Here is a 72,089-nt window from a genome sequence, read left to right as displayed (position 1 = left end):
ATAAACAATCGCTCTGTTCCAAACCCTTGTGAGCTGCTAAAGGAGTACCATGGCCCACTTGTATACATATGAATTGGCTTCCAAGTCTAGGAAGTCCCACCGTTTTGTTTTTTTTGTTTTTTTAGCTAAAGAAGCACAATTTGTGATACCATTGTTGTCAGATTATATTTCTGATTGTATTTTTTATTTGAACATGCATGTAAACTTAATTAACAGTGTTGAAGACATCTGGTGCTTTAGGGTATTGTGGCGTTAGCTTAGCAACATGCTAACATCAAACTATTGAAATCAACTGTGAGTCAAGTCTCCTGTGTGGAACACTATTTTTGTGTCATTTTTGTTGCTGCCTATGTAATGCAATGCAAATCAGTCGCTCATGATGTTCCATGACCGTAAAGATAGTGCCAGAAGGTAGCTGCCTTTGTAGGCAGTAAGACAGCTAACTAGCTGAGCTAGCTTTGTGAATACACATACAGAATCACATATACACAGAGAAAAGAGATTGTTAAACAAAGATTAAAAAAAGAATGCTTTGGGGAAAACTTGAAATTACAAAAACGTTGTATTCCCCTTTAATAGCTTGTGCTGTCCTAGGAAATCAGAATATATTGACTTTCACAGCTGATTTTGTGCAGGATATGGTTTTGGAAACAAAATGCTTTGAAGGCGTTGTGCTGTAGACAATTTTGTCATTAAAACAGGGAGCGTTTGCAGCGGGTTGTGTTCGCTATGTGGTATATAGCGGAATTGTGTGAACTTTCGTGTGTTTTGTAGCAGCTTATCAGAGTGGTGGCTGACTGTTAATGTGCTAAATGCACTGAGGAGGAGTTACGGAGAACAGGCCCTTTGGTTCAGTCGAAAATTCCACAGAGAAACGCTAAGAGAGAGAAAGAGAGAGAGAGAGAGAGAGAGAGAGAGAGAGAGAGAGAGAGAGATGCTAAAAAGGCATCTACTGTATGTAAAACAAGAACAACAACAGTAAGAGGGAAAAAATGAGAGAGAGACAGAGAGAGAGAGAGAGAGAGAGAGAGAGAGAGAGGTAATATGTTCAGAATCAAATAGTAGCATACTGCACAGCATATTGTAAACTGCATTATTTATTTATTTATTTATTTATTATGTGAAAATTGCCTGTGCTGTGCCATTGACATCACATTCCAGATACTACTCTACATATGCAAAGAAGTGAGTGAAAGAAAGCTGTTGTGGTCTCAGTACTGTTTTTGGTTAGGTTTAAGGTTTGGGTTCAGAGAACATTAATGTAATTCTTAATGTTTACGAAAATTGGTTCTTGCGCTAGCGTAGTGCGTCACAACTGTAGTTCCAGCTTCAGCCACTGGGAGAAGCTAATTGGCTATTCGGAGAGCAAACAGTACACTGATTTTAGAAGTTTATTGCATGTTTAATTCCGTGAGTGGCGTCCAATTTTGCAATTTTAATCCAGTTTTGTTTAAAACATTTATTGGAAATTATAGTTGCATTACATTGTGGCATACTTTATTTACTTTACATACTTTATTCACATTCAGTGCACAATATACATACTGCAAACTATTTAATTTCTAAAATATTAGGCAGATGTAGTACTATTTTAAAAGTAGCAGGCAGTTTGCCATTCTGAACAACCCATGTCCAGGTTTTTCAGAAGACATGCACAGCGCATGTTTCCGCTTGACTTGGCTACCTGCTTTTTTCTCTCCTCTTAACTGCGGAGATCTCAAGGTCTTTCGTATAACTAACACTGAACCTTAAACTCCAACCATACATATTCACCTCTCTCCCCTGCATTTGTGTGCTGCCTCTGCCCCCCATGTGCACGGATAATCATATTCTGCTCAATTTTTCATCGTCTCCTTGCAGCAAATTGCTTGTCATGGCCTATTTGAGGGTCTCCAGACCTGGTATAGAACAGCTGGGGGTAGGTGTGCGTGCATGTGCGCGCGTGTGCGCGTGTGTGTGTGTGGTCGGGAGGGTTTGGGTGGTTTACGAGGACATTTTTTTAGGTTACAAACTGGTAATTACAAGGGTATTATGCTATAAATGTGGTTTATGAGGACATTTCTAGTGTCCCCATAATTCAAATCGCTTAAAAGAAACACACTAAATGATGTTTTTTTGACAATGTAAAAATGCAGAAAGTTTTTGTGAGGGTTAGGTTTAGGGGTAGGGTTAGGGTTAGGGGATCAAGTCTATAGTTCGTACAGTATAAAAATCATATTGTCTATGGAGAGTCCTCATAAGGATAGCCACACCAACATGTGTGTGTGGGTGTGTGTGTGTGTGTGTGTGTGTGTGTGTGTGTGTGTGTGTCAGGAGACAAGAAGATGATGCTTATCATTTTCCCTGAAAGACTGGGCAATGTTTATCATGCACTAGGTATTCTGTTATAACTACCTGACATTAACCGGGCACAGTTGAGTTTGTCATTCTCTTTAAATGGACCTGTAGATGGAAAATAGACCCAGAGAGTGTGATCAGGTCATGTATCACCCTGAAGGTTTTTTTTTTCGATAATGACTGACTGACATTATTCCGACTGACCTCAACGTAAAATTGGCAACGTAATTTTTTCATTTCTAACGAAAAATTAAACAAGAAATTCTCTGTTGTGTACTTTTAAATGTACATTATACCTACCTCTTGTTTATCGAATACCTTTTCTGTCTGTCTTTCTCTCTCTGTCATATTGTTTTGTTGAGCTGAGTCTCGGTGACAACTCCATGCATGTGTAGGTATTCTCCTATAACACTCCCTGAAGAACATGGAGAAATTAATTGCTTCAGAATAAAAAACAACAATATCAGCCAATTTCACGCGCATTGGAGGCCACCCTTCAAGCTCTGAGCACCTAATTGTATAGAAAATAATGAAAGAAAACTGATTGTAGAAGTCATGTTTTATAACGAGCCAGCATGCCAATCACCTGGTGTAATTGTCTTTTGCTGTCATGGAGGCTTGCATTGTTTGTTTTGCCCCCCCCCCACCTCACTATTTCATTGATGTTTTTCTTGTGGTTGTCTTAGTACCTCAAGGTTCTGCTAGCTTGGAAATGTTTCAAAGTATTTTGAAAAGTTTTTTTTAATTGTAATTGTTTAATTCTGCCATCAGACAGCTTTTGCCTGTTTCTTTATTTACCCCACTAACATCTATATGGATCTGTTGGAAATACAGGTGATGTGGTCATGGCTTTCGTAGAGATTGCACCCTTATACTGTGAACAGGAAATGCGGATGTACTACTGCAGTACAAACAGTTTAATTAAACCTTGTGACAGGTCATTGATTTCCTCGTGTCAAAAGTCACAGAGATTATAAAAGATTATAGAGATTTTAACACCACACTAATGAAGCTACGGCAAGTGTGTGTGTGTGTATGCGATGATACTCTGTGGTTACAATTTTAAAGAAGTAGAATTGATTTGATACTTTCAAAGCATATTAAGATTATATTTAAAAAAGTAGTCAGAACCATGGTGCACAATTGTTTTTGACATGCTATCATGATCATACTATGTTTTTTTGGACATGTACCATGATAATACTATATATTTGTTTTGGCCATTTATCATGTACAAATACTATGTTTTGTTTTTCATATTGTATCATGATCATCATAAAATGACTTATTGACATAATACCATAGTAATACTATAGACAATACCCCGGAGCAACCTGGAGTTAAGTGCCTTCCTCAAGGACACAGTGGTGGTGGCTGTGGGGATCGGACCGGCAACCTTCTGCTTACCAGTTCTGTGCTTTAGCACACTATGCCACCACTACTCCATTATATTAAATATTAACAGCATTTGTTAATTTATAAATATACAATTGTTTATTCTTTGTTTATAATGTATTAACTAATATTAACATATACAACTTTTATTTGAAAAATTCATTAGTAAATGTTGAATTTACCATGAACCAAGATTAATAAATGTTGTAGAAGTTTTGATTATAATTAGTTCATGTAAACTAATATAGTTAACAACTGTTAACAATTGCAACCTTATTTTAAAGTGTTACCCAAGCTAGGTCCACATTAATCCGGATACATCTGATTTCTGTTTTCGGTTTAGAAATGCTCTCTGTCTACACTGTCATTTTCAAGCTTTTTCCAAAAGTTGCACGTCCACACTGAAACGTATGAAAACTCTTAAATCTCCTTACTGTGCATGCGAAAAATTGTTCCATGTACAGTCTGAAACGCAATTGTCCTTGTATTCAATCGCCGGACAGCAATTCAGAGTAAACATCACGTCTCTTTTGAAGGAATGCAGTGTGAAGGTTGTACAATATTTATCTTTAACAACGCTATCAAAGCTATGAATAGCAGGCACAACAATTCTGCCAAAACAAGGGCCGACATCTTGATTGTTCTGTTCTGAATGGATCACATGACTGTGTCACATGACAAAAAGTAAGTAGTCATTTTGTTTTTAGATATCTTCGTTTTCCCTGTTCGCATTACAGTGCGAATGAAGACCACTTGGGAAAGTGTTTTATAAAAGCTCAGTTTTCGCTGTCAAAAACGCTGTCTCAGTGTGAACAAAGGCCAAAATTTGAATCAATCAAAAGTTGCATTCCCCCCCCCCCTTTGTTAAAGCTACGCTACAGAATTCTGGACTCTCTATTGACATCTGTGGTTGAAACATAAAATTGCAAGTTACTCGTGGAGGAACATTGTTTTGTTTTTGCGTTGTGTGCTTTGACCTTCTAATAGTCGCCACGCCATAACATTTGGAACTTCTTTTTTTGTCTACTCGCACATTGGCGTAAATTTATGAATGACATGTCCCTATCAACTTTCAGAAAATCGACCACCATTTGGAAAATACTTTAACTTTGTAATATGTTTTTATTTTCATTTTAACGATTATAAAATTCTTAGCATCATTATTCATGTGTAAATTATTATTATGTTAAGTGGTGCGTAACAGGCGTTGTCACATGGCACCTGTTACTTTTCTCAGTGCTGTTCAGGATGCATCAATCACAGTCTATTTGTGATTACTGGATAAGGGCTTTTTGGTTTTCCTACTCATCCACACTAAGACCTGTGAAAACTCTTAAATCCCATTACTCTGCATGCAAAAAATCTACGTTCCATGTACGATCTGAAACGCAATTGTCCTCGTGTTCCGTTAATGGACAGCAATTCTGAGTAAACTTCCCGTTGCTTTTGAAGAAATGCAATGTGAAGGCTGTACAAAGTGACATTTGTCTTTAACAAAGTATCAAAGTTAATAGCAGGCACTACAACATGGACCGGCATCTTGATTGTTTTGGGTTGAATGGATCACATGACTGTCTCCCATGACAACTACATTTTTATATCTTCGTTTTCCCTGTCCACACTACAGTGCGAATGGAGACCACTTGGAAGACCGTTTTCAAAAACCTCAGTGAATAAAAGGACAAAACGTAGAGAAAAAGATGCGTTTTCAAATGAAAATGTATTACTGTGGACGTGGCCTCAGTCCCTATAGAATGACATCTGTGGCTTTATTCAGATGACTTTTCAAGGCCTGGACATCACACTTTTGAAATTTCCTGATATATTTCTGCGTTTTATATGAAATCTTAATCTTATATGAAAATTTGACTGTGCTTAGATCATGATGAAGATTGTATTAAGCACTTATATTTATTTTCTCTTCTGCACAACATGTGTCACCAAACAGAAAAATTAGGTTTCCTGAACCCTACCCCTATCTGCCGTTGATCAGATAAACGTATAGTCCCAAACACATGCTTATTGGTTGAGCCAATGTTGCTGTGTCAGGCATCTTGGGTTTTTCAAACAGAACAATGTTTGATACCGCCACAGAGTTTACGCTTTTCGTGGAAATCAACCTACAAATGGCTTACTTATAGTTGTCTGTGCATATTAAGCTAGGATAGGAAAACGTATTTTAACATCGAAAAAAATACCCACTTACTGGAATTAAAAAAATGAACTGTGATGTCATCTTTCAGAATGTTGTTTTAAATAAATATACTGGTTTGTTTTCAGTTTGTGCTGTCACTTCTCAAGAGCGATTCACCAGTCAGAGAAAGATTGAGGAAGATTTCTGCCAAATCACCCTGCAACCTTTACTCTCTGACAGTTCTGCTGTGGTCAGATTCATCTAACACAGGGGATATGACAAACAAAGCTGGCCAACAGAAGTAGAGGGAGGTCAGAAAATACACACAGTCATTTAAACACACATATGAATACACAAATACTTGCATACATTTACAAACCAACGAAACACACACCAGCACATATTTAAAGTCAACATGAAATTAAGTTTGACCCTATTTACCCTATTTACACCGTCTTTTTCCAGAGCAGCCTGTATATCTCCTGAGGTTACCTGTGGGATTTTATTTGTATCCCAAACAATTATTCTGGCAGTTGTGGCTGAAATCTTTCTTGGTCTACCTGACCTTGGCTTGGTATCAAGAGATCCCAGAATTTTCCACTTCTTAATAAGTGATTGAAAGTACTGAATGGCATTTTCAAGGCTTTGGATATCTTTTTATTTCCCTTTCCATCTTTATAAAGTTCCATTACCTTGTTATACAGGTCTTTTGACAGTTATTTTCTGCTTCCCATGGCTCAGTATCTAGCCTGCTCAGTGCATCCATGTGAGAGCTAACAAACTCATTGACTATTTATACACAGACACTAATTGCAATTTAAAAAGCCACAGGTGTGGGAAATTAACCTTTAATTGCCATTTAAATCTGTGTGTGTCACCTTGTGTGTCTGTAACAAGGCCAAACATTCAAGGGTATGTAAACTTTTGATCAGGGCCATTTGGGTGATTTCTGTTATCATTATGATTTTAAAAGGAGCCAAACAACTATGTGATAATAAATGGCTTCATATGATCTCTATCCTTAAATAAAAGACAGTTTCTTTGCATGATCAGTCATATTTTCAAAATCAATGCCAAAATTTCATAATTTCTGCCAGGGTATGCAAACTTTTGAACACAACTGTATATGAACAATTTCAGTCAAGATTTAGGCCCCATCACAGTACAGAGACTGCACTTAGAGTTACAAATGATGTGCTCTTATCATCTGATCGCGGCTGCATTTCTCTTCTAGTGCTTTTAGATCTTAATGCTGCCTTCGACACCATAGATCATGACATTCTCTTGAATAGGCTGGAGAATTATGTTGGCATTAGTGGACTTGCATTAGTATGGTTCCTATTTATCAGAGCGCTACCACTCTGTATGCAAGGAATTGTCAAATTAAAAAAAAGTAAAGTATGGAGTGCCACAGGGATCAGTTTTAGGGTCTCTGCTTTTCTCCTTATATATGCTTCCCCTGGGAGATATCATCAGGAATCATGGAATAAGTTTCCACTGTTATGCCAACGATACCCAACTTTATATTTCTTCTAAACCTGACAAAATTTTACAACTCTCCAAATTAGCAGAGTGTATTAATGAAATCAAAGATTGGATGGCCAGAAATGTCTTTCTACTCAATTCCTACAAAATAGAGGTACTAATTATTGGACCAAAAACCTCTAAAAATAAGATGCTAAAATATAATTTGACTCTCTATGGATGTACTGTTACATCATCTTCAACAGCGAAGAACTTATTTTATATTTGATACCAATCTGAAAATAAAATTTCCAATGTTTGTAGAACAGCATTCTTACGACACAAGTTACGACACATGCTTTCTGTTGCTGATGCCAAAAAACTAATTCATGCGTTCATGACCTCAAGACTGGATTACTGTAATGCATTACTGGGAGGATGTCCGGCAAGATCAATAAATAAACTTCAATTGGTTCAAAATGCAGCTGCAAAAGTTCTGACTAGAACCAAGAAATATGATCATATTAGCCCAATTTTATTGTCGTTACATTGGCTACCTGTTAAATTTCATATGAATTGTAAAATTCTGTTAACTACATACAAAGCTTTGAATGGTCAAGCTCCACAGTACATAAGTGACCTTCTACCATGCTATATTCCATCACGTTCATTACGATCACAAAATTCTGGCCTGTTAATAGTTCCTAAAATATCAAAATCCACAAAAAGAGGTAGATCCTTGTCCTATTTGGATCCAAAACTATGGAATAGTCTCCCTAACACTGTTCGGGACGCAGACACACTCACTCAGTTTAAGTCTAGACTAAAGACTAATCTATTTAGCCAGGCATACACCTTATTTATCCATCAACTCACAATTAGGCTGTTTTAGTTAGGTCTGCCAGAACCAGAAACATTTCTCAGAAACATTTCTCATAACCTATAACTCTGCAATAAATTGAATGGCATCTACGCTAATATTATTCTATTTGTTTCCCTGTCTCAACCTCGGGATTCATATATTTAACTAATTAATTTGCAGCCTTTGCAGCCAAATAATCACACTAGCACATAATGTGATTTTAATTTGTGCACTGAATGTATACGCAATGAGATTCGTACATCAGATGGTATCGGTTTTTGGTATTGTAGCGTTTTTACGAGCATGAGTACAAGTACATGAGCGTGATACTGGACCAGGTTACGATACCAGTATCGGTATCAGGACATCCTTACTATTTTACACTCTAAAATTCAAAGTCATAACACCTGTTTTAATTTTACTTGTGATGTGTGCTCCTGACACAAATTAAAAAATAACTGTCACTGAAAAATTTCTGTGCTAAAACAATGGTCAAATATCGAGTCTTAGACCTTTCTAATGAAAATAAATAAGAATTTTACTGCTAGTGTGCAGTGAATGCATCTTTGGGTAAATTACTCAAACAACAACTGTAGTGCCATCCGCAACTAAAACAGGTAAAACTACCTAGCTTTTCAGTTGACGACAGTTTACAATTGCTGCCAATGTTTTATGATGGAAGTAGTCCTCTGAAATTGACTTCAAACTCTTGTCCACTTTTACGACCCAATCAATTTCCGATGGAAAAAAGTCCAATTTTTTCCTCATTGAATATCCTTTTTAACTCAGAAATCATCACATTACAGAAGTAAAATGGGTTGCGGATGTCATTTCATGGTGACTTTAAACTCTCTGAAGTAAGCACAATCACATACACCATACTTTCACTAATAAAATTCGTACACAGTGGACGTGCACCAAAAAAGTGCAGCCGCTTGACTTCATTTATCTGTTCTCTCTGTTTCCAGATGCTCAGACAAACTTGTCAGTCAGCAGGGAACGCACCTCGCCTAACCCTAGATACACTCTTCCACGGGAGGGGGGAACCCAGGGTGCTGCTAGAGGATTATTTCCTCTTTCATAAATCCACCGACTACCTCCACTCTGACCTCTCGGCATCTGTAGATACTGCACCTGTAAGGCAACACTTCTCACAGTTCTGTCTCACTAGTGGAAGCTCGCATTTGTTATCTGACAGGTTGCCTCGAAGGGGAGTTTTGCTTTTACCTCAAAGAGAACTAAATGTTGGAGGAAACTTTAATGAAACCTGTCAAGTCCATCAAGGGCATAAAAGAAAACCTTAAATATGTCTTCAACCTGGTCTCATAAAATCACGTTAATATACCTACATTTTTGCTAAATAATTTTTACGTTGCACATTGCAGTTTACTGGTAAAACTAACTCTAAAGGTGCTACACTACAATATTCAATATTGTGAAAATGATTTCTGTCAATTTAAAAAAAAAATAATAATAATAATAATACAGCTGTCCCACAGTTGTGGCATCATTTCCACCACACCAATTTTGCCTCTGACACATTTTTTTTATTTTTTTTAGTTAGTGTACTTGTTAACCAAGTCAACAAAAGTGTCAGTGAAGAGCATGCTTGAGATGAAATATGTTTTGCCACAGAATTCAATTAAATACAATATATAATTTCAGATGTGTTGGAAATGACACTGTGGTGGGAATTTTCATTACCTTTTATTATTATTTTTATGAGAAAACAATTACCGTTGGACAAAATAAAAAAAAAAAAAAGGTTTTATCGAGACTTTAATAGAAAACTAAATTTCAAATACAATTTGCAATTCTTTTAGGAAATAGTCCAGAATAAACTTCCTTAATTAGAAAGTAAAATGTTTGTATGCATAAAGGTAATGAAAATTTGAGAGGAAAATGTGATTAATTGTTATGAAAATAATGTCCAAATTCTAAATAGTCCTAAAATGATGAAGTGTAAGTGAGGAAAATAACAAGAGAAATTGGAAACTGCTAGGTCATGACCCGAACCACAGAGTGTCAGTTCTTGTAGCTACATGAAAATAGCCTGTAGTCTCACAGAGGAGAGTTTCTAAGGGAGGAACAATTTAGTTTCCAGCTTGATGAATGATGATTACAGGTACGGACCCTAGTCTGTGTGCAACTATTGCACTTGTCTAAGTGGTTATTTTGTAAAAGCCCCCTAGAGTGGAAAGGAAAAGGTGCGTGCTTTGTTTTGGTAAGGTTAATGCGAGCTCCTGCTTTCCTCGGTGAGGACAAAATGAGCCCGTAAATATATCACAGACCAAGCAAAGTACACAAACAAACACACACATGTGCATTTGGCCGAGACCAAATTAACTTCAATATAAATTAACCAAATAGATGATGCATGTGACTCACATGCACACCAACACACATGAGACACGAGTAATATATCAAACTCGGAATGCACATTTTCTTGTATTTTCATGCATTACCTGATTAGACCAAACTGAGGGACTGTTGGAAAAAACCTCTCGGTTACTGTTGTAACCTCCATTCCTTGATGGAGGGAACGAGATGTTGTGTCAATGTAGTGACACTAGGGGTCGCCCTTGGGAGCCCCAAACACCTCAGATCTTTGAGAAAAGGCCAATGAGAATTGGCGAGTGGAATTTGCATGCCACTCCCCTGGACATACGAATATAAAAGGAGCTGGCTCGCAACCACTCATTCAGGTTTTGTGCTGAGGAGCCGAGACAGGGTCCCGGCCATTTCAGCGGGTAGTAAAGCGTTGTGGCAGGTGGGACATCTCGTTTATGTACCAACACAGTCACGGAAAACCGTAGGAAGGGTCTGTGTCGAGGTAGAACCGAGATGTGAAAGTACGTGTCCTTCAGGTCTACCGCTGTGAACCAATCTTGACGCCCTCGGTGAGCAGACGGGATACGAGATCTTGAGCCGTGCCAGGGCAAGATGTGTTGTATAGCCTCTGTCTGCTTCCTCACCGACGAGAACTGCTGGGCAAAGTCCTTGACGGTGTCGCCGAATAGGCCGATCTGGGAGATGGGGGCGTTGAGAAAGTGAACCTTGTCCGCGTCCCTCATCTCGACCAGATTCAGCCACAGGTATGGTGGTCATCTCGCCATCAGCCTCAGACACGGAGCGGGCCGACCTGAAGGTACACTAAGCTGGCCCTGGGGCGAGCTGGTCTCCTCTTGGAACTTGCCCTGGGCAAATGAGCGTGCTGGGGAATGGGAGGTCCGTGGGGATTTACCCAGCGGAGCCACGCCCACTGAAGCCCCTCGCAATGAGAACATGAACCATCCACGAACGCTGCCTCAGTGTGATTACGACCCAGACACGTGAGGCAGCGCCCGCGGCCGTTGGAAGCGGAGAGATAGTGACCGCATCCAGGAATCACACAAAGACGGATAGGCATCTTGAAAAAGACGCATCTTTAAAAAGACTTTCATGTCAATGTGTTTGCTCTAATAGAGAAATTATATTCTTTGGAATATAAACTCTTTTAGAGCTGTCGAAGCGCCCAGGGGTGTAATCTGCACAGATCTGTGCAAAAGGAGAGAAAAGCCGCTGGAATGCGCTGTATATCCAACAGCAAACGCTTCTTGGGAGGTGAATGGACCGGTAGTGGAAGACAGCTTGCTGACACACAACCGCTCAGCTCCGAAGAAAAAATATGAATGAGTGGTTGCGAGCCAGCTCCTTTTATACCCGTATGTCCGAGGGAGTGGCATGCAAATTCCACTCGCCAATTCTCATTGGTCTTTTCTCAAAGATCTGAGGTGTTTGGGGCTCCCAAGGGCGACCCCTAGTGTCACTACATCGACACAACTTCGAGTGAGTGACAGAAGGGGAACCAAGGATGAATATTTTTATAATGTTAACTTCTGAGGAAGAATCTCTCTACTAAACAAAAACAATACTATTTTTGTATCATATTTTAATGTTTTGTTGTTGTTTTTTTAAGGTTTAATTTTGACATTCATTACAAAAAAAAAACAAAAAAACAACAAAAATAAAATAAAAATAAGAATTTCAATTTTAAGTAAAATAAAAAACCTTTTAACAATTATTTTCATACTTTTGAGGAAGGTATCATATTTTTAATGTTTTTTATTTTTTATTTTTTATTATTAATATTACATTTATTACAACAAAACTCCTATCTGAATTCATATTTTAAAGTTCACATTGTCATCAACAACCTGTCAAAAATTACATAGACAAGTACAACTCTTTAACTAAAAGATCATAAAAAATTAAGGATGGTATTTTAATAATTACTGCTTTTTCATTTTCGAATTTTCATTTTAAACAGTTCTTTTCATACTTTTGAGGAAGAATCTCTCTACTAAACAAAAACAATAATATTTTTGTATCATTTTAATGTTTTGTTGTTGTTTTTTTATTATTTTTATTGTTGATATGACATTTATTATAACAACAACAACAAAAAATAAGAATGGGAATTTAATGTTTTTTTCTTTTAGTAAAAAAATAAATAAAAAACTTTAACAATTCTTTTCATACTTTTGAGGAAGGTATCATATTTTTTATGTGTTTTTAGTATTATTATTATTATTATTATTATTATGGCATTTATTACAACAAAACACCTATCCGAATTAGTATTTATAGTTCACATTGTCATGAACAATCAGTCAAAAATGACATGGACAACAATGAATAAAAGGACACATACAGCAACATATGTAATACAACATCATGAAACTAATAGTCAAATCACTAGTATATATATGTACTGTATATATTTGTATTATTGAATCAGTTTTCAATAAGAACTGGATCTCGATTTCCAACCCTATGAATAAAAACAGAAAGAAAAAAAGAAAAAGAAAAATGAAATGAAATGAAATGTAAATAAAAATTGTATTACTTTGATGTTGAATCCTCACCAGAATGTCAATGTCTTATTTACATGTGACATTCAGTAAAGGAACATTTTGCACTTTGGTGTTAACAATTACACCATACAGGACATCCATTAATCTTGTGGTTGTGTTTGACAATCAGTTGAACTTCAGACCACATCGCAAGAACAGCTCGATCATGCAAATGTGCTCTCTATTACATTAGGAAGATCAGACCCTTCCTATCTGAGCATGCTACACAACTCCTTGTCCAGGCTCTTGTCATATCTAAATTGGACTACTGCAATGCTCTTCTGGCACAGCTTCATGCATTTAGAGTCATGGACAGCTGCAATTGGTCCTCAAAAAACCCAAGAGAGTGCACATGAGCCTCTCTTCATCAAACTGCACTGGTTTCCAATGGTTGCTTGGTCAAATTCAAGGCATTGATGCTCATTTACAGAACAACCACTGGCACAAATGTCTGTTATTAAAAGAAAAGACAATAGAAAGCAAAGACTTCGGGTCAAGTGTTTGTGCCGCGTACTGTCACTGGATTAGTTTTTAATTAAGAAGGTATATATATGTCTTTGTTGCAGAGTAAGTCAACACATAATTGTTTGTGAAATATCAGGAGGGTAATTAGCTCATGTTTTGATTAAGCATAAGTGATTTTAATTGATGAACATTAGTTTGTTTGTTTATTTCTGTAACAAGGTTTTACAGCCTCATTAGAGATGGAGTGTGTTACTTGTTCCCACACACTCTCACACACACTGTGTCTATATGCGCCGAGAGCTGCAAAGCAAACATAACATTAATTTAAATTCTTAGGTTAAAAATATTAAAACATCCTTAACTTTTTTGTTGAACTGACTTTAAGGGTCAAAAAGTATTAATAGCCCTTAAAAACAGACTTAATTTTATCTCAGCAAAATATAATGCTGTATTTATTTCTTCTGATTTTGGGGTGAAATATGACCCGGACATGTTCCTGACAGCTTTTGTGATATTCACCCCTATAGTGTTTTACGTAGTTCCTGAGGGAGAGAATAAACCGCTCCCATGTTGAGTTATTTCACTCACACACACATCCGTTTGGCCCCTATTGACTGGGATCCCTTCTGCAATCCCCTGCAGGTGTGCATTTACTCCCAACGGGAAGCCTGTGATGTGAAGCTTCCCTTAACGCCTGACTGGATCCATCAAATACACAAACACCTCCTCTTTTACTCATCTCAGCTCGCATTTCTACTTTAATTCTTTCATCCCCTGGCTGTTTCTGAAGAATGGGATGGCATTTGCAGCATGCCTCCTGGCCCGACCTCTGAGTTTCCCATTAGCTTATGCATGTAAACAGTGTCTAGTAACGATAAACAAATACTTTGTTGCTGTTCTTGCGTATATATGTTTTTTATATTCCTACTTTACTCAAGTGTCAATGTTTCTGTTGACTTTATAATTTTACTTCGCTAAATTTTGAAGAAAAAATTATACTTTTATTCCAATACATTGATCCTTTAGTTACTTTTGCAACTCCAAATCACAAAAAAATAACATCGCTGCAAACATTAGATGCATGCGGCTCGGAGATAGTGATGTCCAATTCGCAAACAAATCATTTGAATTTTATCTTTTGATCAATTTGATTCTTTTTTCACAAATCAGATTCTGTGTGGTTGCTTGGGTGTTTCAGGTGAACTGAGTGGTTGCCAGAGCATTGCTTTGCAGTTGCTAAGGTATTTTCAGTGTTTTGGGGGCATTGTATGCCATTGCTACGGTGTTTTGAGTGATTATTAGGGTGTTCTGGGTGGTTGCCAGGACATTGATACGCAGTTGCTAAGGTGTTCTTTGTTTTTGATTTGTGTGTTTTTTTTTTTTTTGGTGTATTACTATGCGGTTACTAGTGTGTTTCGGATGACCCAGTATGTTGCTATGCGGTTTTAAGTGTGTTTTGGGTGGTAGACAGGGTGTACTTATGCAAGTGCTAAGGTGTTCATTTTTTTGTTGTTGTTGTTGTTTTTGAGCATTGCTATGTGGTTGCCAGGGTTGGCAGGGTTACTTTTGAAATGTATTCCACTACAGATTACAGAATACATGCTGTAAAATGTAATTTGTAACGTATTCCGTTAGATTACTCAAGGTCAGTAACGTATTCTAAATACTTTGGATTACTTCTTCAGCACTGGTAGATTTTTTTAATTGTTTTGACTATAAAAACTCTGCCAGTACAGTAAGACAAAATACACATGTTAAAAATACATTCTCTGAAAAACCTAAATATCTTATGCAGTGTTCTTTGGGTTTGCTGTGAGTGCTGCTCGTCTCAGCGATCTCAGAACCGCCCTCAGATGCTGCATGTGCCGATACCAATCATTGCTGTAAATGACGATGTCATCTAAGTAGGCAGCGGCGTAAGCCGAATGCAGTCTGAGGATTCAGTCCATGAGACGCTGAAACGTAGCCGGGACTCCAAACAAACCGAACAGAAGCGTCACAAATTGGTGTAATCCAAACGGTGTGGAGAAGGCTGTTTTTTCATGGGAAATAGGTGTCAAGGGAATCAGCCAATAACCCTTTGTCAAATCCAATGTTGAATAAAATCGATCGAGCAACTCATCAACGCGAGGCATTGGGTATGCGTCAAATTTAGACACCGCATTGACTTTTCTATAATCCACACAGAACCATACAGACCCGTTGCTCTTAGAAACTAGAGCGACCGGGCTGGACCAATCACTGTGGTATTCCTCTATTACCCCCATATCGAGCATTGCATCCAATTCTTCCCGGACAATTTTCTTTTTGTGCTTGGGCAATCGGTAGGGAAGGCTACGTACCACCACCCCCGGCTCGGTCTCGAAGTGGTGCTGTATGATGTTCGTATGACCCGGTAGAGGGAAAACATGTCTGCAAACTCCTTTTGCAACTTGGCAACCTCTGCGAGTTGATACGGTGAGAAGTGGTCTCCGCAAGTGACCGGGTGAAATGATTGTGTTTTGTATTCACCTCTGGCCCGAGCGCCGCCCTCTCCGGGACTACCATAGCCAAAGCGACAGGGGCCGCCTCCCTCCACAATTTCAGGAGGTTGAGGTGATATATTTGACGTGTGCCCCCTCTATCGGTTCCCTTTACCTCATAATCGAGATCCCCCACTCGTCGTGTGACCTCAAAGGGTCCTTGCCACTTGACAAGTAATTTGGAGCTCAATGTGGGAAGTAATACGTGTACCTTATCTCCCTGTGCAAATTCCCGCAGCCGCATTCCCCTGTCGTACAGTCGGCTCTGTCGTTCTTGAGCTTGGAGCAAATTCTCCTGCGTTAGTTGCCCCAAAGTGTGGAGTTTTGCTCTAAGATCAAGAACGTATTGAATTTCATTCTGTTTGAACACTGTTTGAAGGTCCCTCCTCCCAAGATTTGCGCATTACATCAATCACGCTGCGCGGGCGCCACCCATAAAGCAGCTCGAATGGGGAAAATCCCTTGGAGGCTTGCGGGACCTCTCGTACTGCGAATAACAGGGGATCAAGCCATTTGTCCCAATTTCTAGCATCCTCGTGCACGAACTTACGAATTATATTTTTAAGGGTTTTATTAAATCGCTTCACCAGGCCATCTGCTTGTGGATGGTAAACGCTGGTGCGGATTGATTTAATGCCCAATAATTCGTAAAGCTCGCATAGTGTTCATGACATATAGGTTGTGCCCTGATCGGTGAGAATTTCTTTTGGAATCCCCACCCGGGAGATTATTTTGAAGAGTGCCTCCACAACACTGCGTGATGAGATGTTGCGCAGAGGCACTGCTTCTGGATATCGCGTTGCATAGTCCACTAGGACCAATACAAAGTGATGTCTGCATGCTGTCCGCTCTAATGGCCCAACGAGGTCCATTCCAATTCTCTCGAAGGGGACCTCGATCAGCAGAAGGGGGCGCAATGGCGCTTTTGGGGTGGCCAGTGGATTCACCAGCTGGCATTCGCGGCAAGCCGCACACCACCTGCGGACATCGCCGCCAATGCTCGGCCAATAAAAACGGGCTATTAGGCGGTTCAGTGTTTTTCTTACCCCTAGATGACCCACCATGGGATTAAAATGAGCCGTCTGGAACACCATTTCCCGACGGCTCCACGGTATTAAGAGCTGGGTTGTATCTTCCTTTGTTTGAGCGTCCTGCGTCACTCTATACAACCGCTTGTTTATAATTGCAAATAAGGATATGAAAGGGCGACACCCGGCTGGAGTTGTTGACCATCAATCACTCTCACTTGGTCAAAGGCGTGCTTGAGGGTTTCGTCTTGTGACTGCTCCAAAGGGAAATCCCCTTCGGGAAATCCCCCGAGGACGGGAGGGGCTGCAGCCTCTCCCCCCTCACATCATCCTGACGTGAAGCAGATGAAGACGGCCCTGGCTCCGCCTCCCCTGCCAGAGCATTGCACATCTAACATCTCATTGCTTTAGTGCAGGACCCATCCACGCATATTCCCTTTAATACATTTCTAAATTCAGGCCAATTAGTCCCCAAAATCAGCGGATGGGTGAGGCGGGAACTAACCATGGCCTCCACTCTATGTTTTGTTCCCCGAAATTTTATAACAAGGGTCACCACAGGGTAGTTGTGAATATCCCCATGCACACACTTCACCCTCACCATTTTAGCTGTGCCCAAAGCCTTGGTGGATAGTGGTTTGTTTACAACCCGTGTCCACCAATGCTTGGTGAGTACCCCCCTTGACACTTACCGGTACACCTTGGCCCGATCGGGGGCAGTCTGCGGAGTGTCAGGGATCCGGACCACCGTTCCCAGCTCCATTGACATTGATCCCGGAAGTGTCCCGGATTCCCGCAACTCCAGCAGACCGGCCCAGGCGCCACGCCCACACCTACATCGGTGGACACTTCCACCTGAGGGGGAGAGCGGCAGGGCACTGTAGGGGCAGGGGGGTGTCCCCCACCTCACTCGGGGAACTGGCCGCAGTGGCAGAGCTCCTTGCCTCTGCAGGGCAGGATCGAGCTCTGGAGAGAGAGCAGAGTGAGAGGGGAGGGGGAATACACAGGGGGAGGGGGAAGAGGGAGAGAGAGAGAAGAAGAAGAGGGCTCTTCTGCCCTCGGGTACGCTGCCATATGGTCCTCCGTGAGTTGGATATCTTCCTCCAATGACGCCGGGCATTGGCACTGGACCCACTCCACCATTCCCTTTGGCAGACGAAGGATAAGCTGCTTCAGTACCACTTGATCGATGACTCCCACGATGTCGTGGTTCCCCTCCAGCAGCCATTTCTGGCACACGTCTCGGAGCCGTTGGGAAAAGACAAACGGTCGGTCGGACTTCCCCAGCTTCAAGGTCCGGAAAAGCTGTCGGTACTGCTCCAGACTTCGACCCACCCACTGCAGGATGGCCTTCTTCAGGTCATCATAGGCTAGGAGGTTAGCTGCCGGCAGCTGTTGAGCAACAAGCTGGGCTTCCCCAGACAAGAGCGGAAGGACCCTCTGGTCACGCGGCCAGCTCCAGACCTCAGCTGTCTGCTCAAAAAGGTCAAGAAAAACCTCCACGTCATCTTCCGCCCCCATTTTCAGGAGCGTGGGTGGGGGCAGGGGGCTACTGTTGTCCGGGGTCACAGCCGGGGCTCTCTCCTGGCCAAGAAGGCTCCGGATCGCATGCCAGTCCTCTGCTTGAGCTCGCAGAATCTCAAAGAAGCGGCGATCCTGGTCTTGGTGGAGTTCAAGCAGGGATTGTTGGTGGTTCTGATGTAGGCTGGCGAGGGACTGGAGGATCTCGGCCAACTGGGAGGGCTCCATAGGGTGTACCTCAATGATCCTGGGTATCGGCAGCAGTGTAGAACAGCTTCACAACAGGCGGGAAGGAGAACACAGGGAAGCAGGTTTTTCCTGGCTCAGGTAGGACTTTTAATAGGCCACTTCAATGCTTTTCAACTTCACAAATTCATCAGCTTCACAGGCACGTAGGCATTTAACACATCAGCTTCATAAACACGTAGTCACTTAAACACATCAGCTTCATAAACATAACAGGTTAAACGTAACAGTTTCAGCTTCAGGAGCACCGTGGCCTTCTTTGTGCCAGACTCTCTCACTCTGTCTGCTGGTGGTGTGGCTGCTTATATGCCGCTCTCCCCATGCTCACTGGAATTAGAGACAGGTTTTACACATAATTTAACTCAGGTGCAAGCACCCTTACCACTTTCTCTCTCTCTGGACAGATGCTTGACCACGCCCCCACTGCCACAACTACAAAGGACTACAAAACTAACAGAAAACAGGAACAGGGAACTAAACAAGAATTTCAACATAAAAGTCAGGGCAAAAAACAGGGAATACGTGACACTTCAGTAATCAAAATACTTTTTGAATGTAACTGTCTTCTAATTACCAATGATTTATATTGTAACTGTAGTGGAATACAGTTACATATATTTTGTATTTTAAATATGTATTCCCGTTACATGTATTCAGTTACTCCCCAACCCTGGCGGTTGCTAGGGTGTTTCAGGTGAACTGAGGGATTGCCAGAGCATTGCTATCCTGTTGCTAAGGTGTTCTTAGTGTTTTCTTGGGCACTGTATGTCATTGCTAGGGTGTTTGGGTGGTTATTAGGGTGTTCTGGGTGGTTGCTAGGGCATTACTATGCAGTTGCAAAGGTGTTCCCTGTTTTTGTTTTGTGCATTACTATGCGGTTGCTGGGGGGTTTCAGCTGAACTGGGTGGTTGCCAGAGCATTGCTATGCAGTTGCTAAGGCGTTCTTATTGTTTTCTTGGGCATTGTATGCCATTGCTAGGGTGTTTTGGGTGGTTATAAGGGTGTTCTGGATTGTTGCTAGGCCTTTACTATCAATTGCTAAGGTGTTCTCTGTTATTCTTGTGCATTGCTATGAGGTTGATAGGGTGTTCTGGGTGGTTGCTAGGGTGTTGCTATGCAGTTGATAAGGTGCATTGGTATGTGGTTGCTAGGGGGTTTCCAGTGAATTGGGTGGTTGCCAGAGCATTGCTATGCAGTTGCTAAGGAGTTCTTAGTGTTTTGTGTGGTTATTAGGGTGTTCTGGGTGGTTGCCAGGGTGTTACTATGCAAAAGGTGTTCTCTGTTAATGTTGTGCATTGCTATGAGGATGATAAGGCGTTCTAGGTGATTGTCTGCAGGCCCGTATTAACGCATGGGCTTACGCTTGGGGGGTGGTGTCACAGCCCAGTCGCAGCATCCGCCACTTGAAAGCTTGAAAGCATCAGTCCATATTTGTACAATTTAGTGGAAAAGAGCGACTAGCTCTTCAGTCTTTCAAATTTGTCCATTTGTGCTGCACGGAATGTGTTTGTGTGTGTTTTTATTGCAAGAAAGGTAAGAAAGCGAGTAACAGACAGAAAGAGGGTTGCACCTGTTCTAGAGGAAGAGAGTTGCTGATAAGACCCCTGTTGATTCTACAGGTGGTCACTGATCAGAGCTGAGAGCAGCTCCAGTTATCTTCTCCTCATTATAGACCCCTGACAGGCAGCTGGAAGAGCGAGGAGGAGACATATGCAGAAAAAAACAGAGGAGAGGAGAAACTTCAGGAAGATTGCAAGAAGAGAAGACAGGGATAGACAGATGAAAAGAAAAAAAATCACCTTCATGTACCTTCGTTCTTGGGTCTGTGCAAGGCTTCCTGCCATTGTTACCTTGTTGGAAGACTCGCTTGAGGTTTCTCATTATGTCATATAGTTATATTTTACCTCAGTGGCACCAAGACCACAATATCACTTTTTCAAATGTTGCCTTCAAGCAATGTCGCAAAGATTGCATTTACAGTACGAGATTATCATGTATGAATGACACCACAGTCAGTATCTTTACATGCATTTTAAAATTTTGATTTCAGTCAGACTTAAACAATAATTTATTTTTTTCTATAATAAGTGATTGTAATTCTGCTTCATCCAGCATCTATATGCGTTAATCGGACCACATTTAGCCTTAAGTTCTGCACATACATGCTCCGAAAGACAGAGTTGACATGCAATGAGTATTTAACCCAGCGTATTTGTCGTCCTTACTTCAAAAATTTGATTTGGCATTTTTTCATCAGAAAAAAGGTCAGACAGATGACGATTGTAGCTTGACTATGCAAAAACCTGATCTAGTGCGATTATAACTGAGTATGTAAATGTACTGAATGATGTAATTGCCAGCAGAAAATACTTGATTTTACTTTAGGTGTGTTACTTTGAGAAATCTTGGATGTTTGATGATACTTACGTTTTTACTCATTTTATACATTTTCTGTAATTATGACTAGTAAACTTGAGACTAGAAGGACTTTAAGGCAGCAAAACTACACAGTTGCACATAGTTAAAGCCGCCGTCTAAAGCATATATTTGTATTCATTCGCATTTATTTATCATCATGCATTTTGTATTACCCTTATGAAAATTGAGAGTTTATGGCAAATTTGCAGCAAACTTGCCACAAGTTCGCCACTGATAATTTTCACATGCAAATGAGCTTTGTGGCAAACTTGTGGCAAATTGTCTATTGTTACCAAAGGTTTACTGGAGGTTCACCACTACCGGTGAAGAGCTGCGAACTTGTGGCAAACATTTGCGGTGAATCAAAAGCTAATTTGCATGTGCAAATAACAAGCAGCAAATTTGCGGCTATTTTAGATTTTTTGTAAGGGTACGTCATTCATAATTATGACTTCCAAACCTGTTAAAATGTTGGTGGAATGTTAAAGGAAGAAAAAGTAAACGCAAGAACAGCCTTTAGCTAATGCCATCAATTAAAACATGCGAATGCTACAAGACACTAATGCTGCTAATTATAACTTAACACCATTCACATTTACAGATAATGGGGAAGTGTTATTTGTAAAAGGTCAGGAAGAACTTTACTTTCATATATTTGTGAAAACCCTGAGGTTAATTAAATACCATTTGGGAAGAATGTTTTTTTTTTTTTGTTTTTTTTTAGATAAAAGAATGATGGGAAAAAAGAAAACTTCTTGAGGGAGAAGTTCTAAACTTGTTCCAGTTCACCATCAAAGAAACTTATTTTTTTCTCTCCCTCATATCTTTGATATTCAGATGGTAGAGGCGTTACAAAAAAATTAAAAAAATGCATCTTTATATTTGTTTGCAACCTACAGAGCAAGTGAGCTGGATGGAAATGTCAACGGCATAAATACCAGCATTTATTCTTCTTTCGATCAATAGAGAATATCACTATATTTCCTGTATCCCTCCACTGAGCTTAGGCAGGCAAAGTTTCCAGAACTTTCCTTTCATAGCACTTAAGGCTCCCGTATACTTCCAGAGAAGTTCTTCTTTGCTCAGGGGTAAAAAGAAGTTCAAAACAGCCGAGCAATGGTATACTCTTTGTGAACATTCAGACACCCACCACAGCTGTGGGAGGCGTTAAGAGGAGCATTCAGATATCAGGACGAACAAGACTACATGTAAAATTTTAACTAATTAAAATGTGTTATCAATGACTTTATGCCACATTTTATGAGAAGAATTCATATGAAGTCAGTAAAAGAAGCTGTTTTTACCAATCAATGATGATTTAAAGTAATATACAGTGCTGTGAAAAAATATTTGCCTAGTATTATCTGATTTTCTTTCTATTTTTGTGTATTTGTCATATTAAATTGTTTGAGATCTTCAAATGAGACATAACATAAAACAAAGGCAACCTTAGTAAACACAAAATACAGTTTTCAAATGTATATATATATATATATATGTATTGAAGCAAAAAAGTTATCCAACACCTATATCACCCATGTGAAAAACTAACTGCCCCCTTACACTTAATAGCTGGTTGTGCCACCTTTAGCAGCAACAACTGCAACCAAACACTTCCAAAATCTGGAGATCAGTCTTTCACAACGCTGTGGTGGAATTTTGGCCCCCTCCTTTTTGCAGAACGGCTTTAGTTCAGCCACACTGTAGGGTTTTCGAGTCCTGCCACAGCAAGATTTTAATTTAATTTCTTTGAGCCATTCAAAAGTGGACTTACTCCTATGCTTTGGATCATTGTCTTGCAGCATAATCCAGTTGTGCTTAAGCTTCAACTCACAGACTGATGACCGGACATTCTCCTTTAGGATTTTCTGGTAGAGAGCAGAATTCATGTTTCGCTCAATTATTGCAAGTAACCCTGGCCCTGAAGCAGCAAAGCACACATCACACTAACACCACCATGCTTGACCGTAGGTATGATGTTCTTTTTGTGGAATTCTGTGTTTGATTTACGCCAGATATAACGGGACCCCTGTCTTCCAAACAGTTCCACTTTCGATTCATCAGACCACAGAACATTCTCCCAAAAGGTTTGAGGATCATCGAGGTGTGTTTTGGCAAAATTCAGACGAGCCTTTGTGTTCTTCTGGGTTAGCAGTGGTTTTCGCCTCACCACTCATCCATGGATGGCATTTTTTGCCAATGTCTTTCTGATAATGAAGTCATGAATAGTGACCTTTATTGATGCGAGAGAGGCCTGCAGTTCCTTGGATGTTGTACTTGGCTTTTTGTGACTTCCTGGATGAGTCGTCTCTGTGCTCTTGGAGGAATTTTGGAAGGTCGGCCACTTCTGGGAAGGTTCACTACTGTGCCAAGTTTTCTCCATTTGGAGATAATGGTTCTCACTGTGGTTTTTTGGAGTCCCAGAGCCTTTGAAATAGCTTTGAAGCAGACTGATGTATTTCAGTCAGCTTTTTCCTCATAATTTCTGGAATTTCTTTCAACCTTGGCAAAGTATGTTACTGGGTGAAACCTTTTAGCCAACTTCATGCTGCTGAAACAGTTCTATTTAGGTGTTGATTTAATTGAACAGGGCTGGCAGTAATCAGGCCTGGGTGTGTCTAGACCAGCTGAACCCCATTATGAATGCAGTTTCATAGATTTGGGGATTTAGTAACTAAGGGGCAAATACTTTTTCACACAGGCCCAGTTGGTATTGGATAACTTTTTTGCATCAATAAATAGCATTATCATTTAAAAACTGTATTTTGTGTTTACTCAGATTGACTTTGTTTTATGTTAGATTTTGTTTGAATTTTTGAAACAATTTAGTATAAGATATACACAAAAACAGAAGAAATTAGGAAAATACTTTTTCACAGCACTGTATATGCAGTAGATAATGTTTCATTTGTCTTGTTTACATTCTGAATTCATGGCGCTAATGCATTAACACCCTATACACAGCCATAATATGCGCCGATTACACAATGTTATTGTAATTTATGATGACACTGATACTACTGCAAAGATGGGTGTATAAAAGAGTGTTAATATTCAGAATACAGACCAAAGAATGAGAAAAAAAGAGAAAATGTCTCTACATGAAAGATTGTATAGATGTAGGTAAATTTGCACCAGTTCCCTAATTACTCTTCACGCCGGTGTGTTCATGTTGACTGAACTTAAGTGGCTGAACAACGTACACAGAATTAGCTGTCGTCCTCAAGGTAGCTGGAGCTTCAGGTCACACCTACCGATAACGTGGACCAATGTCAATAAGATGGTGTTTAGCAGCCAGTAAAACGTTTTCCTAAAAGTTTGCCATGGCGAGCTGTTACGAACTACCGAACAAACTCAAGAACACCTTCTTTTTGGCCAGATTTTGTTCGAAATGATGTCACATCTGTTCGTTCTTTGATTTCGTATGAAGTATATGGGGGCCTTTACTCCTATCAGATTACTGTGAGTGTGTGGGTTTAAACTGGTCTTCAAGCCTGACCAGCTTAAAATTCCCAAAACTCCACTCAAACAATCAAACTGACCAGGGTGAGAGACCAGCTAAAATCAGCCAACCATCTTAAGGCTGGTTTTAGCAAGAGAAGAGAAGGGAAGAGAATATCTCTCAGATTTTACTTTCCTTTAGAAGAGCAATGGAGAGACAGAGAAATAGATACGGACAGACAGAAAGTCTGTCAACAGGGTCTAGTAACAGAGATTTATTACAGTAGAAGTGATGCTCTAGAACGAGCTCTGATGGACAAAACAAGACGAGACACAGAGGAATACATTCCGAGATCCAAATCTTTCTCCTCACAACTGTCGTTAACAGCCACTCATGTCTATCCTCATAATTCTCCATGCTGCATCCACCATAAAACACATCGTCCATCATAATGGGAGCCCCCGCGGTAAGAAAAAGTGTCTGTTAAGGTGCAAAGAGAGGAAAAGATGTGGTGTTACATGTCTTAACCTGAAGGCTGTTTGGTGAGATATCAACAGCACCACCTAATGGAGCCTTTGATATTTTTATTTGGGCATGCTTGAAGTATTTTTTCTTCTTTATGAGTGTTTGTAAAAGACTGGCATGCAATTTGTGGGTTTTCTTTCAAAGCAGCACACACAATCCCTTTTATCTCAAAAAGAAAAAAATATTTATCCACTGAACAACAGCGGCGGTTTAAATAAACGATTGGTTTAAATTTCACAGTTCATGGCAGTTCTCAAGCTTCCGTTTAATTAAACCGCACCGTTGTCATCTTCGGACTGATGAAAGAGGAAAAAACTCGAGAGTGTTTAAAAGTGTAAAATCCTCTGGGTTGCAGTCATTCAGTTTTTGCCCACAGTGTAGGAAAGAGATAATTGGCCGACTGTTCATTAGCTAATTGCGTATTTCTCGTAAATTTCCTTTTTCATCATTTAATTTTTGGCCGATCTGGATGCTGTAACAAGCAGTCACCAGTCACATGGAGGGACTGTTGGTGGTGAACAACGGAGGAAATTAATTATATTGGCAATAAATAAGGACATTTTGCAAGTGATGTGTGTGTGTTTAGCGTGAAGTGGATTGCTGATGGTTTTTAATTCGATTTTAAGATTCCTGGGGTCTTTTTCTCAGGAGAAACACTGCAAAAGTCTCCATTTGCTTTCCATATCATCTCATAGCTTGGAGAAACAATTGAGATACTAAAAAGATCTTGTTTATGATTTATCTGTCCAACAAGAGCTGTTTCAAGCATGACATCACAGCAATTTGTCTTCATGGTTTCTTTTGCACAATTTCTTCCATCTTTTGTTCGACTGAGCTGCTCTCCTTCATGTTGGCATTTCAGTATGTAGGGCAGACAAATTCGGTTTCGAGCGTCTGCCTCGTTAAATGTCGTCACACGTCTCCCTTCATCACCTTCTTTTCCTTCTCCTCTTCTCCCATTCTCTCCTTCCCTCGGCATCCTCCGAGGCTTCGGGCAGTTGAACCAGACACACATACACACACACACACAAGCTCATCGAAAGCTTTCCCAATTCTCTCTTTGAATGACAAAGGCTGAGTTTTGTTTTTCTCTCGTGTGCACGTATGTTTGTGTGTACTTGCGATTTATGCCAGTATAATCTCCTTCCAAGCCATCCCAAAACTACGGATCCTCCCAGATGACAGGGAGGGAATATGTTTTTTGAAATAGTTTTGCATTCCCTCTACAGTAACCATAGCTGAACTATGGTATTCGTAGTAAAATCATAGTAACCACAAAATGTACCATGGTTTTATTACTGTATAGTAACCATATTTTAACTATGATATTTGTAGTAAACCATAGTGATAATACAGGAAATAGTAGTAAAAATCATAGTCATTGTGCCAAAACATGGTTACTACAGTTTTACTATTGTAAAACCATGGTTAATTTGTGGTACAAATGTTACTACAGTGACTATAGTTCAGCTATGGTATTTGCAGTAAAAACATACCAACAAGAAAATTTACCTTAGTAGTACTACTGTAGCCATAGTTCAACCATGTATTTGAGGTAAAGCCTTAGCAACCACAACATTTACCATGTTTTAACTACTGTACAGGAACCATATTTTAAGCATGATATTTGTAGTTAACCATAGTGATAATACAGTAAAACCAAAACTATGGTAGTAAAAATCATAATCATTCTGCCAAAACATGGTTACTACAGTTTTACTATTGTATAACTATGGTTGATTTGCAGTACAAATTTTATTACAGTAACTATAGTTCAGCTATGGTATTTGTAGTAAAACCATAGCAACCCTATACCATCGTTTTACTACAGTAACCATAGTTCAACCATAATATTGGAGGTAAAACCTTAGCAACCACAAAATTTAGTATGTTTTAGCTACTGTACAGCAACCATATTTTAACTATGATATTTGTAGTAAACCATAGTGATTATACAGGAAAACCAAAACTATGGTAGTAATAAATCATAATAATTCAGCCAAAACATACTACAGTTTTACTATTGTAAAACTATGGTTAATTTGTGGTACAAATTGTATTACAGTAACTATAGTTTAACTATGGTATTTGTAGTAAAACCATTTCAACTCCAAAATTTACCATAGTTTTACTACAGTACCCATATTTTAACCATTATATTTGTAGTAAGCAATAGTGATAATACAGGAAAACCAAAACTATGGTAGTAAAAATCATAATCATTCTGCCAAAACCTGGTTACTGCAGTTTTCTTATTGTAAAACTATGGTTAATTTGTGGTACAAATTATAGTATTTGTAGTAAAACCATACCAACAACACAATTTACCATAGTTTTACTACAGTAACCATAGTTCAGCTATAATATTTGTAGTAAAAGCATACCAAAAAGAACATTTACCTTAGTAGTACTACTGTAGCCATAGTTCAACCATGGTATTTGAGGTAAAGCCTTAGCAACCACAACATTTACCATGTTTTAACTACTGTACAGGAACCATATTTTAACCATGACATTTGTAGTAAACCATAGTGATAATACAGGAAAACCAAAACTATAGTAGCAAAAATCATAATCATTCTGCCAAAACATGATTACTACTGTTGTACTATTGTAAAACTATGGTTAATTTGTGGTACAAATTTTATTACAGTTCTAACGAGCATCGGTGAGACAAACAGACCTAAATGCAGAGGAACAGTTCAAAGGATTTATTTTCAATAAATATGAGCAGTCACTGAGTTTAGTAAGACCTCTGTGTAAGACCATTTGACACGCAGCACACTGGAAAGCATCCACACTCTCGACATGCGGGCAACCAACAGATATACGAGACAGGACCAACTAGCCAGAGAGAGTGAGGTTAGTTCCTTGAAAACAAACAACAATCTAGCAAAGATACTGAGAACATGGAGGTCTTAAGAAGGGAGTGAATTAGAGGAGAACAGGTGTTGCTCGGCAAGCTAATCAGTGGCATGATCAGCGTTCCCCCGGGAACAATCAATGTTCCGATGGAAACACTCTCTGCGTCCGAATATCCTTCCCTACTATACAGTATTCCTAAAACAGTATGCCAGTGGAGTAGTATGTCCAAATCCAGAGTATTCATAAGACAGTAAGCGAAAAATGCCCGAATGACCTACTACTTCCGGTGGGAATCCGAAGTGTGAAAACTTTCCTATCCCACAATGCACTGGAAGCTGAGGAGACATCATGTTTCAACAATAAGTCCTGTATACACAAAGAACATTTGTCATTGTGCTTAAATGGCACTTGTTTAACCAAACTTGAGTGGATTATATTCACGGTTGTTGGACTGAATAACAAAACAAAAAAATCAAACAAACCTGTATGCAGAAATAAGAGCCCATGAGCTAAGATGCCAAAATTCAAATTGCAGGGCAACATGCACCAGCCAAGCAACAGCCATTGAGATTAATGAAAATGCTCTATATTAGACCTTCTTGGCTAGAATAATGTGTCATCCAAAAATAACACTGTAGAAAAATAGTCTTTATGTATTTCTAGAGTTTACTTACAGTGTTTCACTAAGCCAATACGTTTGTTTGAAAATATAATTAGCGAAGACTGGACTCAACATTAAGCAGTCATAAATAATGTAACGAGTCGGCACGGTCATTGTTTTCCTTTGCGTTAGTCATGCAGAGTATAGCAGGTCAGTCAGTGTGTTTTCACAGTAATTAATATATTCATCCATATGATCCAGCTGTAGCTGGCAGGAGGGTGGCTTGGTTAAACCCGTGCAGCATCTGTGGCTGCTGACAGCCGACATCAGTTCATTTTGGGGTAGAAAATGGTGGTAATTAAAAAGTCATTGTGGTTCCTTTAATGCTGTCAGTCTCTCACCGCCAACAGCTTCTCCTACGAGAAACAAGGTGGATTCTCATCGTAAACAAAAAGAGTTTGCATACTGTGCACTGTAAGAGTACAGAGTAAGAGTAAAATGTTACTATGCTTTTTCGAACATGGTCGAAAGTGTTTAAAATAAGAGTTCTTGGTGTCGTCAAACAAAAAATAATTTCAGAGGTCAAGCAACTTTTTTCTTTGGAATAACATTCACTGATTAACTGTTCACAATAAGCAGACTGATCTCACTCTAAATTCAGTTACAGTAGGCAAGTTCTTCAGCTGAAATTGGTCTGTGCTTACTAAAATTAGAATCATTGCCCCTAGTGGCCGAAGCTGGAAGTTTTGTCAAGGGCAGGTTTACGATTTCTGAGGCCTAAAGCAACCAACCAACTTGGGACTCCAAAATTTACATCAATTTACATAAATTCATCCTATTTGCCTTTGCAGCCAATTACATTCAAAATGTCCAGAATGGCCAGAACTTGTGTCTCTGTGGTTTCTTGCACTGTGTGCTATCAGTAGTGCAAAGGAAAAGGTGAACACATTTGAGTTAATTCATAAATTATGGAAGATGCTGCCTGTCAGAAATTTGTCAGAATGGTGTCGATTTCAGGGAACCACATCTTTCGATAGCAACATGTCGGATTTCCTGTGCAATTATGTTGCAATATGTCCAGGAACTTGTATAAAGAAAGTACATGTTGACTTCATGTTGACTTGCAATTTCAAGGCCTAACATCTGCTCGCTGACTTCATTGCCAGTTCTTTCACAGTCAACTTCCTCCAAACACATATGTTTATGGGTGTGGGTCTTTTTCCCTAGAGCCCCTTGTCAGATCTGGTCCAGAAAGCAACTACAACGTATTTGAATTCAAAGGGTGGGGCTTGTTGGCTACACATGTTCAGATAGTCACCATAAGAATACAAGTTCACAAGCCCCATATCTGAAAAACACCAGAGAGAGGGAGACACGCAGAAAGACAGGCAGATAAAGAAAAGGTGAGACATTCAGCCGTGAGCACTGTCAAACTCAAGATAACTACCACAAACTTTATCAAAGTTTCAGTGAGTGGACATCAGCCAACTAAACAAGACAACCAACTACAAGACAACCTGCTGCAGTCTGCCTGGTAAGTGTTCAAATCTGTCTTTCACTCTACTTTGTTGAAAACGGCAGGTTTTTTGCTGTCATCAGACCCTTGTGTAGATTTGTAAGGACACGCTGCCTTTCGCTGGGACACAAGGTGAGGACATTAAATTCAAGCTGCAAGGCAACACCTGCAATGTAACTAATAGCTGGTCTCATTCTGTCATCTGCGACACTTTCAATTTGACAAATAAGACTCATCACAGGCTGTTGGTCCTCGGTGTCATTTCTGCCTCTTTCTGGGAAAAGTTTGAAATAATCTACAACACCTTAATTAGCTGCCTAGCGCATGTACTGTATACCTTCTCAATGTGACCTTCTGCTGAGGCTCCATTTCAAAACCTAGTGTGACTGTCTACTGTTAAATGGACAGCAGCCTTTCGAGTCAGCATCCTAACAGAAATGGAAAATCATTAGTGAATGATTTGGAACTCTATTGCCACATAAATAGCATGTAGTGCATGGAAGACTCGACTCACAATTGATTTTTAACAGAGTTTAATGTTAACATGTTGCTAAGCTACCAACACATTGAAAATGTAAACATTTTCGTTGTTTTACAACGCATGTGGTTATGGGGAGCGTTTCTGAAAGTCTCTTTCAAACGTTTTTGGCAGAGAAAATCAGCATTCCAGTGTGGTGAGAACCGTAAACTTAGCGAAAAGTAATGCGTTTTCGATTAAAAACTTATTAGTTTGGACGTGGCCTCAGAAGTATAATGCTGCTGCCAATGTTTTGGAACAACCTTCCCATTGAGTGCACCTATGATACCTTACAATACTGTCTAGGTGGACAGCTTAAGTTGTAAAGTTGTTAGAGCTAAGTTGTTTTGTTTTTTTGCTTTCTCTCTCACACATTCCTTTACAAGTGGCCTCTGCAACACAAATCCCTGATAGCACACGTACATCACACAGACGTCTATTTGATGTGTGTTTTACATCTGGAAGACGTAATTTTAACATTGTTTGCTCATAAATGAAATATGTCTATAAGTCAATAAGTGTGTCTCGGATGTCAATGAGACATTCAGCAGATGTCTTTGAGATGTTAATGATTTATAACGTTTGTAAATCTGAACTTTTAAGATGTTTAGCAGATGTTAATTAGTTTCTGATGCTTTCCAGATGCAAAGATCTAAAACAGACATCTCAGAGATGTACTGTACATGTACTATCAGGGATGTGTTCAAGACTTTGTTCAGTTACCACACTACCATTCATAAACAACATCGTACATAAGCTGACAAGGAAAACTGCTTTCAAAGCCAATATTGCTGTATAAACTACCAGTTAAAAGTTGGGAAACACTTGACTGAATGTATGCTTCTTCTGATCTTACAACCATTCAATCTACAGGCTTGAAATAGATAAGTTGAAGTGGATAGTGAAAGAAAGGCAGTCAGCTAGTGTCCAGCATACATGTGAACTTTATTACTGTTTGAAAAACATCTCAGGATGCCCCTAATGATGTTGGTTGAAGAATGATTAGTGATTGCAGAGTTGTAATCTAGACAAATGAAACATCTTTTAAAAAATAAGACAGTTTTGACCTCAATATAATTCCCATTCTTCAATTTATGCTATTTTATAATTTTGATGACTCTACTATCATTCTAAAATATGTAAAATAGTAATAATGAAGAATAAGTTGGTGTGACCAAACTTTTGACTGGTAGTGTACGTGAACTATCCGTGCAAGATGGTCCGTCACGCACAGTTTAGAGATAAATGTGTTGTTGACTGATAACTATAAGCGCCCACACATTTTTCATCCAACCTTCAATTTTCTAAAAATAGGGGTGTGGGACTGTATGACAGCCAATAAGAGGCCAGCTCTCCCTTGGAGTTTCTGTGCCTCAGCCAATCATTTCACAGTCTGATATCAGCCAACTGTTAGCACCTTCTGATTTCAACTGACGTGACAAAGCTGACTCCTTTCTTTCTTAGGGTCTTGTTCAATTGAATTCCTATGTATTCCTAATATAAGTAGTCACACTTTTTACTCCAATAAATATTTCTCACGGTTGGTCTGTTTTTGAAAGTCAATTCCTGAACATTTCCACCATTATTGAAATGTGTGTGTGTGTGTTTGTTGGGGGGGGGGGGGGGGATTTGGATGTTGTCACAAGGCAAACTTGCCATTAAACTTTAGGCATTTCTATGATGTCTTGATTTCGCCACTTTATAAAAAAAAATTAATAAAAAGTTAATTCTGACTACAGTATATCTCACAATTCTGGCTTTATTTCTTGCAATTGAGACTTTACATCTCGCAACTGCAACTTTATATCTCGCAGCTGCAGCTTTATATCTTGCAATGGCGAGTTTATGTCTCGCAATTTCGCCTTTTGTGAGATATACTGTAAAGTCAAATATACTTCTTTATTTTATTTTTTATTCTGTGGCAAGATCACGCTTTCATAATTTTCTTGCTAAATTGAAACAATAAAACAAATATGAAACAGCAAAAATGAACAAGGTTACCTATAAATATCAAGCACTGTTCTAATATTCTAATTTAAGACATTTTTGAAATAGATGTGTGAAACCGACATACAAAACCAACTCTAAAAATACACATTTGTGGGAAAAAAAAAATCTTATAGTTAATGAGATATAGCCATTGTGACAACTTGCCTCAATCTCCTCTAAAATAATGAGTACTGTTTGCATTACAGTATTTAAAGACTATAACTCAACAGTACCATGTTTTTGGTCTAAGGCAGGCTTATGCAGGAGCCTTAACCGTTGGACAATACTCAGATTTCAGTCATGGCCAATTTCAGTCATGCCCCTACACCTGGGCCAGTAGACGCAAACAGCGAGATTCCGATACAGCCATCAAACAACGATACCTGTAAGTGCTTCTTTAAATTCTAAATAACAAAACTGCAATTCTCTGTCTTATAACTGTTTGTTATTCTGGGCTGGTATTTGCTTCTTTCAGGTTGCCCTTTGATTTAGCACCTTTGAAAAGTGCACAGATGGTGTATGTACACTAGGCTTTTTCGTGATATTCAGCCATGAGCGAGCAGAATGCCACATTTATGCAACACTTTACGAATCAAGACTGCTGAAGTGTTCAAACCTCATGAGAATATAATGTAAAACATCAGCGGTTTAAAGCAAGTTTAGATACAGTAAAGCTCTTGATTGATAATCCGTGTGTTTAGAAAAGAGTTTAAAGATTGTCAAACAGGAATCACTTTTTTTGTTTGCATGGACTAGGCTAGGGTATACTTTGTTTTTCCACGTGCCGTTTTTTCTCGTGCATCAAAGCAAACTCATCTGACCGCAGACCATACGATTTGGTGCATGCACACTACAAATTACTTTCAAGTGTAGCGTATTGTCCTGAAGACGAAATTAGCATCATGCGCACTGTGCACGAAACGTAGCAGCACACGGAAACTGGAGTATACTTTAGCCTTAACACTTAAGTAACTTTTTTGTTTATACAGTATATATTTACTATAGGTTAAAGCTGGGCAATATTTTGAATTTTCAACAATATTTTTGCATTGATTTTCATAGGTGATATGAAATTAAGCAACATCGTAAATGATGCAATGGTTCAAATGAGCACATATTTGGTCATTAAGTTTCTTAAAGAGCGAGTCATTAGACAATTTTTATAGTGACTCTAATTTAAACTTCAGTTTCATAAATGGCGTTAGAGTTGGTCAGTTCAGTTTATTTTTGTGAATCAGTTAAATTTGTCCATTTTGATGAATCAATTCAACTCTTTCGATTGGTTTGCGAAATCACTCAAACATGTTCACAGAAGTCGGCGTGTAAAATTTTGTTGCCGATATATTAAATTTTCACAATATATTTCCAATGATTTCCACTGGGTATATAAAATCAAGCAACATCATGAATATTGCAATTATTGACCATATATTCCCTTACAAAATTCTAGAGTTCTGGCAAACTTGCCCATAAATTTGCCACTCATTATTTTTACATGAAAATGAGCTTCATGGCACACTCTTCATTGTTTCCAAATGTTTGCTAAGGGTTCACCACTACCGGTGAAGAGCTGCAAACTTCTAGCAAAAATTGGCGCTGAATTGCAAGCTCATTTTCATGTGAAATTAATGAGCGGGAAATTTGCAGCAGGTTTGCGGCAAGTTTGTCAGAACTCTAGATTTTTTGCACCTTTCCTAAAGAGCGATTTATTAGACTGGCATCTTGAGTAAAGACATTTTTTTTTGTATTAGCTCTAATTTCAGTTAAAATTAGCAAAAATGGCGTCCATTTGATTCATATTTGCGAATCAGTTCAAACTGTCCAATTCAATGAATTGATTCAAAGCTTTGGATTAATTTGCGAAATCACTCAAACATGTTCACGGACGTCCCAGCTTAGAAATGTTTTAGTATAAATGTATTTAGGTAAGTATTGTTGTTTGTTACTATGTATTGTTATACTGGTTGATATAAATGAAAATGATTAAATATTATTATATTTAGATATTATATTCATATTTGTAAATATTTTTATTTTATATTTAAAAATGATTACTATATATATATATATATATATATATATATATATATATATATATATAATTATTATATATACTGTATATAATGTACAATGCATAATAATAGATTCTTAATATTATTATATATTTAAAATATTAAATAATAATTATTATGATATATTTTTTTAATATAAATTTTTACTACAATGACATGATTAATTTAGAGTAAATCAGTGTGGAAAAACATGTTTTTACTGTATTTTATTCCTATAATTAAACATTTTGAATTTATTTGGCAACAAATGGCTGTTGTTTCTAAGCCATTAAGAAATATATAGAGAGAATATCATTGAAAAGCAGAAAAATATTGAGATGTATTTTTTTCACCCAGCCCTACTGCAGGTTTATATACTCCATAAAGTATTTACAGAGTTTCCCCAGAGCCATTTTGCAGTTTTGCTTTTATAAATGTCATGATTGACAGTGTGAGTCATTGCCAAAGGAGAATACATTGATTCATTACCTGTCTACTCACCATTCATGCAAACAACATATTCGCCGATCTCTTTAGAGAGATTCTGGACTCCGCTCTGACTGGCAGGACTGTGGATTGCCGGTATATTTTGCTGTTGTCTAAAAGATCTTTAGGTTGGAGCAATAAAAGTCTTTTCTTCCACTTGTGTTCCTGCCTTTAGCGTTATAGTGCTTCTCGCTAAACAAATTGTATATCACTCCACTGCACAGGCCGGTGAAGAGTGAGCAATGTTTTGAAAGCTTGAGATTATTGGCCTGACATATGTGGAGTGACTCTCTGTGACTGTGTGGAAAAGAGAGAGAGAGAGAGAACACCGTTAAACAATAATTTCTAACTTTTATCACAAAAAGGACAATAACAACATGCTAAAGCCCTATTCAGACAAAAAAAGCAACATTTAAAGGGGTATTTTGCCTGGAAACCAGTGTTGGGGTGTAGTTAACTAAAAGTCACGACGCTTCTAACGTATCTACATTTATCACAATATTTTGATTCTGTTAAATAAAATAGGTGTTTTCTAGTTTAATATTTCTAGTGTATATTAACTATCATTTTATGTTCACTTTAATGTTGCACCCTAGTTTTTTTAACTCTTACCGATGCATTATTTATCAATGCATAATCAACTGTGCATAAACATTTCATCCCTTGGCTGTGGTTAAAGTTTTTTTTTAGATTTATTGTTATTGGTGCACTTGTGGCTGCTTAGATCTGGAGGGTGTCCTGCTTTTCCCTGCCTGCTAAATCGATTGCAGGTAAACTAATCTACTTTTGAAGTCACCTGAACAAAGAAGCTCTCCAAATGAGTGCTCTTACCGTACATGCTATTTGGAGAGGGAATTGTGGAGTTGCCTTCAATGGGGCCTGTCCCAGTTGCCATGGTTGCCATCTCCATGGAAATGGGAGATATATTCTTGTTTATATATGGGCTTTTATGGCATGTGAATGGATATAGGGTTATTAAAGTGTTCAAAGTGATGGCAATTTAGAGATTCTACATTTAAAAAAAAAGGATTTCTGATGCTTGTTCAGTTTACTTAATTAAAATGATGTTATGCAGGAGTTATGCTGGAGTTTTACCATTGTGGTGAAGTGTGGCACTTGTGCTTAGGTTGAGGATGGACTTTCACTTTCAAGTGATGCATGATTCGAGTGCTGCTTAGCTCTATAAACAGTTGCAATTAAATTGACAGTGCAACAGTTTCACTGTCCTTATGCTTGCTCACCTGGCATATACAGTACTGACTGCTAAAATTAATTGAGTTGGACCAACATAAGAAAATTATTTGAATAAAACCTTAGTAAACCATTGAGGTAAAACTACTACAGTACATTGATATAAACTAATCCAAATAAATTATTTTGACTCAATAAAACTTAATCTGTGATGAAACTTATTCTGAATGAAAGACATTAACCCTTTAAGGTCTGAGGGTGTTTTTAAAAATGTCCTGTTTCAGTGGCATACCCAAAATTAAAGGCGACAAAAAAGCAAGGAGGGTCAATTGTTTGGTAAAATTTTACGTTTTTAAAGTTCACATTTTTTAGTGATATAGATTATGCTAAATTCTGAGACTCTCAGCCTAAGAAACTACTGGAAAATCGGGAAATAAAAAACTTGTGTCAAAAATTATTTATTTGTTTGTTTTTCTTATTTTTCTGATTTGAATTTATATATCTCAGGATTTAAAGGTAGCTCTGAAAAATCTGATTCATTTGTTTTGTTTCCAATCATGTCACCTGTAACTGAGCACAATTTTGTGTTGATATGACAAAGCAATCAAAAAATCATTTATCTTAGTGTCCAAAAACGTCTCCAAGTGTCCAAAATCCTCTCCAAACAAATAAAACATTATAATTATACAAAAGAACTAATTTCACATCCAAATACAACTATGACAAAAGGTATGCTCTCTCCAAAACATACAGGCAAGCGTAATGAGATCTCATTTAGTTCCATTCTGTGTCATTTGAGCCATCATTGAGTCTTGGCACCATCTCCTGGAGGCTATATGTACTGTAATTAGGGTGAATTATCCTCTCTGGCCATATTTGGATGACTTCCACCTCTGGTTGCAGCAATCTGAACCCTAATACGATTGGTTTAGCGTTCCATGACGCTGGACAACATATTACATCATTGCCGATGAAGTCATCTGATCCAGGAAAGCTAACGCATTTTTAGCCAGATAGCACATTATGTTCTATCTGCACATTCTACTTTGTGTGAATTATTTTGATGGTCTCTGCATCCGATTGCATTGTGTGTGGGCTCGTCTTAAAGAAAATCACCTCTTCTAAGTAATGATATGTGATATTTTATGTTCCATTTATTTTTCGTGAAGTTATAAGTGAAAACACAGCATATGAGCAACACCTGTTTACATGTAACATGTATAGCTATAACTCACTATATCTTTGTCTGTGAGTAAAAAAAAAATGAGCTGGTAGCATTCTACTCTTTGAGAGCTTTCCAACGACATATGACACATGGCTATTTGATGCGTTTGATGTTTTTACTGATTACAATAATATGTACAGTGCAACATTATTAATAATTTATCAAAACGGAACAATTCTGATTTGTCTGCAAATTTCAAAGCACTTGTTCAGTTTTGGTCATAATGCCTGCATGCATTGTAAAGTAGAGCTTCTACGCTTTAAAACTATACTTATTTTGTGTTGGTCAAGACTGTAGTTAATATTTTGATCATTATTTTTTTCTCGCCGGGCCCACCCAAGCTGATAGGGTTAAACTGCTAGTAGAAACTTTCTCAAATTCAATTAATGGTAATGACTTTATTTTTTGAGTGTACTCGGAGCTGTTCATTACATCCTTGAGAAGGACGATTAACCAGTGGTTACTCCAGAGGGACTGATTCTTACTGCATCTGCTAAACGCCACATCCCTTCTAGAAAATCAAGTTCAAACGAGCTTAAGTTAGTTGTTGGTTTTTGCATGGTTTCTAGTTTGTTCAAGCTGGTTATTTATGGTCATTGGCTGGTCTAAACTGGTCTAGATGTTCGACCAGCTGGACTACTTGCTGATTTTGACCAGGCAAATGATCTTCCATGTTCTTAAAACCAGACTGAACACCAGAAGTTGGCACAAACTAGTTTTTACTTCAGGGTTCCAAAGACTTTTGACCAATAAATTTCCCTAACTTTTCCAGTTGTTTTTGATTATTGGATAAGAATTTGTAACAAAAAAAAATAGTTTGGATTCAGACCGATTCGCTAATGAATCCTTCAAACCGATGTTTGACAGTTTTTGTGAAATTCAACCCTTTTTAATGAAAACATTAGGTTCAAATATGGGTTTGATTTAAAAATTCCCTGATTTTCTCAGTCTTTCCATGACAGTTGGAACCCTGTAACTCTTAAAACTGTATATATGGCCAATGTCCATAATGTCACAAATTTTCAACCAAAATATCCATGAAGGACAAGACATGAAAAAACTTAAAGGGAATATAATGTTTTCACCACTGACATGAACCTCAAAGGACCCTGCCCCGAGGACAGCGAAGAACACAGCAAAGCGATTCACACGTTTGTGGAGAGAGAACCAGAGGCATTAGACGACATGAGCATACACTTTAGCACAATCTTAGCAACAAAAAAAAAAGGAGTGAAAGTGAAAAAAAAAAACCTCAGGTGTGAGCTGTGATTTCCCTGACTGTCGGCACTTTCTCCTCACTTAGCGAGACCATATACACACATTTTATTCTGAGTAAAAGACAGCGACGAAAAGACAGAGAGAACAAGGGCAGGAAGTTGATATCTATTCTTAGTTCTGTTGTTGTTCAGGCAGAAAATAATCAGCTAGTGGACCATTGAAGGAGTGTGTGAATGATGAACAATTGGGAATGGCTTTGAAATCCACTGCATTTGAACACAAAGTGTTAGTGCGTGTGTGTGTACAATCCCTTAAGAAAAATAACAGCCTATGAGCTTGGAAATAACCTAAGTGTTCATTGTTCGGAAACTCAATCCTTGCTTTTTGTGTGTGTGGGTGTGTTTGTATTCTTCAGGGTTTGCCGGAAAAAAGAAAGAAACATGCTACAAGAGTCCACTGGAAAAAACAGAGAAAACAGACGATTTGAAGTGTGTGTTTGTGTGTCATTGTGTGTCTTCCTCTCTCATATACACACGTGCACACACACTCTGCAGCTTTAGATTAAGAGGGAGTGTCAGTTTATCATAAACTCTCAGGAGGTCATGAACACTGAGCTTTTATCAGGACTGTTAGTCACGTATTCAAATGTAAAACTGTTCGATTCTCCCTCATCTCACAAAAACATGTTCAGGTCATATTTCATCCAAAAATCAAAAGGAAAAGAACTAGAAATCATAATTTGCAAAAGAAATGAAGCCTGTTTAAAGACAATTTAAGGTTTTTTGCATTGTGATGGTTTTAATCACAGTTATGCCAATGATCATTTGTATTTTTTATTATATTACAATTGTTGTAATACAATGATGTTTTAACTAAAATTGACATAAATAAAAATTTTATTTTATTTTTAGGATGAAATGTGGCCTGGACTTATTTTTAAGAGATACACCCATGAATGAATGATTTTATGTTTTTTTTATTATTATTATTATTTTATTTTTATTTTATTTTTTCTCGATTTTGAGGTGAAATATGTCCTGAAAAAAAAAAATATATATATATATATATATATATATATATATATATATTTCAGAAGTATTTTTCCACTTATGGCATTATTGTGTTGATGATATATCTCAAATGAGTCTTTACCCAGAATCCCACAGTTCTCTTGTCCTCCTCCAACTTCAAGTAACATGACAGAGAAGGAAAGTGACAGTGGCATGTTTTCGTTGCAGTCTGGAATATAAACAGACAAGAGTGTTCGAAGTAATTATCCACGAGTCCAGAGATGCACATGGTTACAGCAGTACTGGTGGTGTCAGGATTCCTCAAATCTTTTTTTGATTACATTTGATTAAATCTTTGTAATTGTTCTTAATGTATAAAGACTATTTTATGTAATTTATAGTTCATTGAATTTGTATATAAGTTCACATCTCATGTTGACGGGCTGAAACTCCCACATATAAAATTCCTTGTTGAAAAAAATATTCTCAATCTCTTTTTCTCAATAGTAAAAAATGTAATGCACAATTTTAGTGGCATTTGGACCCTCTACTCCTGTATTATCAAATAAAATGAAATGGTTGCATTCATTCACAAAGAAATGAAAACGCTCTTCACCTTTTGCTCCTAGTTTATTTCTAGAGAAATTCTGTTTAAATTATGCTATTTAATATTTCAGTTTTGAACTTGCAAAGAGAAATATGTGATTGATCATGTAAACATGGTTAGCATGTGATTAACAGGAGGACCTGGTTTAAAGGTGCTGTTAGCGATTTTAGTTGTTTGGAATTTCCACAAACTGAGCAGTTGAATTAGTCACGCCCCCTCTTTCCAAAACCCTGCACTCCAAAGATACCAAACAAGCTTTTATTGAGATCGACACCAAGAAGCGTTTGTCAAAAACAACAGCAGCACTATAGCGCCCTCAACTGACAACTGTTATGAACAACACGGCATAAAAATGGCATTAAGCCTCAATAATTCACAACTACAAAACTATGAGAGCGCAAAATGATTGGCAGAAAGTGTCAGAGACCGCGGCCCACCGGCACATTTTTGTTTGCTGTTTACAGAGTCTAGAGCTGCCATAGAGACCAGTGAGAAATCTCACGACACTTATTTCAGAAATATCTGTCAGGGAGCAGGACATTTTGTTGTATACCTTTCCATGAAAAAAATTGCTTATACAGGGTTGCCAACTCTCACTCATTTGGCGTGAGACACGCTTTCAGGCTCTGTCTCACACTCTCACTCTACCCAAGTAAATCTTACACCATAAAACAAGAAAATGTAATTCAATGTAAAATAAATAAAACATAGCAACAAATCTTCAATTTGGATTTTTCCATCAGCACGATACTTGAAGTTTCGCCCGCCGGAGCACATTACCACCGCAATGCACATCAGTGTGCCCCGGAGACAGAATAACCAGAGCGCAGAGCTAGGGCAGAGCACGCGACTCAACACACATACGATATCTTGACATGTGGATGCCACAAAACGAATGCATTTAATATGAATTCTACAGAGAAGCATCTAATTTAAATCGGTGTGGAAGAAATAAGACCTTACAAACTGCTAGACAGACCCAACATTATATACAGCACTGATAAGGTAAAGAGGATATAACACCATGCATCAACATCCATTATTAGGCTTTTTAAAATGCACATCATCACCCTTATTAAAATGTATTGTGTTTATTCTGTTGTAACACAGTGACAAAAAGTTATAGTTTCATATTAAATCTATTAGGAGTAATCCGTTTAACTTAATTTCTATGTTATTTTATTTTAAGTTATTTATGTACTGTACATGTGTTTAGGCTATTAGATTTTTCCATACAAAATACTAGTTTATTTTTTAGAAAGACTAGCTACATTGACCTAACTAAAGTAATGATGAGGAGCCATCCATTGTGGTTATGGTCTTATTAGGATATGTGCATTCCTACTAGGACTTATTTAACATTTAACAATGACAAACCATGGTTTACAGTGGAACTCGTCAGGCCAAAGAGGATGGTTACAGAGTTGGGGATAAAGTCTTGTACAATCAGGCCAGGAACACACTGAATAAGGGAATCAGAGTGGCTAAAAGAAGATACTCTGAGAAGCTGAAAAACACGTTTTAAGCTAACGACCCTGCATTAGTGTGGAGTGGCATGAAACAACTTACAAATTACAGGACTCCTACCCCCAACCCTGTGGTGGACCAACAACTGGCTGACGTCCTGAATGTGTTCTACTGTAGATTTGAAAGGCCCAATCTCACACCCCACACCCACTCTGCTCTCAATTCACAAAAACACCAACACCTCCTGCAACCCCCCTCCTCCCCCCTCCTTCTACTCAACTGCACTTAAGATCTGTGAAGATGATGTGAGTCGCTTCTTTCGAAAACAAAGGATAAGGAAAGCACAGGGCCCAGATGGCGTTTCACCTGCATGTCTTAGATCCTGTACTAACCAGCTGGCCCCCATCTTCACACAGATCTTCAATAGATCACTGGAGCAGTGTGAAGTCCCATGCTGCTTTAAACGTTCCACTATCATCCCCATCCCAAAGAAACCAAAAATCACAGGAATTAATGACTACAGACCTGTCGCCCTGACGTCTATAGTCATGAAGTCATTTGAGAGACTGGTGTTGGCCCACCTGAACCCTTTCTAGGTCCCCTTCAATTTGCTTATCGTGCTAACAGGTCTGTGGATGATGCAGTCAACATGGGATTGCATCATATCCTGCAACATCTGGACAGACCAGGGACATATGCAAGGATCCTTTTTGTGGACTTCAGTTCGGCTTTCAACACCATCATCCCAGCTATTCTCCAGACTAAATTACACCAAATCTCTGTTCCCACGTCTATCTGTAAGTGGATTACCAGCTTTCTGACAGACAGGCAGCAGCTTGTGAGACAGGGGAAATTCACTTCCAGCACCTGTACAATCAGCACTGGTGCCCCCCAGGGATGTGTGCTCTCCCCACTACTCTTCTCCCTCTACACCAATGACTGCATCACCAAGGACCCCTCTGTCAAGCTCCTGAAGTTTGCAGACGACACCACTGTCATCGGCCTCATCCGAGATGACAATGAGTCTGCATACAGAAGGGAGGTTAAACAGCTGGCTGTCTGGTGCAGTCAAAACAACCTTGAGATGAACACGCTCAAAACAGTGGAAATTATTGTGGACTTTAGGAGGAACCCCCAACACTGTCCCCCCTCACCATTCTAAACAGTACTGTGGCAGCAGTGGAGTCATTCAGGTTCCTGGGCACTACCATCTCACAGGACCTGAAGTGGGAGACCCACATTGACTCCACTGCGAAAAAGGCCCAGCAGAGGTTGTACTTCCTTCGCCAGTTGAGGAAGTTCAACCTGCCACAGGCACTGCTGATACAGTTCTAGGGGCTGCTCCCCTGGCGGATGGCATTGACGAGGACTCCGCAACAGCACATCCCTCCTCCCTCCCGGGTTTCGGCACCACTGTAACACATAAAGGATGGGCAAGGAGGAGGCAGGAACCGGCTGAACAGTAAACATAAAATTTAATGGTAAACTTAAAACCAACATAAACAAACGTGCAGCATGGCCGTGTGTGTACCTCTCTCTCTAACCGGCATCTCCGGCTTTCCCTTATCTCACTCTCCCGCTGATCAGCTGATTCAGCGCCGGCCGTGCTCCATCACGGACTGGCCACACCCTCCTCCTTATCATATGTAGGTATAGTAACGTGATTCTGTGAGACCAGTTTGGATAATTACCAGCAATATAATTTAAGATGCAAAATCTAACCAATGCTAATGGGCGAATGTTGGCTTTTATTTCTGAAAGTTAAAATCGTTCCATCTGAAATCATCAGTAAAGTGTCACTAAAGCATTTCTTTCACACATACACAGCACTTTGCAACATGCCGCCATAATTTGAGAGAATACAACCCCGTCCACTCATTTCATTTATTATTCTAAAGCTTCTCAGAAAAGAAACATTTTGTTCCATCTTCTCAAAACTGCCTCTGGAGCGTATCATCTATTTTTTTCTCCCATTCTTTCAAAAATCTTTTTTTTTATTCCCTAGAGTGGATGTGTTGGGTGTTGAGGGCATATCGACAACTGGCATTCTTATCAGGCAGAGAGATTTATATTTTTTTCAGCTGCGGCAAAAAAGTAGTTTTTACAGTAATGTAATTTCCTTTAGTGTTGATGCTCACGGCCTCCATGATGAAACGCATACAGACGGCCTGCTGATTTCTGCAGAAGTGGCTGTTGAAAATGTTCTGGAAAGGAAGGAAGAGAGCAACTAATACCAGCACCGTGTTTGTCTTTGATATAACAGAAAAGCAGCTCTCATTTAACAAGCGAACACACGTTCTCTAAGCTTACATCATTAGCATCACAACATTCAAATATGAGAGAATTTCCAGTTATATTTGGCTGAAACCACTGACAATGGCAGCCATAAGGAATGTTGTAATATTACGGAAAATCCAAGCAACCTCACCTGAAGCCCCTTCTGCCTTATTACCCTGTCTGTCTCTTTTTCACTCCGATGGCACCCTACCAAGGGAGAGAAGACAAATCAAATGACGAATCAAAGGGCCTTGTACCGCACGTCAGAGCTGACGAGATTTCTGACAGCTCCAATGCTGCAGTGCGTTTGATCATGGTGTACGTTTGTGTGTGAGTGTGTATGAACGCGTCTGTAGCAAAAAGGGAAAATGGCATGTCCATTCTGTCAGGTTCCTGGGGAAAGCAATGTACGCCTTTCTTCTGCGTACCTGTCGAGGTGTCTGGCTCTTTTCTTTTTTTTTTTTTTTTTTTGGCAAGGTTGGAGTGATTTTGATGTTTGAATCCAGATGCAAACTTTTCTATTCAGATGTTGATGATTTATCATATAAGAAGATATCTTTGCATGTATCTAACGTTATTATGTCATTTAATATCTGATGCAAAAGCAAATATACTATATGGCCAAATGAATGTTGACACCCAGAGTTTGGCAAATCCATTTTGAGACATTTTGAATTATTTTAGGCAGTCAATTTGAGCCATTGAAAGCGATCATTGAGTCATTTTAGGTGATCACATTGAATCTTTTAAGGTGATCATTTTGATCATTTAAGGTGGTCACTGAGTTATTTAAGAAGGTCTCTTTGAATCATTTTAGGTGTTCACTAGAATAATTTATGGTGGTCACTGAGTCATTTAAGGAATTCATGGAGTTATTTAAGGTGGTCACTGAGTCATTTTAAGTGATCACTTTGAATTAATTAAGGTGATCACTTTGAATCATTAAAGGCAGTCACTTTGAGTAATTTTAGTAGTTTATGGAGTTATTTAAGGAGATAATTTTGAATCATTTTAGGTGATCACTTTTGAATAATTCAAGGTTATCACTTTGAATCATTTAAGGTGACCATTTTGAATCTTTTAAAGGTCATTTAGTTAAATGGTCACTTTGAATCATTGTGAGTCATTTAAGCTATTATGTTAAATCGTTTAAGGTGATCATTTTGAATCATTTTGAGGCAGGCATGAGATTATTTAAGGTGGTCCCTATAAGTAACTTTAGGTGATCACTTTGAATCATTTAAGGTGGTCACTTTAAATCCTTTAAGGTGATTCATTTTGATCATTGAAGGTGATCACTTTGACTCATTTAAGGTGATCATTTTGAATCATTTTATGAGGTCATGGAGTTAAGGAGGTCACTGAGTCATTTAAAGAGGTCATGGAGTTAAAGAGTAATTTTAGGTGATCACATTGAATCATTTAAGGCAGTCATTGAGTCATTTAAGGAGGTCACTTTGACTTAAGGAGGTCACTTTGAGTCATTTTAAGTGATCATACTGAATCATTTGAGGTGATCACTAGAATTATTTGTGGTGGTCACTTTGAGTCATTTAAGGAGTTAATGGAGTTTTTTTAAGGAGTTCATGGAGTTATTTAAGACGGTCACTTTGAGTCATTTTAGGGGATCACATTGAATCATTTAAGGTGATCACTTTGAATCATTTAAAGTGATCACTTTTGAGTCACTTAAGGTGGTCACTGAGAGAAATTGTGAAACATTTCAAGTGGTTATGATGAATCATTTCAGGTGATCATTTTAAATTATTTAAGGTGGTCACTTTGAGTCATTCAAGGTGGTCACTTTAAATCATTTTGATTAATTTAAAACGATATGTTGAATCTGTTAAGGTGATAATTTTGAATACATTTAAAAAAAAAAAAAAAAAAAAAAAGGCGGTCAGTTTGAGCCATTGAAAGTGGTCATTTTAAATAATTTAAGATGGTCATTTTAATTTATTTAAAGTGATCACTTTGAGTCAATTAAGGTGGACACAGAGACATTTAACGTGGCCTCTTTGAGTCATTTAATGTGGTAACTTTGTGTCACATTACGCAAACAGTTTGGATCACTTTAATGTGGCCACAATGTGTCATTTAAGGCAGTCACATTGAATCTGTAAATGTGACCGGTTTGGGGTCACTATTTATATCGGTGTCACAACCGATATTATTTGGAGGTCACTTTGAGGTGCTAAAGCAGGTTATCTAACACCTTTTTTTCTGTCAGATATGCTCATTTCTGAATGCACCCATTGTGTCTCATTATTAATTGAACCACTTTGGAAATAATCATCCTAATTCGGGGCACTGTGTATGTACATGTATGGCCCTCTCCCTTTCTATCTCTCTGTCTCTTTCTTTCACATTGTCCCAGGGTTAATGAGAAAAAGGAGAACATCTGTCAGATGTGTGGAGCTTGTTGCCCCAGAAGTACCACCAATGTGTGTGAATATATGTGTGTGTTTGCCTGTGAGAGCTGTCTGCCCCAATAAGACCAGCTGTAGAACTTGAGGTCTCTATATAGGCTCATGGTGTCACTGTATCTGGCCCACAGAGGGGCAAAAAAAGGCGCCTCGGTGTGCCATAGTGACAGCTGGGAGATGATGGCTCAGATAAATTAATAAACTGTGAGAAGAAAGAGAATGTTCTCTGATCTAAATCAGGACATGCCTGGCATGATAGGCTTGTATGCTTTATTAAAAGTTTACTGTATCTTTAAAGAGAATGCGAGAGATAGAGAGAGAGAGAGAGAGAGAAAGAGAGAGAGATTGTTTTAAGGCATTCTGAGGTGAAGACTGCCATAAACAAAGGCAATTAAGATGGTTTGCTGGTCTCCCAGCCTGATTCTGGTCTGGTCTGCTGGTTTTAGATGGATTTGGGACACTTGTCAGCTGACAAGCTAAACCCCAGCTAGACCAGCTTGGCCAGGGAAGAAGCTAGATCTGCTTAAACCATCTAAGACCACCAAACCTTAGTTTAGGCTGGTAATCAATTGCAAATTGCAAAATCTGGGCACTTATCTGCAGGTCAGGCTGAGAGACCAGTTGGCCAACCCATTAAACCATCTGTTCACCGTCTACACCAGCAGAAGGCCAGCTAGACCAACTTAAACTAGCTAAGACCACCAAGTCTTAGCTTAGACTGGTAATAAATTCAGAGTTGAATCTCATGTGTGCCATTTTTCAACCTGCTTTAAACCAGCCTAAGATGGTTTTCTGGCCTTATCTTGTCTCCTAACCTAGTTCTGGTCATATTTGCTGGTTTTAGAGGGTTTTTAGGTACTTGTCAGAAGGTCAGGCTGAAAGACCAGCTGGCCAACCCACTAAACCAGCTGTTCACCATCTAGACCAGCAGAAGACCAGGTTGGCCAGGCTAGGAGACCAGCTAGACCTGCTTAAAACAGCTAAGACCACCAAGTCTTTGCTTAGACTGGTAATAAACTGTGAGTTGTGTCTCCTGTGTGCCATTTTTCAACCTGCTTTAAACCAGCCTAAGATGGTTTTCTGGCCTTATCTGGTCTCCCAGCCAAGTTCTGGTCTTGTTTGCTGGTTTTAGAGGGGTTTTTGGGCACTTGTCAGCAGGTCGGACTGAGAGACCAGCTGGCCAACCCACTAAACCAGCTGTTTATCCTCCAGACCAGCAGAAGACCAGCTTGGCCAGGCTAGGAGATCAGCTAGACCAGATTAAAGCTAAAATCACCCAACCTTAACGTAGACGTGTAATCAGTAACGAATCAGGTCTCCTGTGTACTACTTAAACCAGCCTAAGATGGTTTACTTGTCTCCCAGTTTGGTTCTGGTTTGGTTTGCTAGTTTTAGAGAGTGTAAGCAAGTTTAAAGTAGGTTTAAGTAGTGCATTGGAGATTTGACTCGCAACTGATTGCCAGTCTAAGCAAAGGTTCGGTAGTCTTATCTGATTTAAGCTGGTCTATTTGGTCTCCTAGCCTGTCCAAGCTGGTCTTAAACTGGTCTAGATAGTGTCAGCTGGTGTACCTGTTTGGCCAGCTGATCTTCCAGCCTGACCAGCTGGCAAGTGCTCGAAAACCCCTTTAAAACCACCAAACCAGACTGGAACCTGGCAGGGAGAACAGTTCAGACAAGCAAGCCATCTTAGGCTTGTTGAAGAGCTGCTTTAAATAGCGCACAGGATATCTTTGCTGGTTTAAGCTGGTCTAAATGTTTTACCAGCCTGGCCAAGCTCGTCTTTAGCTGGTCTAGCTGGTTAGCCAGTTGGTCTCCCAGCCCTGACCAAAAGTGCTTAAAACCCCTTTAAAACCACTAAATCAGACTGGAATACCAGCTAAGACCCGAAAACCAGCTTAGGCTGGTTTAAGCTGGTCATTTCAGCAGGGTAGCGGCAGCTTACTAGGCTTTGGAACAGAGCTCTTTTCCAGGTATCTTCAGTTCCAAATCTCTATATTTCTTCAGTTCATGGAGTCTGGTTCAAATTCTTCTGAAAATAGAGGAAGACATCCCTTTTTCATTGATTATTAGCATTAAGCAGCAAAGAATCTTTGGATACAGCAGACTCTTAGATGAATTTAGAATAGCAGATACAACTCTCTGAGTGCTTGAGTGGTTTCATCTTGCGCTCATTACCCTGAAAAATTCCACCATCTCCCTGTAATTGTCAATTCCCATTTAAACATGTCACAAAATAGCAGTGCAGTCATTGTTAGCGTGCTAGTATGCTCAAGCAGCTGAACCTGAGAATGTGGATTGCAACTGCAACAATTTGTGTTAAATTAGATCTTACACCAAAGACACATTGTTGAAACAGATTGATGCTTTGGAATTTTCACGCCAACTCAATCAGAAACAACGCTGACAAACTCATCTATAAGGTTACAGTGAGTTGTTCTCAGTTTACATAGTGAACATTATCCCTGTTAGAAATTATCCACATATCTCAGGAGAAGCAGAGATCTATAAGAAGTTTGTAAATGTTAGCAATTTATCAACTTACACTTATTACAGGTACAAACACCCTGAAGTAATCTGAGGTTAATCAGTCATTTACTCACCCCCATGTTATTCCAAACCCAAATAATTTTCTTTCTTATGCAGAATACTAAAGTAGATGTTTCAATAAATATCTCGGACCATATTTTCAATACAATGGCAGTGGACAGTTCCTCACTTTAAGCGTAAAAAAGGACCCAGAAGTATCATAAAAGTAATGCACTAGCTGCTAGAACACACTAATGTCTGCTATAACACCCCTTGTGGCAACGTTGAGAATGCAACACATACTTGCGTTATGTTAAGAATTGTCTTCTGACACATTTTGGAATGCACATGCTCTCACACACTCACAAGCATAGCCAAATGACCTCATTGGCAAAATCTTTATTTGATTTGGAGCAGCCATGGCTGTTTTTCCTCCTTTTCCCACAATCCACATGTTGCAACAGAAGATGCATCTTGGCCACGGTCACCCCACAGCTCTGCTGTTCAGATGCCAGCACGGCAGTTTCTCTGATAAGAGTTGAGGGATGGATTTAGTTGTGAACAACAGATTCACAATATGTCTTTTCCCCTGCAGCTTGTCTAAGTCGTATCGACAGTGTCGACGGAGCAATATTATATTATAATATTTGACAGCTATTTGACCAACTCAAACCGAGAATGGAGTCAACCTTGAGTATGTTATTCTCAGGACATTATCTGCTAAAGGGAAAGAAAGCACTAACCCTTTCCTGGTCATGCTTTCCTGTTGGCTAAGTGAACAGTTGTGTTCTGGTGATGTCATGGGTGCAAAGGGACTTTTTAAGTGACAGATTCCATGGCCAGGTTTTTGCAACATCATATAAGTTTCACTGGGGAGAGGGCGTAGTTGCTGTTAGCTTATTTCACTCCTCGGGTTGACACAGCTGGTAATTTAGTAAATTAACCCCTGACCCAAACCTAACCACAAAGCCTAACCCCTTACCCAAACCTTAAACCTAACCATGATTTTAATAGGAAAATAACTTCTGTGTACCACAGAAGAAAGAAAACACTGGGGTTTGAAATGAGATGAGGCAAGCATATTAAAGGTTGTATTGCATAAATAAATATGGAATGAGTACCCAGATTTGTTCACTGACATTTTCTTTCTTAAAATAAAGTGTTGGATAGGAGGCTAGATAAAATTTGATGCTTGTATTGTATAGATTTTAAATTCTGTTTGTTGATCGTTGGTCAATATGGAAATAAAAGTTGTACGAAAAAGTCATACAATGTCTGTTAGAGCTTGGCGCTAGCAACGCCAAGATCGTGAATTCCCAGGGAACACATTAACTGATACAATGTATATCCTGAATGCACTGTAAGTTGCTTTGGATAAAAGCGTCTGCCAAATGCAGAAATGTAAATGTTGCGCCATCTTGTACGAATTGTTACAAGTTGTCATGAGACTATGTTGGGTTTGCTGGTCTTAACTGGGTTAAGCTGGTCTATCTGTTTGGCCAAGATAGTGTCCAGCTGGTCTCCCAAGCTGTTTTTTAGCTGGTCTTCCAAAAATAAAAGTAATACGAAAAAAAGTTGTACAATGTCATACTATTTTGACGTCTTGTTCGAATTTTCATGAATTGTCATGAGACTATGTTGGGTATGCTAGTCTTAACTGGGTTAAGCTGATCTCCCAGTTTGGCCAAGCTAGTGTTCAGCTGGTCTGTCAAAAATAAAAGTCATACGAAAAAGTTATACGATTTCTAACGATTTCACCATCTACTAAGACATATTTTCAAGTTATCATGAGACTATGTTGGGTTTGCTGGTCTTAACTGGGTTAAGCTGGTCACCCAGTTTGACTTAGCTAGTTTTCAGCTGGTCTCCCAAGCTGTTTTTTAGCTGGTCTGCCAAAAATAAAAGTCGTACGAAAAAGTTGTACGATGTCTTACGATTTCGACATCTTGTACGAATTGTTACGAGATGTCATGAGACTATGTTGGATTTGCTGGTCTTAACTGGGATAAGCTGGTCTCCCAGTTTGGCCAAGCTAGTGTTCAGCTGGTCTCCTAAGCTGGTCTGCCAACTGCTGACCAGCTGACAAGTGCCCAAAACTCACTTGAAAACCAGCAAAACAGAACAACCTTTTTCTCTTTAGCTGTTGAAACAAAGCATGGCTATGTTCATAATGGAATACTAACTTCCTACTGTTTGAATAATGCACAGCCTTAGCTGGATTGCTGGTCTTAACTGATTTAAGCTGGTCTCCAAGCCTAGCCACACTGGTATTTAGTTGTTCTCCCAGCCTGGTTAAGCTTGTATTCATCTGGTTTAGCAGTTCGATTAGCTGGCCTCCCAGCCAGACCAGCTAACAAGTATCCAAAACCTTTCCAAAACCAACAAACAGATGAGCCTGGCTGAAAAACCAACTAAGACCAGCAAACCAGCATAGGCTTGTTTGAGCTGTGTTTTTGTTCAGCATGGAAGGACAAAAAAATGCTTTCAATAACCTTACACAAATGTGATTTTAGTCAGTAATTCTTTTTGAAAACACCTCACACATCTTGGTCAGAAAATCCATAGTTTTGAGAAACTCAAGCGAAGGACTAGAAACTCTATTTATCTGAAAAGAAGTTCATTTTATGCCCTGTGCCTGGCCAGTTATTCCAACCAGATACCATTCCCACATAATTTTCTGACTTCCTGTCGAAAAGCTGCAGTGCAGCTACTTATTTGAAGCAAACGTGCTAAAGGAAAATCACACCTCCTGTCCACACCTGTAAGGACTACAATAACAGCTCCTGAACACATGCTGTGGTGTGAGATAAAAACCAGCCCAGCACTCTCAAGATTTATACTGGCGTTTGGCAACAAAGATGTAAGAAAATAGATGGTGGTTACTATTTCAGGTTTGAAAGAAGCACAGACTATTTTATGTAAGAAGATTACTTTTTCCCCCCTACCACCGCTAATGTAACTAGTACGAGTAATTGCATGCCATTATGGACATACCCTTAGATTCACCTCAGATGGACATTGGAACATGTCTTATAGTATGTTTTCTGAGTGGGTCGATAGTATGTTATGTATGTTTGCTTAGCTGTTTCTTCATGTGTGCACTAGTATGGAAAGGAAAAGTCACTTTCATCCCTCTGAGGAAAATATTAAAGGTTCTTTTAGCATTTTTCCCCCAACCAATCATCTTGTCATATTGATTTATTTGAAGTGTGTATCTCTCTGCGTGTGTTTGTGAGGAAGAGTAAGAGGCTATTAGGTGAGAGTTTTATGAGGTGAATGGAAGGGGTACAAATGACTTCCACAGGGGGATGAACTTACAGCTTTATCTTATGGCTCTATTTAATTTCTTACTGTCTCTCTCTCTCTCTCTCTCTCTCTGTGTGTGTGTGTAGGAGTGTACAGTTTGCATTAATATGCTTTAAATTATACCAACAACTATAGTAAAGACCCCACAATTACCACACGCAGGCCTATTTTTTTACAGATGACTAATGCAAACATTCAGTCAATTATGCGTAATTAATTACACATTCATACACTGGCTTTTTAAATATCATTACACCCAAAATCCACTTTTATTTTATCACTAAAGGAATGTTCTGGGATTAATGCAAGTTAAGTTCTGTTAGCACAAGAAAGTAATTTTGTAACTCATTTGTAAAAATTGTGTTTACAGTAATGCATTTACAATGTAAGTCTATGGGGCAATGTATTGCATCGGTATAAATGTTCAAATACATGCTGTTTTGAAAGTATAGCCACAAGACTTAAACATTATTATACATGTTAAAATGAGACTAGTGTTATAAAATAGCTTACTATTAACTTGTTTGTAAAAAGTTATATCCAGTCTTTCAACTCCTGTCATGACCATGTAAAGCTGGTAAAAGTAGTCCCACCCAGTAAAAACCTTGGAAAAAAGGTATACATTGTACAAACTGTACTACAAATACAATACATTGTACATTGTATATTGTACATTGCATTATGTTTAATGTACTTTGTATATCAAATTGTATTATTGTGAAACACAATAAGGTTTTATTTGTTAATATTAGTTACCAACATTAGTTAACATGAACTAACAATAGATGATACTTTGACAGGGCTTATTATTCTTGGTTAATGTTGATTTTAACATATACTAATACATTTCTTAAATTAAAACCATATTGTAACATGTTAATGTATTATGAACTAACAATCTAACACTGAACAATTGAATTTTGATAAATTCACATTAACAAAGATTAATAAATGCTGTATAAATTGTTTATTGATAGTTCATGATACCCAATGCATTTACTAATGTTAACAAATAGAATCTTAATGTAAAATGTCACCAGAATTTACTTTAAATAACATTAATGTATTTATAAATTCTTTCATTCAATCCCATGTTTGTTTGTTTGTTTGTTTGTTTTTTATGTGTAATAAGTACATACACATACATGAGTATAAAAGTATAAAAGGACTCAAATATAAATATTTACAAACTTGTACTGCATTACCTGTTTAAATACTGTTATTATCTGTGTATTCATAATGTCTCTCAGGTGTTTGTGTTGTGAGAAAAGCAAAAAGAACCAAAATTGTTTAAAAATGTCCATATGTGCATTAGCCAGAAAAATGAAAAGAAAATAAGGTCTCTCTTGATTTATCACAGCGGGGTCAAACTCTATATGGGTCAGCTGCCCAGTACACAGTGCTTTGTACGTTCAGCAGTGATACCGTTATGTATTAAGTTTGCGTATTAGATATTTGAAGACTTCCAGTGACTGTAAATGTATTGTTTATCTCAATATAGTTGTAATTATGATCGTAAATACCGTCAAGGAACAAATGTCTTGCCAACACAAACAGCTAGTTTATAAAAAGTTTAGAAGAATCATTAAAAAAACTTCCGTACCATCCCTGGAGTCACGAGTTCGAAATCCAGGGCATGCAGAGTAACTCCAGCCAGGTCTCCTAAGCAACCAAATTGGCCCGGTTGCTAGGGAGGGTAGAGTCACATGGGGTAACCTCCGTTTGGTCGCTATAATGTGGTTCGCTCTCGGTGGGACGCGTGGTGAGTTATGCATGGATCCCGCAGAGAATAGCGTGAAGCCTCGACACGCGCTATGTCTCCACAGTAATGCGCTCAACAAGCCACGTGATAAGATGCACGGGTTGACGGTCTCAGAAGCGGAGGCAACTGAGATTCGTCCTCCACCACCCGGATTGAGGTGAGTCACTACGCCACCACGAGGACTTAGAGCGAATTGGGAATTGGGCATTCCAAACTGGATGGAAAAAGGGGAGAAAAAAAAAAACTTCCGTAAGTGCATTAGCTAGAAAACTAAAAATATGTATATTTTCTTTTTTTGGTTTCTCCCAGTAGGGTCAGACTCCATACGGGTCAGCAGTCCCAGCAGTCCCAGCATGTGATGTTTTTAAGTAAAAAACTGGCCGCCTATGTGTGTACTCGCCACACGGCCAGTGTCATTCTCATCTCTTGCATCTATCAATTCCTACTTCCCTTAATAAATAAGAAATATGTTTTTCTCATCTTTCCATTTCAGTTCTTATGTAAGAAATGGAATAACCAGAAATGGAAAGACAGTGAGGCTTAAAAGTCATTTGGAACCATTCCCCACTAATGGGAAAAATACATCAATAATACAACAAAGCCTTAAAAAACGAATGCAATCAATTTCAGTGAGGAGGGTTGGAATTCTGTAAATGTTAGGCCATTTTAAATTGATGCACTGTTAAAACCAATACCATGCTTGAGGAACAAAAAAGCTAGCATTCTCAGACTGAAGCACAAAGCTGTTTTTTTTTTTTTTTTTTTTTTTAGGGATGCAATTTTTAGGGCCCCTAGCCCTAAAGACTTTTAGTTAAGCATCAGCTAGAACACACTGGAAACCACCTAGCAATGGCCAAGCAACAACTCATAACACCTAAGCTACTATGTAGCTTGTACAACCTAAAAACCTTCTTGAGGTGAGCGCCTCTCACATTTTCTTTTGAAACGTAATAAATATAGTTGAGATATCTGCATTATAAAACTTTCTGAAATGAAAATTCCTGTATGTGCAAATCTACATAGGCATTAACTATGTGTATAAAAACACACACACACAAAAAAACATAGACTAGCACTAGCGCAAATGGCATTGAATTCACAATTGATTTAAAATAGAGTTCGATGTTAGCATGTTGCTAAGCTAATGATGATAATAAGCTTCATGTCGGTCTCCCTTCACTCTTAATCTACTTATAAATTTGTGCATATCGGAATATTTTGCAATCGTAAAACATATTGTTTCAATACTTATACTTAACAACAATAGTCAATAGTTTTATATATTCCCATTTTTTATTTTTTTATTCATTGACATCATTCGCAATGCTTCATGGGATTGTAGTCTGTGCCCTCATGAAAGACAGTAAGTACACAGCCTTGTACCTTTGTCTTTATGTCCGATTTTCAAATACGTTTTTGCCACAAAACAAAGTTTGTGATGTAATTCTCCTCGGAGCTGGTTGGTTTGGTTCATGGTTTACAAATCTTTTATTAAGGATTTTATAAAAAGTCTATGGAAGTAATGAATTGGGAAAATACTTCCGAAACCCAGACTGATGAGAAAGTGGGTGGGCACTGTTATGCTCTATAGGCTTTGCAATCAGTAAACTATCCATCCGCAGTCCAAACAGAACCGCCTCTCGACTTCATTAATATGGCGAAATCTATCAGAGAGATATTCTTTAGGACCCGAGCAAGCCGTCTGTCAGCATGCCTGTCTTAAAGAGACAAACACTGTTTGGACCTGACAAACAAAAGCTGTTATTTTGACAAATTGCCCCATAGATTAGGGACTGTTTTGAAAGCTGGCCCCCTGAGGTGTGCCGGAAGCGAATCTGCACCAGGTGTTTGTTTGTTTGTTTTTACGGCGGCTGAATGTGGGGCAGGTGGGTTGGGTTATAGTGATGGAGTGACTGACAGATGGCGGGGCCCTGGCTCTATAGGGGACGTGTATAGATCAACATGTTTCTCCCTCTGCATCAAAGGGAGGTTTTGAAAACAACGCTTTAAACAACACTCAAATGAGAAACGTTTGGCATGTAAACCTCACCTTGCTTTGATTCAAATTCAGTGTGGATTTTATGTTTTTGTGTTTATTTTAAGTGTGTGGCACTAATGGAACAAGGGTGACAAAAAACAAGTTTTGTTTTGGAGGATGTTGTGCCACTAAAATCAACTAAAATATTTACCTACTGGAAATAATCTATCAAATTAGTTTCTGTTCATTGATAATTGTTTATTCATACCTTCCGTGATCAACTGGAACAACCCAGTCTCATGACAATGTTGTAATAATAGTGCGAGATGGTGAAATTGCAAGAAATCGTACAAAAACGTACAACTACTCCCATAGAGAAAAATAAACCATCGAATGATGTTATTACGATTTTTCCTAAGTGCAACCCCTGACCCAATCCTAAACCTAACCATAATTTTGATAGGAAAATTAAAACTGAATGAAACGAGGGAAGCTTATTACAGGTTATTGACATACAGCAGCCATTTGTTTTGCATAAATAAATATGGAATTAAACTTAGTTACTAAATTTCTTTCCTTTCTGAAAATAAAGTGTTGAACAGGAGGCTTTTAATCCCCTTTTTTGGACTGCCCCCTACAATTTTTCACACTCTAATTTAAAAGCTCACCATATATACATATTTTGGACTTATTGCAAAAAATTGATGTACTTTTTCATAAAAACCCCCCTAATAAAAATAAATAAAAAATACTCCAATTATTTATAAATAATATTGTATTTGTTTTCAATATTATGATAAACAGAAATATATATATATTTTTGTTGTTTTTGTCCTAACTTTGTAAGCATGTAATTTTGGTTCTCCTGATTTCATTCCACTAGATGGCAGCAAGTACTAGGAAAAATATTTTTTTCTCTATCACCTTCCATCACAAAATGCCGATCTGAAATGTAGGTGGCGCTCTAATGCATTTCAGCCATCACAGATGTGCTCGTCCATAGACATTCAGTCTAATTTTCAGTTCATGCACCACCTCCATTGTTTCATCAAATATCTCAGCCTCTGAGTGGACTAGAAACTCAATCTAGGTGTCATCAAAAAGCTAAGATTTTCCCCTTGCAATGATTTAAATAATTGTATCACCAATAGTCAATAACATATTTTTCCGATGATTTGTTTAGCATGTTTTTCCTGCCTCTCTAGCTGTAGAGAGAACACACTCAGGCTTGTTTGACACTAGCGATAGCACATGATGAGGACACATTCTTCAGGGATCTCGAGATATGTTTTTCTAAGTTATAAACTAAGGTTAACTTGACACAGTGACCTAAGAACGCAGTGTTTATGACACGACGCAACCAAAGTGAGATGCTCCAAAAGCATCCGTCTGACACACGTGTACGTTGACGTGTCCTTAGAAAAGCGCTTATAATAAATTTACTTCAGAAAGATTGATGAATTTAATTGCAAAATGGATTGATCCGGTTATGTTCAATGATATGGTAATAAACAAAATATTGCATTCTAAAGCCACTTTTTGTATTGTCTTATCAATGATTTACTCATCTGCCACAATAATGTCATGCATTTTAAATGTCTGAATTATTATATTTATAATATATTTCTAATTATATTTTTTCCAATTAATTAATTAATTAATTTTGTTTTCACTATTTTCTCAAATGTTAATAACTTTTTTCTGCTGATGTAACCGAGGTCACACGAATGGGGAAAAGTAATTTTAACCAATAACATCATAATTTAACAATTCATGATTCAATCCTGATAAAATCATTTTATTATTCTGTTTCACATGGGGAAACGTCACGTTACTGAAGGTAAATGCTTCATCATGTAATTCATCATTTTTTCATTTTTATTTTCTGTCTTTCAGTGAATAATGTCACAGACACCACAGAGGGCCAACTGATCGGTAAGAAAACAGTTTCTGATCCATTCATGCAGAGCAAAACCCCTGACAAATAAAATGGAATGGTGTTAACTAATTTACCAGAACTGTAAATACCAAAGGAATAATAGCCAAGCATTGGGCCTGCAAGGCTTTTTGCAATTTGTGTGTGTGATTGTGCATTAAACAGATGGATGTGTGTAAATGAGGCTGAAACAGACGAGATTTTGGAGCTTTAATGAGCCTCGGAATGGCGGGGGCATGGTGCTAAAAAGAATAGAAAAAAGGAGAGACAGGTAAATGGAGGAAGAGAGGGCAGAACAAAGCTAAAAGGAGAGAATCTAGAAGATGTCTTAATTAGAATCGTTCAAGTTTGGGCTCTTTATTCACAGACGGCGAGTTTACTCGTACAGAATTTTCCAACAACAAAATGAACAGACGTTATTTTTTGAGGTGGTTTACTGGTCTTACTGCTCTGATCACTGGTTTTAGAGGGGCTTGGGCAGGAGTGGGCGTGTACAGCGATGTTTAACACTATGCAAATTAAAACTGCTATATGTGTGCAACACAACATAGGCAGTAACTATTTGTACAAAAACACATAGCATTGACAAGCACTAGCACAAATAGCTTTGAATTTACAATTGATATAAATAGAGTCTGGCGTTAGCTTGTTGCTAAGCTAATGAAAATGATAAGCACAAAATCAACATTGCGCACAAGAAAAAGAAAAAAAAATAGTCCAGTTTTAAATAGATTGAACTATTTCAGGGGCATTATTTATAATATGATCAATGAAAACATGGGTAAATGCTTCACGCTGCAACCCCTCCAATGTTCAAGCCAAATCTACACCCTAGAACTATTTTATCGATACATTTTGGCATTGAAAGAACTATTACGATCAACATTTCTCTCACTTCATTCACCTCATCTTGAATTTCTTCCAGATCTTAGAAGTCAGCATAATCATGCTGCCTAACAATGTAGGCAGCACACTATCACAGCAACACTATCCTTCTCTCTTCTATTTAATTCAAGGTGCTTCATAATCATGATGTCCTATCCGCGCCTCCTCCTCTCCTTCCATCCTTCTCTCTTATTGACACTTGTACCTTAATGACTTGGAGTGGGCAGTGCATTTAAAGCGCTGATTAATGAAGCAGTAATGATAGGCTAACACCTAGATGTAGCAGGTAATTAAGCATTAACGAGCTGTGCAAAAAAACACACACACACAAGACCCTATCACACATAATGACACATTATGGCCAAGGGCTTTTATTGGCCAGAGGTTGCTCTTTCAGAGCTCAGGAGACTTAATTGCGATCTCAGTTATGTTTCTCATAAAATTCCTTATTTTAAGAATATAGAAACAAATTAGACAATTGTTGACATACAGTGAGAGTATGGAGCTATAAATTAATGTCATTCTAGGGGAATTTGGCCACCGTTTGAGAAATTGATGAGATTTCTTCTGAAACTCAATGAGACACAAATGAGATCACTAAGGTCTTTTTCTCAGGGATAAAATCTGACAAGCATGAAACTTAAGCCAATATGCCAAAGTTTACTTTGGTTTTCAGAGTGCTAGAAATTTGGAAATTCATCGGCATAACTGTGAAAACTAATATCACAGTTCCTGCAAATGAGCATGTTTACATGCATGTTCTTTCACCGATTAGGCTAGTCACGTCCTATATCAGTGTAAGGTCATAAACAGCTTAAGAATAAACTGATCAACATGGGTAGACTTTTTTCCCATTACCCTGATTTTGCGTTGCATGCAAACACCTTTACCAACGTTCTTAACGGTATATCTGATGTACGCAAGTGTTGTGCTTATGCCTCTTCAGGGTTTGATGTCAAAAGCAGACAACTCAATTATTTCAAATATCATGTAAACACGGTTTTCTTGTTTTGTCAGGTTTTTTTTAAATATGCTGATTTTGAGAGGTATCCCAGGGGAAGCATATACAAGGAGAAAACCAAGGGACCTAAAACTGACCCCTGTGGCACTCCATACATAACTTGTGCTTGATCTGACAATTCCTCATTTACACAAACAAAGTGGTAGTGGTCAGTAATTAACTACAAATTACTAGTTATTTTTCTTAAAAAACTGTAATAAAATTACTTCAGTGATAATAATTAAAAGTTGCTTTTTGAAAAAAAGTTTCAAAGAAATGTTTGTAGTTCCGCTCAACAAATTCGAAATAATGTCTTCCTTTTTTATTTTCCTTAAGCTGTCACAGAAACATTGAGGTAAACATTAACATAATTCATGTTGTAAATGTGTTATTTTAGAAATGTGCAATCTAAATAATGTACTGTAAATAGCTTCAGTAACTAAGTAAGTTTGAAATAACCAACCAATTAAAGAGATCTCATCTGTGCCTTTTGTCTCCTACGGAAAAGCCTGAAATGAATAAAAGGATGCTGTCTATTTAAATCTAACATCTGCTCTCCACTCCATAGAACTTCATCAGTTATCACATAAATTGCCCTCTTCATGGTCCTTCCTCTGCAAGATCTGCTCTCCCTCCTTTTAAATACAACACTAGGATTGTTTTTAAGTACAGCAAGTTTCTTTAGGGAGGGAGTAAAATTCAATCACTGATTCAATGAAATTACATATCTGAATGTTGTTGTTTGTCTGCCTGTGTTTCAGAAATGGCTCCTGCCATCTTTGAATCTGTGGATAGCATTTTGTTGGGTAAGACCGCTATTATATTTGAGAAAGCTACAGTATAAAAGGCAAAGATTGTCTGTTTAGCCCTTTGCCCTTAGTGGGCAAAGCTGGAAGTGTTGTTGAACGTATGGGCATGTGTAAGCTTCATTTTTGGAGTGAAATGTCCACAGAGTGGCGCCAAAAGCGAGTTTTATTTTTAGTTGTAAATGATACTTTATTAATTGCATAACCAAAACCCAACCCTAAACCTAACTGCCAGTGGAGGGAAAATGTCATTTTAGAGCGAAAATGCAACCTCAAAATCATGCTTACCATTAATTTTAAGAACGCGATTACTTCTTAGTGTCCTCGGGACCAGAACCCGTGCCTTTGAGGCTGCTTGCACAGTGTGCTTTCAGTAGTGCCACAGGAAAAAGGTAAACATGGTTGAATTGATCCAAAAATGTCTGATGGGGCAATGGCACTTGTTGGTAGCTTGGCAGAATGAAATTGATTTAAGGGTACCAAAACGTTCAGTAGCTACAAACAGATTATTTAATCAAAATGTAATAATTTGTTCCACCTCTGAAACAACTTTCCTTTACAACTGACGTTTTACAATCCAATTATTTTCGGATAAATAAAATCAAGTCCCACCCTTTCTTGTTGAGTATCAGATTATGGAAGTAAAATGGGTTGTGAATGCTTTTTCATGTTGACTTCAAATAATATATATATATATATAATGTTGATTTCCTCATTTCTTCTGGTACTGCTATGGGTGTTCCATAGGAGTCTCATTATTAGCTGTTGCTGTGGTGTTACTGCTATTGTTGCTGGTGGTTCTTCGGTATATAGCTCATCAGAAGGGCACCTACTACACCCATGAAGAAGCTTTAGCACTCAAGAGTGACCCAGAGGTACAGGAGGTCCAGAACATGCCAGAGGAACCAGAAGAAGGTAAAATAAATATACAGTATATCTTTATAAAGGAAACAAGACAAAAAGCATTTTATTTAAAGCCTTAATGATTAATTATTTTCCATTGCAATCAATACTTTTTTATTGTTTAATTTTATTTCTAAAGTTACTGCCGAAAATCTGTTTTACAGAGGAGCAGTAGTATCTTCTGGTGAGACGCGTTGGGGGACGTTTCCTGTGCGAAGGGTATATCTGCAACAAAAGGATCTGCTGTGCTTCTTCTTCCTCTTCGCTTTCAAATCACATACGTCATTTCCAACAGATGTCCTTTTCTGACTTTAAACCCAATCACTCCAAAACTGAAATAGATTCCAGTGCAGAGATGCACACTTCCAACATATTTTACTTTCGTGCCTCGTAGAATACTCCAATGTGAACAAAGTTAAATGTTTTTTTAAAGGGATAGTTCAACCAAAAATGTTAAATCTTCATCATTTACTAATTTACTCATCCTCATGTTGTTCCAAACCCATATGACTTACTTTCTTCTGTGAAACACAAAGAGATGTTCGGCAGAATGAAATCCTCAGTCACCACTCAGTTTTGTTGTATTTTTTTTTTCTTTTTTTTTTTTTCATACAATAAAAGTGAATGGTGACTGAGGCTAACATTCTGCTTAACATCTCATTTTGGGTTTGGAACAACATTAGGGTGAGTAAATGATAATAGAATTTTCATTTTTGGATGAATTATCCATTTAATATACTGTAACTTTTACCTTTGTCCAATATTAAATTGTTGTTGTTGATTTTTTTTTTTTTTTTTTTTTTTAAGTTTAGCACTTTTTTTTTTTTTTTTAAATGTGTGTTTCGGAATGTGATGTACTTTTATACCTTGTAACATTTTTACCAAAGTTTACATGGTTTGTTTACAGTGAAAGTCTATTATATCTTTTCAAGTATAATATTATATATTATATGCAGTATATATTTTCTTTTCAGCTTTAACTTTGAAAAGTGAGAGACACTTGATAAATGATCTTTCAAAAGAAAAGTTTTGCATGCTTTTACTGACAATCGCTTTAAACAGACATAAATGGAATTACATTATAACATGATGGAATGATTTATATATATATATATATATATATATATATATATATATATATATATATATATATATATATATATATATTCTTACTTGTACTACTGTGGAAATTTAATAAAAAGTTTCCATGACAATTTCTGTAATAGGAGAAGCTCTTTAATTATTTGACATCCTTGACAAATCACATCGCCACCATATGATATAAAGTCAAACTCATGTCTTGTACAGTAATAGGAATAATGTCACTACAAGAAATCAACATGCCACATGGTTACTCAAAATGTGCATATATAACCTATTTATAACCCAATTAAATCTGTGTGTGATTGTACAGTACATTGAGTGCTAACGTTAAATAGGCTCACTACATCTATAGATCTTCAAAGGTTTTCAGCTTCTCATTATGACAAATCCATTTAATTAAAAATGAGAATTACTTAAGGTAAAAAATATCATCCACACATGCACAGCTCTGATCACAGCCTGATATCTGAACAACCTAATTTGCAAAGATGCATATACGGCCGCAGTTCTACGTTTTTAAAACACTTAAAGAAATAGTTTGCCCACAAATAAAAATTATATTATTATTTACTCATCCTCAAGTTGTTCCAAAGCCATATGCTGGTATTTTTTTTAATGGAACAAAAGTTGGAATTTTAGAAGAACATTAACCCTTTCAGAAAATTCTTACCTGCTCATCTGAAATGCCTGTCTGCTTTCCTCACCCTGAAAAAAACAACTGATCATTTTTATTTCATTTTAACATCTTCACTGTCTCCACATATGACTCATGTGACAGATTTCATGTTTTCTAAATTCATAATCAATTTTTATGCAGGTAACAGACCTACAGATCAAAACTGCACGTGTTGTCAGCCACTGACTATGTATTGTGAGACAAAGTTTTATTCCTGCAGGCGGCGCTTGATGCTCTGGAAACCGAATCTTCCATGCATCTGCATTTAAATCTCAGAATGTTTTATATCCCTTTGGAAACATTTTACACTGGATAGTTATTTTTAATAAAAAATGTAATTCCAAGGATTCATGCCTGTAAATGGAAATCCTCCTCTATAAAAGCATTAAAAAAAATCCTCATCCAGTAACAATAAATGACTGTGATTGGCCCATCCTGTCCTACAGGACTCGAGCTGGCATCTCCGGCATGGGATGCGGGTGCGCTAACGAGGAGGCTAAAGACTACACTAGCGTCAGTCGCTAGTGTGCCTCTTGAGGCCAGGGGAGTGAGGTTTACACAATGCAAAGCTACCTACCAGCTGGCAACCATTACACCCCCCCCAAACCTCACTCCCATCTGGGTCACGGCACCACTGTAACTGGTCCTGCTCGACCCACTCGGAGCGGGATACAAACCGGTGTCTCCGGCATGGGAGGCAGGTGCGCTAATAAGAAGGCTAAAGGCTACAGCCTCTAGCGTCAGTCTCTAGTGTGCCTCTTGAGGCCAGGGGAGTGAGGTTTATACACTACACAGATACCTATCAGCTGGCTACCATTGCACCAGCACTGAGAACAGGTACCATGTGATACCGCCGTCTATGCTAGAGGGGGATTGCACGACATTTGTTGGGCGATACCCTAGGACATAGATTTGGCTTGAACATTGGGTGGCTGCAACGTGAACCATTTACTCATGTTTCCATTGATCATGGTATAAGTAATGGGGGGGTTGTACTTTCTTTTTTACTTTGCTAGGAATCTCATTCAAAATTATTTTCAGAGTTGAAAATTTGGGGGGGGGGGGGGGGGGGGGGCAAATCAATTCTCCCCCAATTCTACGCCAATGCATCTGACAAATTCTAAAAAGTAAAAAAAAACAAAAAACAGAATAAAAACATTCCATATGACTCTTGTGCTAAATGGCAGTCACATTATTGTCAAAATGCTGTTAGTTCTAGTGAACGTAGTAACCGAACACAGCCAGTGTTGGGAAAGCCACTTTTTAACTGTAGCTTCTAAAGCTACAAGCTATTCTCAACTAAAGTAGTTAACCTACAGTCAAGATACTTTTTTAAAAAAGTAGTTTGACTTCAAGCTACTAACAAAAAGAAGCTAACTACATTGACTATTTAAAGTAGAACATATTATTTAGAAATGACAATCAGATTATATTGTTTTACTCTGCAATCAGTTCTGATTCAATAATATCATCTAATAGTCCTTTTTCACAGACTGTGATGACGCACTTCCTCCTTATTTAGCAGCGTAAATCTCGCAATTTTTTTATATTATACATTTTTTTAAATATTGAGTGTAAATTTATAACATTATACTTTGTGTTATATTACCTTGGAATTTGTTTTAAAAAACGAATTACCACAGATGCGAGGGGGTTTCTATTACAGCTGCTGAGAGAGTGGCAGTCTTAATCCATTGCTCTCTATTTTATTTTATCTATCTATTTTATTCCTCTTCTGGAAAGTCATTCAAATGTAAGAGTGGATTTTTTCTTTTGTTCTTGGAGCAAATGGGTAAGTGAAAATAATATTTGCTGTGATCTCCCATTCACCGCTGTCGTAGTCTACCCTGCAAACGTTTACTTCTGCATTTCAAAACCCGGAGTGTGAAAAAGGTCCATAGTAATACATTTAAACAGTGTGGCATTCCCTTACGAAAATTAACCTTAGTTTTACTACAATATTTACTACACAGTTTAACCATGGTATTTGTAGGTAAACCATAGTAGCCCCACAATTAACCATGTTTACTACAGTCATGGTTACTACAATATTACTATAGTAAAACCATGGTTAATTTCCACATAAGTGAAACAAATAGGGTGCCACTATTAAATTAAACATAAATGTATACTTAATATACACTACAAAAACTAGAAAACTCCCTATTTTATATAACTGAATCAAAATATAATAATAAAAAGCAGCATTAACTACATTTTTTGCTTTAAAAAAAGAAAGAAAGCAAAGTCCCTTTAAGGCTGTGTGGGAGTCAAGTGAATCAGTGAATCTTTTATGTGAAAATAGTTCATTTACCTGAATCGTCCGAAAGAACCTCACTTTTCTGTCCAGAAATGATGGCACAGCAGATGGCTGCTTCGGTGTGGAGCTCTCTGGTGTTTTTGTTACTTTTGTTTGTTTGTCATGTTTTTTATCACTCTTTCTCGATCAGTTTCACCAGGGATGAACTGCTGAATATTCGGCAGAGCATACCTGATAATTTTGCCAGTATTTGAATATTATTATCACATGCTCCACCAGAGAAAGAAATATTTTGGACCACTGCTACACCACTATAAAGGATGCATATCATCCTGTTCCACATGCAGCTTTAGGACTCTCTAATCACTGTCTGGTTCATCTTCTCCCGACCTACAAGCAGAAACTAAAATCAGCTAAACCTATAGTAAGGACTGTAAAGAGATGGACCAATGAAGCAGAGCTGGAACTACAAGCCTGCTTTGACTACACTGACTGGAGTGTTTTTGAGGCTGCTGCCACAGACCTGGATGAGCTCACAGATACTGTGACATCATATAGCAGTTTCTTTGAGGATATGTGCATCCCTACTAGGACATTTTTATCATTCATTAACAATAAACCATGGTTTACGAGAAAACAGCTTCATCATGGCAAAGAGGATGCTTACAGAAGTAGGGATAAAACATTGTACAATCAGGCCAGGAACACACTTACTAAGGAAATAAGTGTGGCTAAAAGAAGCTACTCTGAAAAGCTGAAAAACCAGTTTTCAGCCAACGATCCTGCATCTGTGTGGAAAGGCCTAAAAAGCATCACCAAGTACAAGAAACCTCCCCCTCGCTCTGTAGAGAGTCAACTAATTGCTGATGAACTGAATGTGTTTTACTGGAGATTTGCAAAGTCCAGACTCACACCCCTCCCCCACTCTGATCTTCAATTCACACACACACAAATCAACACTTCCTGGAACCCCCCCTCCTCCCCCCTCCTGTTACTCAGTCTGCACTTATGATCTGTGAGGAGGATGTAAGCCGGGTCTTTCGGAATAAAAAGACTAGGAAAGCTTCAGGCCCAGATGGTTTCACCTGTCTGTCTGGTAGTCTGCGCTGACCAACTGGCCCCCATCTTCACACAGCTCTTCAATAGATCACCGGAGCAGTGTAAATTTCCCTGCTGCTTCAAACTCTCCACCATCATTCCGGTCCCCAAAATCCCCAAAATCATAGGACTTAATTACTACAGACCTGTTGCTCTCATGTCTGTGGTCATGAAGTCATTTGGGAGACTGGTTATGGCCTACCTGAAGGACATCACTGGATCCCTGCTGGACCCCCTTCAGTTTGCTTACCGAGCTAACAGGTCTGTGGATGATGTTGTCAAAATGGGACCGCATTATATCCTGCAACACCTCGACAGACCTGGGGCTTATGCAAGGATCCTATTTGTGGACTTCAGTTCAGCCTTCAATACCATCATGACTGATCTTCTCTCAACCAAACTGACCCAGCTCTCCGTGCCCACCTCAATCTGTCGATGGAGCTTTCTGACAGATAGGCAGCAGCTAGTGAGACTGGGGAAACTCACTTCCGGGACCCTTACTATTAGCACTGGTGCTCCTCAGGGATGTGTTGTCTCTCCACTGCTCTTCTCCCTGTACATAAATGACTGCACTGCAAAAGACCCCACTGTCAAGCTCCTGAAGTTTGCAGATGACACCACGGTCATCAGCCTCATCCATGATGGTGACGAGTCTGCATACAGATGGGAGGTTGATCAGCTGGCTGTCTGATGCAGTCACAACAACCTTGAGCTGAACACAGTGGAAACAGTGGAGATGAGGAAGTTCAACCTGCCACAGGAGCTGCTGACACAGTTCTACTATGCTGTCATTGAGTCTGTCCTGTGTACATCTATAACTATATGGTTTGGTTTAGCCACCAAATCAAACAGAAGGAAACTACAGTGGACAGTCAGGACTGCTGAGAGAATTATTGGTGCCCCCCTGCCCACCCTCCAAGACCTGTACATCTCCAGAGTGAGGAAACATGCAGATAGAATCACTCTGGACCCCACACACCCAGCCTACTCCATCTTTGAACTGTTGCCCTCTGGCCAGCGCTACAGAGCACTGAGCGGCAGGACATCCAGGCACAAGAACAGTTTTTACCTTCAGGCCATTTTCCTCATGAACAATTAAACTGCCTCAGGACTCCCCCATAGTGCAATAATGTAAATACATATCTCATGTACATTTGTAAATTCACATATTTAATTCAATAAATGTACATACCTATACCTTGCACACACATTACCACTTGCACATGTGCATACGCCATTCTGTTATATGTCCTATGTCTATTTATCTTACTATTTATATTTATTTGTATGACATTTATCTTACCTTGTTTTATATTCTGTGTCTCACTGTAATGTTCTGTGTGCACTTGTTTCTCCTATCACCAAAAAAAATTAAATAAAGCTCATTCTGATTCTGATTCTAAAATGAATCAGAGTTCCCAATGCTAAATATAAGGGTTTCATTTATTTTAACCAGTTCATTTACATAATCTGTCTGAATCAATTCACTTAAATGATAATTTTTTTCTGAGCACTACAGTACATAAAATATGATGTGGCAAATGTAGCATTTTCTGATGCTACAGCGCTACTTATTGGAAAATGTAGCTCACTAATTTCACACTTTTGTGAAAATAGCTGAGCTGCTGTTACGCTACTGAAAAATATAGTTAAGTTAATAGCATCGCTATTTTTAGGTCGTTACTCCCCTACGCTATACAAAACAAAAAACAACTGTAGTTGTAGAATTTCAAAACGTAGAACTTAAAATAGCCGTGGAAAAATGGTGTTCCTGAAACAGGACTCGCAAATCAAAACCAGTGCTGCCACCCAACACAAGAAGAGACTGTGGCAGCGGGGGCGTGGTCAAGCATCTCTCCGGAGAGAGAGAAAGCGGTAAGGGCGCTTACACCTGAGCTAAATTATGTCTAACACCTGTCTCTAATTTCAGTGAGCACGGGGAGAGCGGCATAAAAGAGCCACACCGCCAGTAGACGCGGGGAGAGAGACTGGCGCAAGAAAGGCCACGATCCCACATGATATTATAAATTTGAAATATTTAAGTGAATGTTGGATTGTAAAGCTGTAGACTGTGAAGCTGTAAGCATTAACGGGCATAATTAATCTCCTACCTGAAACAAGAAATCTTGCTTCTCGACTTCTCCTTTCCACTGAGAAGTGTTACAGAGACCTAACATCCCAAACACAGAAAGTCTCTCTTTATCTAAAGCAATTTGCGGAAGCTGGTACAACTCACAATGACGGAAACCAGTGACCTGATTAAGACGGGATGAAAACAGTTTCTAATTAGCGGTGAACAGCATCACCCCCTCCGAGAGTTGAGCTGAAATAAAGTGTCAACAACAGCAGGAAACTTTCAAAGGAAAACTCCAATATAGCAAACGCGCTGGGGGAATTAGCCCGTACCCGAGCGTGCGACTATTATACGACCATTCAAAATACAATTTAACAGCAAGAAGCTCAAACAAAGAGTGGATGAGGGACCGGCAAATACATCAAACGAAACTAGTTATTCTGAGCTATTTTCTCTCCACTAAAGCTCTCTAGAGATGCTACAGCATACAGCGTTCAGACCACCAGTGAACCCCAGAAATAACGTGTAATCAAGCGAATATGTTTTTGATCCAGTACTTGTGATCTAAAGTACAGTAGGCTATAATAGCCTCATATAAGTAGGGGAATAGTTGTCACTTTTTACTCCAGCAAATATTTCTCAGGGTAGGTTTATTTTTGATTAACAACTTCTGTAGAGATACATATCTGACAGCATGCCCCAATAGCAGGGCATGTCACAGCTACAGCATTCAAATCACCAGAAATGTTCCCATAGATATCGTCTAATCACAATAATTCATGTTTGATCAAGTCGATGTGATATGATGCCTCAAAAACATGTCATAAACATAACAGCCTTGCAAGATGTGAAAATGAACTATCTAGAGGTGCAAATGGCCCATTTGTTTATTTGTATTAAATGGGTTAATGATATGCCCGGTGATGGGTTATCAAGTAATTTCCGTCAATTTCAAGCTGTGGACATGCAGCAAATGAAGTACAAAAACGTTCTCCAATGCTGTAAGTTTTTTCCAGCTGAGAAGGCGACACAATAGGGCCGATTTGATGCAATGCTGTTTGGACGTGAATCACCATCAAAGACATCAATTCGCATTGATTTGTCATCTCCACAGAAACCATTAGAGGGAACAAAATACAACAGATATGACAGGACGAGTTTCAGCACTGTTTAGAGAGGTTGACCTTTGTCAGGGGTGTCTGAAACAAGGCCATCTTCTCTCAAATATCATTTAAATATTGCAAGTATATGCCTGGATAGCTGGCCCTGGTTAGGGAACAAAAGAAATATGCTTTTATGTTAATGTCAAGTTATTTATTATATTAAAGATTAAACATTAAAGTAATCATTTAGCCAAAAATTAAAATTCTGTCATTATTTACTCACCATTGTGTTGTTTCACACCGATATGCTGTTCAGTAGAAGCTTTTTTCCACACCACAGCAGTTCATAATGACCATATCTGTCAAGGTCTAAAGCCACCTTTTCTCCGTCTCCGATATTCGCGTACGACTGTCGTATTTCTCTTCCTAGTGGCGGTCGTGATGAACTGTCATTTTGCTCACAGTGGGTTTTATTAATTGAGGGACAAGCTACCAAAGAGTGACATTACTGTGTGATTTTGTTGAGCAGATTAATTAATTCAATTAAATTTAGGACTAATATTCACTCAGTATTTATTATTACTAGTATTATTTATCTCTATTACTGTTTTTATAGTTAATATTATGATAATTAAAAGCAACAACAACCATAATTCAGCAAATGAGAAGCAGATATCATAGATGTGATTTGAAATATGTAGGTTTTGCGTGTGCAGAAATAAATGCCACATTTACACATTTAATCACACATTTACTGTGATAAAAATGCTTTTTGTGATATATTTGCAACGTTAAAAATAATTTCTGACTTCTACACTCATAATTGCTCAAAATACAGAAGTAGCAGGCAAATGATAATGAAAGACTTTCGGTATATCAGAGGTAGTTTGTCGTGTGCAGTGAAAAGGTTGCTTAAAAGGTGTATATATATATATATATATATATATATATATATATATATATATATATATATATATATTAGAGCTTTCGATTTAACACGTTAATTCAGTACGATTAATTATATAATAAAATAACATGTTAAAAATTTACGCAATTAATCATGTCCCCGGACCGTAATAAGGAAGATTTCTGACCAATTCAAGCTTGAAGTACCACCTGTTTTCTTCAGGGGGAAGTAAGCGAAACTTCAGCTGTATATGCAAAGCGCAGTTATACAGAGAACAAACCAACCCTTCAGAAGACAGCACAACACAAGGACGCGTTCTTGCATTCAAAACACAGCTTGATGGAGCGCTAAACCTCTAGTGGCTATAGGCGGCACTTCAGCACAGCAACATAACATACACAACACAATATAGTTTAAATCGACTTGCATTGCCTTGCCGGACAGCGAAAGACGCATTTAATAGGTCCTGATATCCTTCTCTCACCCTCCATGCAAAACAAGCTGAATTCCATTATATTAGCTATGCTGATGAAAGTGGTTGGGAAATGTTTTCAATTGCTATAGCTCACTCTGCTTGCTATGTAATGTTTTGTTGCTACAAACAGCACATTAATATCGAACAGTGATTAAAAATGATCGGAACTATCTGTGCATTCAACAGTTTGAACCACACACATTCCAGCCAATCAGAATCGAGTATTCGAACAGACCACGGTATAAATATGAATAGTCCATATCATGCATATTTCAAGTCTGTTGTTATATGTAAAATAGTTGCATGAAGATTCCATGTGTTCCATGTTTTATAAAAAAAAAACAAAATAACCAGTTATTTTAAATTTGGAAGAACAAGCTGGTGAGTAAATAATGACAGAATATACATTTTTGGGTAAACTACTCCTAAAAGTCCACATTAAACATCTTTTATGCTCAGTGATGATATACTGTACAATCTACAAATATAACTTAGAGTCATTTTATACAGTACTTTATTGTTTAGCATTTGTCTGTGTTGCTTCCTTTTTAGCTAACGAAGCAAAATGAATTCCCTTATCATCTGGATGT

General features: G+C 38.3%; 1 protein-coding gene across 2 annotated transcripts; it reads left to right on the top strand.

Annotated features, from left to right (window-relative positions):
• Positions 1–30,040: 30,040 nt before the first annotated feature.
• Positions 30,041–62,915, top strand: LOC127438022 (glycophorin-C-like). Of its 2 annotated transcripts, none has more exons than XM_051693239.1 (6): positions 30,041–30,254; positions 32,997–33,127; positions 58,169–58,207; positions 60,855–60,899; positions 61,647–61,814; positions 61,967–62,915. In XM_051693239.1, the coding sequence occupies exons 2-6, from the start codon at positions 33,043–33,045 to the stop codon at positions 61,975–61,977; spliced, it is 348 nt and encodes a 115-aa protein (XP_051549199.1). In that variant the 5' UTR covers positions 30,041–30,254; positions 32,997–33,042; the 3' UTR covers positions 61,978–62,915. The 2 variants fall into 2 exon arrangements, with proteins under 2 accessions (XP_051549199.1, XP_051549198.1); XM_051693238.1 differs by having other exon boundaries at positions 30,042–30,254; positions 32,993–33,127.
• The last annotated feature ends 9,174 nt before the right edge of the window (positions 62,916–72,089 follow it).

Source organism: Myxocyprinus asiaticus, chromosome 49 (assembly GCF_019703515.2).
Source record: "Myxocyprinus asiaticus isolate MX2 ecotype Aquarium Trade chromosome 49, UBuf_Myxa_2, whole genome shotgun sequence".
NCBI lineage: Eukaryota > Metazoa > Chordata > Actinopteri > Cypriniformes > Catostomidae > Myxocyprinus > Myxocyprinus asiaticus.
The sequence above is the reverse complement of the archived record's forward strand: the minus strand, read 5'-3'. Positions and strand labels throughout refer to the sequence as shown.

Excerpts from the sequence above, each read along its gene's own strand:
- LOC127438022 (XM_051693239.1), top strand. The coding sequence starts at position 33,043 with ATGGCCAATTTCAGTCATGCCCCTACACCTGGGCCAGTAGACGCAAAC. Across the intron at positions 33,128-58,168 it reads GCCATCAAACAACGATACCT|TGAATAATGTCACAGACACC; the intron begins GTAAGTGCTTCT and ends TCTGTCTTTCAG. Across the intron at positions 58,208-60,854 it reads CACAGAGGGCCAACTGATCG|AAATGGCTCCTGCCATCTTT; the intron begins GTAAGAAAACAG and ends CCTGTGTTTCAG.